Source organism: Harpegnathos saltator, unplaced genomic scaffold, assembly GCF_003227715.2.
Source record: "Harpegnathos saltator strain DR-91 unplaced genomic scaffold, Hsal_v8.6 scaffold403, whole genome shotgun sequence".
Lineage (NCBI taxonomy): Eukaryota > Metazoa > Arthropoda > Insecta > Hymenoptera > Formicidae > Harpegnathos > Harpegnathos saltator.
The window spans coordinates 1,342,327-1,403,863 of record NW_020230210.1 but is presented as its reverse complement, the minus strand read 5'-3'; the positions used below and the strand labels follow the sequence as shown (position 1 = coordinate 1,403,863).

At 44.6% G+C, this 61,537-nt stretch overlaps 3 protein-coding genes across 7 annotated transcripts; 2 read left to right on the top strand and 1 right to left on the bottom strand.

The window, feature by feature from the left end:
• Positions 1-845: 845 nt before the first annotated feature.
• Positions 846-25,673, top strand: LOC105189278 (fibrillin-2). 4 transcript variants are annotated; one of them, XM_019844272.2, is made up of 43 exons: positions 846-967; positions 1,469-1,825; positions 2,882-3,183; positions 9,693-9,775; positions 10,622-10,729; positions 10,901-11,041; positions 11,137-11,239; positions 11,297-11,481; positions 11,693-11,941; positions 12,046-12,201; positions 12,570-12,854; positions 12,967-13,089; positions 13,222-13,470; positions 13,753-13,872; positions 13,979-14,194; positions 14,419-14,618; positions 14,804-14,984; positions 15,081-15,386; positions 15,624-15,965; positions 16,268-16,393; positions 16,458-16,791; positions 16,892-17,058; positions 17,161-17,489; positions 17,831-18,257; positions 18,345-18,698; positions 18,900-19,013; positions 19,249-19,407; positions 19,478-19,692; positions 19,872-20,229; positions 20,345-20,490; positions 20,661-20,769; positions 20,880-21,158; positions 21,266-21,691; positions 21,919-22,167; positions 22,265-22,468; positions 22,579-22,704; positions 22,782-23,021; positions 23,122-23,294; positions 23,409-23,603; positions 23,748-23,852; positions 23,951-24,103; positions 24,175-24,372; positions 24,449-24,667. In XM_019844272.2, exons 3-43 carry the CDS (start codon positions 3,047-3,049, stop codon positions 24,665-24,667), a joined length of 8,589 nt encoding a protein of 2,862 aa, XP_019699831.1. In that variant the 5' UTR covers positions 846-967; positions 1,469-1,825; positions 2,882-3,046. The 4 variants fall into 4 exon arrangements, with proteins under 4 accessions (XP_019699831.1, XP_025156957.1, XP_011149570.1 ...); XM_025301172.1 differs by having other exon boundaries at positions 1,465-1,825; XM_011151268.3 differs by having other exon boundaries at positions 846-1,825; positions 24,449-25,673.
• A 109-nt stretch (positions 25,674-25,782) lies between these two features.
• On the bottom strand, positions 25,783-28,029 carry LOC105189335 (aldose 1-epimerase). Its single transcript, XM_019844260.2, has 7 exons — positions 27,926-28,029; positions 27,608-27,738; positions 27,288-27,486; positions 27,039-27,246; positions 26,405-26,646; positions 26,074-26,227; positions 25,783-25,995 (listed from the first exon to the last, which is right to left on the bottom strand). Exons 1-7 carry the CDS (start codon positions 28,027-28,029, stop codon positions 25,798-25,800), a joined length of 1,236 nt encoding a protein of 411 aa, XP_019699819.1. The 3' UTR covers positions 25,783-25,797.
• Positions 28,030-35,232: 7,203 nt separating this feature from the next.
• LOC105189279 (transcription factor Sox-11) lies at positions 35,233-38,852 on the top strand. Of its 2 annotated transcripts, XM_011151271.3 has the most exons (5): positions 35,233-36,121; positions 36,268-36,440; positions 36,511-36,544; positions 37,026-37,138; positions 38,363-38,852. In XM_011151271.3, exons 1-2 carry the CDS (start codon positions 35,458-35,460, stop codon positions 36,384-36,386), a joined length of 783 nt encoding a protein of 260 aa, XP_011149573.1. In that variant the 5' UTR covers positions 35,233-35,457; the 3' UTR covers positions 36,387-36,440; positions 36,511-36,544; positions 37,026-37,138; positions 38,363-38,852. The 2 variants fall into 2 exon arrangements, with proteins under 2 accessions (XP_011149573.1, XP_011149572.1); XM_011151270.3 differs by lacking the exon at positions 36,511-36,544.
• Positions 38,853-61,537: the final 22,685 nt, after the last annotated feature.

The following is a 61,537-nucleotide window of genomic DNA, read 5'->3' as shown; positions in this document are numbered from 1 at the left end:
GTCGTCAACGACAACGACAATGACGATTACGTAACGCCGATGAAAAGGATACCCACGTCCCGATGGTCATGCTTCATCATTTTATTTCAAATTTCTCTCAACATATTTGCGCCAGCTTGAATTCTCTTCGAAAGTTGTTAATAATTCCGAAAGACTTGAATGTCCCTCGATATCCTTTTACTCTTTTTTTTTCCTCTGAAGGGTTATAACCGATTGACTAACAAATACGATTACGTAACGCCGACGAAAAGAACACCCAGCCGATGGACATGGTTCGTCATTTCAAATTTCTCTCAACATATTTGTGCCAGCTTGAATTCTCTTCGAAAGTTATTAACAATTCCGAGAGACTTGAATTTCTTTCGAAGTCCTCTTATTTTTTCTCCTCTGCCGAAGGGTTACAATCGATGGACTAACGAATACCAAGGATCGTTAAAGGATCGTCAAAAGGAATTAATAGCGGCAAGTAAATTAGCACAAGCAAAAGAGATTTAATCACTCGACTTCCGCTAATTTCACACAAATCGCGCGACTGATCGATCGTGCATCGGAGTGCATCCTTCCAGAGCATGTGCACGTGTGCGTGTTCGTGTCTTCGCACATGCGTAGTGTTGACAGTCAAGTAGAAGGGTTGGGCCCGTCGTCGTCGTCGTCGTCGTCGTCGTCTTAACTTAAAGAGGGAGAGAAGGAGATCGACGTGTTCTGTGGACCAGAGAAAGAGAAGAAAGACCGATAGAGGCAGAGAGCAGTAGATAAGGACGGTCAAAGATGTTGACGAGAGAGAATGAGAGAGAGTCCTACCAGATGAGTCTTCTCTTTGAGTTCACAATCTGCAGCTCCAGTCTCGCGCCGAGTCCCGTCGCGGCGCATCCTTTCGGGGTCCGTCTCCCTTTAAGACCGATCTGTCTTGAACGGGCCGAAGGATTTGATCACCGAGCGAGCCGTCGGAAAATCGGAAGTCGTCAAGGTGCTCGGGAATCGCGATGAAATTGGATCGCTTATGTTAATTTTCGATTGGTGACGTGGGATTTTTCATTGAGACCTTTACGTTGCTGCCTCCTGGATATTCCACCGAAGCGCTACTGTTCAACGAAGTCGAAACACCACGAAGAAATGAGCCTTATAAAACTTCGTCTTTCGAAAGCTTCTCTCCCACGCTGATAAAACTAATTATCAACAAACTAATTAACAGACTCCGAAATTCAATTGGAATCGTCGTATGCGAGAAATAGGCTCGTGTTAAATGAATTTAATCCACATGCGGAAAACGACAAGCATCGATCTTCGAGTAGTATTTCGAATCCAATGAACAGTAACGCACATTACTTCGTATTATCGAAACGCAGCGGATAGTTACAAAAGAGAACCCAGACTTCGAGGAAGAGTTCAAAGTTCCGAATCTTTTAAAACGACACGACCACACACGTCCGTGATCTTTTCTAATTTTATATGTTTTTTCCTAAGAAAGGAGGCGTCAAGATATACATGCTACTCGCTGCCACATCATCGATAGATATATCACAGATTATTCGCGGCGCGAACCAAGGAGATCACTAGATCAAGTGATAGATCCGGATCGAGACACGACCTGAAGAACGCTGACTCGAGCGAACGATTTTTCGAGGGTGATCTTTGATCTCGCAGCTCCCGGCTCGTTCATGCGTGATCGCGCGCGAAATAGAAGATCACAGCCGGACACAATTAATCGCGATATGTGCAATCGCCGATCGGCCCACGCGTGTGTCGCAGATCTGTTAGCGCGAAGTTATTTATGAGCTCGTGTTAGTTATGGAATAACGCTAAACCGCCGAAGGTACATAAGCAGGTACGTTTAAAAGTCCTTTCGGAGTCTTTCGATTTGTCGCAATCGGTATTTCGTCTCTCCGGTGAGAAAAATGAGATTCTTATTATTCCCAACAGACGAGACTGCTTCTTGTGTCAAAACGGACTGCAGCGGTCAATTCGAACAGTTTTGATCGAGAGTTTTCGATCCTCACTTTGCTCACAGTAGGACATGCGGATCAAGTCTAATACTTTTTGCTTCCCGCGAGAGTCGCGCAAGTTTATGGAACTTTAATAATAGGTTTCGTCGTTTCCCGCCTTTAGCGTTATGGTAACGAGAGAAAGTCGCACGATCGGTAAATTTGAGAGAAACGTCATTTCGGTCGAACACCTCTTTCTTCTTTCACGGACAACTATTTTAATTCGTTTTTCGTTTCCTAAGAAAAGAAAATCGCTAAAAATATTCAATCTTTCCGTAATATGTAATTGGAACGTTAAAAAATATTTGAATCGAATATTGAACAAATATTGCTGAAATAAAGAAGTACACAGTAATACGTCCAGTGACACGTCTATGAAACACATTTCTGAATTAATAAGAGAAAAAAATATATGTACCAGTTATCTTTTAAAAATTACATGTAACAGAATTCATATGATATTTAATTGTATGTACAGATATAAGGCATGAACATGTTTTAACGTATAGATAAATTATTTGCGAGAGCAGCGCGGAATTATAATCGTAAATTCTCGCCTCTCGTTCGGCAAAACGCCACTCGCGGTGGTGGATATTTATATCAGAAGATAGTTGCCTCTATCTCGTCGTACTAATTTGGCGCTTCCGGAAAGGCATCGCAGTCACCAGCGAATTATCGTTTGTTGCCTTTCTCGGCGCAAGTGTACGCGGCGAAACAGCGGGTAACGAGAAGAAGATGTGTACAAAAACTTCCCATCTAGCTGAAGGTTGCATGTAAATCGTACTTAACTGCTCGCGAGACTCCAGAGAGAAACAAAGATCAAAATTAATTCCAATAAGAAACGGACGGAGGGTTTTGCGCTGACTGGCGCGTTACAAGGGATATGAATATCCTTGTAGACGGTGGAATGATCGCGGCGACTTGGAAAAATCCCTCGAGATCGATCAAGGATCATGCGTGTTAGATGCGCGAGTATCGGCAAACCTGCGAGCTAAGAGGACAACCCAGGACAATCGAAGGAGAAATCGGATCAGGGACACGAGGCTGCGAGTTCTTTATGCAGGATGTCTGCATTGTTATTAGCAGCCTGGATCATCCTGGCATGTCGCTTTGTTCAGGATGGCGTAGCGACGGGGCAACGTTACACTCCGAGTCCTACCCAAGACTTGGACAACACCCTGCAATCAGTGGCACCCCTCGGGTGAGTATTCGGGTGGTACTAACGGCCGATTTCACAACGTCGTGAAACATTAACAGTCAATTTCCTGATTGATACGATCGTAAGATTAATACCACCACCGAGTATATTCCGGTTTACTGATACGGCTTGAGTAAGAATTTCGCGATCGGCAAGAATCGATATCGCAGTGGTTTCTCAAGAACGGCACGCTGTAACGACCGTGTTGCAAAATATCGAGATAATTGCACGCTAGAGAGGGGATATTGCAACAAAGTGTTCCTGTCCGAAAACACAGTTTTCGCCCGCGGTTTCACACCGAGCGAAATATCTGGCGGGTACATTTTTAGCGAAGGATCTTCCGAAGAAGAAGCGAGAGACCGCACGAAAAAAATTCTTTTGCCTAAAATAGTCGCAGATTCTTCTCGAATCGTTGGAATCCTCAAAATACGATGTCTCTTTTGATGTCCTTCAACCACCACCAGTCAATCACTTAAAACGGGTTAAATCGTCTCGTCGGAGAAGAGCTCGCGTAACAACCCGGTATTTTGCTAATAACGCGCTTCTGTCTAGAATCCGATGATTCTCTTGCAAGCGAGCACCGTCCTCGTGAGTTAAACGGTGCGATAACTCCTAATTGGGTTATCGGAGTGTTACGTTATACACAGCGTGTTGAATTCTGTCCAAGTCGCGCCTATTTTTCGTAACAAAAGTCAAGTTTTGCCGATAATATCTTGCACTTGCGCTATTTTTGCACGTACCGCCGCTTCTCAGTTCCGTCTACCGCAGATGTTTTCGCGATCGTGCCGAAAGCTAAGTGAGATAATAAACGGGGGATTAGCAGCACACACACACACACACATACACATCCATCGCGACCAATTGGCATTGGTATGCGCGCAATGACGGAAATACTATTCCGACTTTTCGCACGTATCAGTCGCGATTTATCAGGCGAATCTTGCCCAATTACCGAGCACTTCGAGGCAAGGCCTTCACTTACTTCCGAATCTCAAGCAGCAAACTGCTTGAGAGTCCCCAAGTTTCCAGAATCTCAAGTCGTAGAATTTCAACGGATTAATGTATCAGAAAATACAAGACTAACGAAGATTCGGGCAATATATTGTTACGTCCCAGTCCCAGTACAAGGCAACTTGCGTGTGCAACTGAGACTCACGTCATCTGCAAGTCATCGAGACATCTCAAATTCGAAGTTCGCAAAACACCAAAAAAAAAAAATTTCAAATCTCCCCCAAGTTTTAAGGCAGCATACGAGTTCATGGAAGTCGTAATATAAAATTCAAATCGTGCAAGTTACACAATTTATGCATACGCAAACACGTGTTACTTGAATGAAGATATTGTAATATATTAAAATATACGCTCCGACACACATACAAGTGCAAATTTCGAGCTAAATCTAAAGAGCCCGAGAAGAGCCCGCGAACTTACATATTTATGTAAACGGTTACAAGTCCGATCCGCGTGGGAATATCAGCAGACCTAGTTTCATGGAATAATCTAATGATTTCAACACTAATTTCCACTATTTCATTCGTTATAATGCGTCGCGCCGCGACTGGGATGGATAGTCTAATCGGGTCTCACAAAGACTCGAACAGAAATTAAGCCGCTCGTGTATCAAGTGGCGTTAAAACACGGTCGCGGAATTACTCAATCGATACGATGCCCCACATTATTGAATTACAGCCATTGAGACGAGAATCGTCTCTCTCGCGCGTAAGCAGCGATTGCAAGCAGCGAAATGTGTCGCGGATGTTAGACGTTACAATCACTCGCTGCTACGCCGGAATATGAATAAATTCGCCTCGCGCCATTATCTTTACATTTAGAGGAATACAAACGATAAATGACAAAGTTCAGCGATTGTAGGGCATCAGTTATCAGCGTAGTTTGCTGATTACGCAATTTTACAGTTCGTGTACATCGTGTGTCCGTTAAACGCCTTGCGACGAACATCTCTCCATTCCGGTCTTGCACCTTTGCAACATCATTAAATTGCGCTTAACGACCAACAATCTCACGAAGTTTTGAGCAGCCCGTTCAAGAGCTCCGGTTAGAACAATTGCCGATGACTCGACTCAACAATGCAAACATCGGAGGAGTCGCGCGTCTTTCGTACGATGTCTCTCGTACCCTTGAAATCCTCTCTTGCACCTTCGGTCATGTCGCAACGGTCCGTTGTCCGAGAGTTAAATTAAATTAGAACGGGAAATCCGGACGCCGAGATACGTAAAAATGCGAGATACTACCGGCCGGCCGTATAAACTTTTACGGCTCTCGCGCGACCGTCGAAAGACGCTCGTTCGGCGCGAGCGTCTCTCCTTCTCTTCCGCGCGGGAATTGCAGCTGCATTATCTGCCGCGTTGATAAAACGCGCGTCTCCACGTTAATTAATTAGCGCGGTGGAATGCGGACGAGCGGGCGCGATAAGCGCGCGCTACCTCGGAATATGAAGTGCATTCTGCTGCGTTTTTATCGACTCCGCGAGATGACCCGTTCATCGCCATCCGGTTTATACGTCTATGAGTACACTGTGCCATGCGATTCATCGTTTCGCTGAATGACGAACGATGCCCCGTCACGTGTGAAGCCTGATTGTGCGCCGTCGTGGCGTCTGATCTTATCACCGATAACTCGAGGGGGAAGACAATCGATCGCAAGCCGGGAAGGGGGGAAAGATCATCCTTCGCAAGTACGCGAGTTTCACATTTCAGCGTCTTTCACGACACGCGGACACTTCGCGGCCTGAGAAAAATTCGCGAACAGGAACGGAGAGAGCGCGCTGTATCCGCCGTATCAGGGAACAGAGCGAGTGCCACCTTGATTCTTACCTCATGAGATGAGACGCGAAAAATAGGATATAGGGTCGGTTTTACGTGTAACGGGACCACCACTTAGGAAATTATTCACGGTTAGTCCAAACTACTTAGACTGATTTAAGTCGCGCGTTACGCGATGCTGATGACAGGAAGTGAAGGAGCAACTTCTTGGGATGTAGAGGCGGTTAGCATTAGAGCCGCTATTGCGGCCTCTAGCGCAGCTCCGTGACAAGGCGCCGTTCATGATCATTCGGAAAGATCGGTTTCGCTTCGCGCGGATAGATAGCTGATCGCACTTCGAGCTACCACGGATACGATGCGATTTCTTCTTCTTCTTCTTCACCGGAGAGCTCCTGCGATCAGCGCTCCAGTTTCGGGTAGCCCGTTACGCGTCTCCACCGCGAAGTCAAACTCGCTCGCGATGATACGTAAAGAATCGGCCGTTCGAAAGATTTTGTTAGGAGTGTACAGGAAGCGATGCCAAAGTAACGAAGCTGTCAGTGGCCGAAGGTTGTTAAACCTAGCCGACGGCCAGCGGAATGATAAGAAAACATGTCACACGTTGAGTTGTTTTTGCGTTGCTCATCACGCCGACTAATTTTAATTTAACGCGTAATTTAAGCTCGTTACGCGCAGCGCGCGCGCGCGCGCGCGTCATCATAACGCAACATAATTTCCGACACGAGGAAAGAAATCATTATACAAGGTGTACCAGAGAATCGCGTGTTCGCGTCGCGATCTTAAGACCGTATCACACTAGCGACTCGCGACTGCGGCTGCGGCTGCGATTGCGATTCTTCCTCGACCAATCAGAAAGCAGCGACTCGCGGCTGTCGTTTGGACGGCTTTCTGATTGGTCGAGGAAGGATCGCAGCCGCAGTCGCGAGTCGCTAGTGTGATACGGTCTTTAGAAGAAGGGAATCTACCGGACTCCGCGAGGTCACGTCATCCTCGATTCTTTGCTGAAGCGGCAAAATGTGTACCTCCGAGTTCCAACGAGAAATGAGAGAATCTGCCGTAACGTCTCACCGCGTTTGCGAGCAACACACGTTGGCCACCAGCGATCTCCCACGAGAGATCGATGTCACACAGCCGCGACAGCGATCATCCTATGTCCACGGAACCAAGCCTGTATATTATTTTTTTCTTCAGCGGTGTTCATCATGCGTAGAAAATCTCACCGCCAGCACTGACATCTAAAAAGTCACGTTGATTTTCAAGCGATCTCTCTCCTCCGCGCGTAAGAAGGAAAGACGCAGGGTGGTCCGCGAGGAAGAATGAACAACAGCCGAATGAGCAACAGTGACGGCCAACGTGTTAAGATATCGATGCGTGCACTCGATGCACGCGAGATCTCTCGCGTGCGACGCAATCGCGCTCGTGCCGCAATACACCATGACCAATTGCACTTGTGACACAACGCTCGTTTAAGCGGGCCGCAAACACAATTGCCGTGGCTGTGCTTTTTTGCGGTTGGAACCCTCCTCGCGAGCCCGCGTGCGCGAGACGCCGCGCCGTTGTTTGCGAGGCTCGTCCCTAATTGCGATCAAAAGGCAGTCGCCTTTTGATCGTCTTAATTTAAATGGCTCGCAATTCGAGAGCGGTCGCTTCAAAGTCATTATAGCGCACTTTCCAATTGAACTCTCGCAAGTGGCGGTTAGCTAATTACGAGTCGGACGTTAATTGAGTCTACGTTATCTAGACGCTGACAGGACGTCCCTTGATTAATACGTACAGTAATTCATTGACGATGTTGCGGTTAACGGCGTAGCTTTTTGAGCTCGACAACAAGTGATAAGTGAGGCCGCGCGCGCTGATACTTTTGCCGATTTCTGCAGAAATCGTTAGCTGAATTAACACCGCTGGTAAACGTATCAATTGCGGAGGGAGGGAGAGCCGGAGAGGCAGGTTGGGAGAGGACAGAAGGGACGGAGCTGGCTGGCGTCTTGGCTGGCTCCGCGGGAACGGGCGCCAGCGTGGAAAGATCTTCGGATGAAGATATCGGCTGATGAACAACTTGGCGCATTGATTTCAGGCCTCGTTAGGACAGGCTATCATTAGGAGCGGGTGTTAAAATTACACCCTGTCGACGCGCGCTGAAGGTGCCCAAGGTGTTGATCGATGTGATCGCACGGCGATGCAAGTTCGGCGGCGGAGCAATCTCTTCAAAGGAGGCGCGGCCATTTGCATACAGATTGGATTGAAACTTTCGATCGCGGGGCGACGACGATCGCCCACATCCCCGTGGCTCCGCCGCCGTCAATTACTCGTTATTACTCGGACGCGATCTCGTCGCTATAATTTCTCAATTAACGGTGAACTGATCAAGATCGGTCACTGTCGGTTTCGGACCGCGGATGGCCGGGGGGGACTTCCGCGGGATTTTGTCGTTGCTGAAGAAACACGGAATACGAGGTAGATTTGCTCTCTGGAACGCAGTCGGGCGCGTTTTATCACACCGGACCGTTTGAGCAACGCCGGTTTCTGGACTCGAGAGAGTACACGGGGTCGTTTAGCGACGTAATCACGCGCAAACACTCGTCTCAGGTACGTGTGTACTCTGTGCAGTTAGTGGGCCACTGTTTGAGCAAGATTGCTCCATCGCGCGCGCGTGTGTACACGTTTCACCGTCTTTTTTTCCTTTTTAATATTGTCGTACAAGCAAGCTCCTTCACCTTTCCACCACTTGCCGGGCGCGCGCGCGCGCGCGCGCGCGATGCCCAGTCCGCGAATACGATACGATGCGCCAAGCGTGTAACGCGTATGTCAGAAGTCACGGAGGAGAAGCAAAAAGAGGAAGAACGAGAGATGCCGGACACGCGGAGACATTAATCTCTCTCACGCTAGCGAAACGAGAAATGCGCATAACAAGTTATCGTGTTACTTTATCGGAGCCGCTACGCCCAAAGGGCATGCAGGGGAATGCGGAGGGCCCTAGCCGCGGCATCATCAGTCCCGTTTCGAAAAATTCTCAAATCCGACGATTCGATCTCGAAGTCCCGAAGAGACTCGAAATACCAGTTTGCACCATTAGAGAGTACGAGAAAATTTACGCAAGATTTTACACGAGGAAATAGCTGCAACGTTCTTTCCGTCTAACATTCGAGCGTAGACTCGCGCAAGACTCGAGAGAGACTACGGGAGAGAGACTACTGAAGATTTTGAAACTCACTCGGATATAGTAAAGCCACAGAAATGTGCTCGGGGCCCTACGAATCGTGTCAGATAACAATCGTGTTATCTGGCGCACGAGAAAAAATGGCACGACGTGAGAAAGTTGCCGGCGGTGCTGCCGCGTTTGCGATTGCGGCGCCGAGAGAGGCCTAAGTGGCGGCGTTTAGAGCCTATAGCGAGATCTATAGCAGCTGACGTTAATTACGAGGCGCCAGATGTGAATGGCCGCCTTGTTCTGAAGTGGCACTCCGCTCTCTCTCTTTCCATTCTTCTCTTTTTTCCGCTCCTGTTTTCTTGCGCGCGCTACCGTTTTCTTGCGCGATACCGCGGAAATGCCGCGGAAACGCCGCGTTTCCGCCTGCAGCTTCTTCGAGCTGGCATCGCACAGAGGGACCACTAACTCCCGCGTAAACTCGAAAGCTGATAAAGAACTTTCAGATGAATGCGCTCTGAAAGGACTCGCGGATTCGCAGTTGGACAAAGCGATTTCAGAAAACTGACGAACGCTCTTTCCAGGCCGAACGTCTGCAGATCGAGGTATAAAAACTACTGCTGTCCAGGATGGACGAAGAAACCGGAGACAGGACTGTGCGTTATACGTGAGTAAAAATCAACAATCCACGCTTAATGTCGTCGACAAACGTACTAATCAGCTAAGTCAGTATCGTTATTTCTTAATTCACAAATAATATTACGTTAACAGCGTACGTGAGTAGCGAAGTTTAAATATCTTTACCGATCGAGGCAATATATACGTAACGGAAAAATGCATAGAATAAATTAGAATTAAATAGGTTGTATTAATGACGGATTGTAATTAATGACGGAGGATACGATGACCTTGCGCGATCATCAGGGGGTCCTCGTATGAGACAGAATAAACCTACTGCGAAATATCCGCAAGGTAGAGAGCAGTTATTAATATCGCGCGCGAGTAATCACCTATAATTATCATTCGGTATTGCCCGCGGACGTTGATAATGATCGTGCAATTACATAACGGACAAATAGGCATTTATGCGACACGAGCAGCCACCACGAATAAAACTGGTTTAATGACCTGTTATACGCTTCCTGTTGATCGCATTGTCTGGTAACGCGGCCACACTTCATGATCTGCGTTCCGTCAACTTCCGGGTCTTTCTTTTTCTCTCTTTCTCTCGTCCCCCCCCTTCCCCCCCCCTCTCTCTCTCTCTCTCTCTTTCTCTCATTGTATGTGTAATTAACCGATAATTAATTCGCATATAACAAACCGTTGCCGTAGAAGTTGCTCAACGCCCATCTTTTCGAGTTAAAATTGCAATTAATCATATTGTAGTTTTGTACGGGGATTTCTTGCATTTTGTTACATAAAACTTGTCATATTAAATAAATGCGAAATTCGTACAGCGCACTGAATATCGATCGATAATCGCTCAGCGTTTCAAGTGTTGTTCGCGTTTTAGCAATTTGCACGAGACGCTGCGGTCCTCTAGGAAGATGCATAAAGCCCAACATCTGCTTATGCGAAGGTGACATTGTCGCTTCTACTTGTACCGGCGGACAAAGCAAAGGTGAGATATGTATCGAACGACCTCGGCCGACTGTTCTCATTAATATTTCATAAAACTGTCAGTGTTGATCGAGGAGCATCCTCGAGAATTCTAGTCGATAGCCAGGCATCCACGAATAATCTCCACGAGAAATTTGAGAAACTGATAATTAAAATCAAGTTCATTCAACAGTCACCACCCACGAGATCGGAAGTGGCAGTGAACGCGGCGACCGGGGTGAGAACGGCTGCAAGGTTCATTGTATGAATGGAAATTGCGTTGATGGTCGTTGCCAATGTCGTAGCGGATTTCAGGGGGAGTTTTGCAACGAACGTGAGTAAGATCAGCAAGTGCTGTGAGTGCTGAAGTAAATTCCATAGGAAGCAAGTAAAGCGAGTACGAATAATTAACCAGAAATCGTGAATTAGCTATTTGTCGGGAACCCTGCCAGAACCAAGGAAGATGCATCGGTTCGGATCGGTGTGCTTGCATCTACGGATACACCGGGAGACGTTGCGAGACCGATTACAGGTAACGCACGTGCCTTTCGCTTTATCTCCGCGAGTTCTTTCACAATGTATCTTTCAGGACCGGACCCTGCTACACCAAAGTGAAAAACGGGCAGTGCTTGGCCAACCTGCAAGGGGTAGTTTGTACACGGCAGCTGTGCTGCGCCACTGTGGGCAAGGGCTGGGGTCACCCTTGCGAGAGGTGTCCAGTTAGAATGGACTGTGAATTAGGTTACTTGAAGACCAATCAGGGTCAATGCGTCGGTACGCCAAATTTAGCCTTCCGTCTTTTATCGGTCTGATCTTGTCGACTCGAAAATGGACATACCTGCACTTTTATTTATACAAACTAAAGATAATTGAACTGTTTTGCTTGTACGAGTAAAAATAATCAAATTGTGTTATTCACGATTTTGAGCTTTGTCATAATTTAAAATAAATATAACAGTAATCGTAATTTTCGCACTCTCTTCAGATATCAACGAGTGCGAAGCAATTCCCGGATTGTGCCAAGGTGGAAAGTGCCTAAACACTCCTGGCTCGTTCACTTGCGAGTGTCCTCCGGGACAAGCGAGGGATCCCGAGACCAACGAGTGCAAGGATAAGGACGAGTGTCAAGAGGAAGGCATCTGCGCCGATGGTCGATGCATAAACACTAACGGTGGCTATTACTGCCATTGCAATCCGGGATTTATACAAAGCCAAGACCGCAAATATTGCATCGGTGATTATATTATTGCAGAGATATTAGATATCTCCCTAGTTTATAGTACTTATTTGCTCATGGGCTGATTCGATAATTAAAATCTTCTGATAATTGTTCGTCAGACGGCAGACAGGGATTGTGTTACACGACGGTGAATCGTAACGGACAGTGTAAGAATCGACTGGCGATGAGACTGAGCAAGAAGGATTGCTGTTGCGGCAAGAACATGGGCCGGGGCTGGGGCGACGAATGCTTCATCTGTCCTAATCCTGGCAGCGGTACGTACGCATCTCCGAAGAGAAATGCAAGAAACAGTACTTGACGCGCTCGAGTATACGTGTTTTGTATGTACGTGTTCGTAATTCTTGACAATGCCTACGTAACCTTATCGCAAGTTATCATCTTGTTTTGCTTCCAACTCTGTAAAATTAAATCTGAACTTGAACATTTCGAGCGCGGAATGTCTTCGATATTTCATTAAATTGAAATATTTTTGAGATACTCTGCGGAAATATCCTGTCGTGTCAAACCGAATACAGAATCAACATTGATGAAGAACTGAGACGAGCATCAGTGCGTACTAGATAAAAGCGAGCACTATGACGATTGACAATTCTACAGGATCCACGTTATTACTCAATTGTAGATGATTACAACAGGCTTTGCTCGCAACTGCAGTTTTTCACCGAGGTGAACGAGTGCGCGCTGCGACCGGACATCTGCGGCGACGGGCACTGCATCGACACCAAAGAGGGTTACGAGTGCGAGTGCTACCCGGGATTCACGAGAAAGCCCGGTGGTAGATGCGAAGACGTGGACGAGTGCCAATTAGGTTATTGTCAAGGTGGGACCTGTCGCAATTATCCCGGCAGCTTCGCCTGCGACTGTCCACCCGGCTTCGTCGTGTCCGGCGAAGGCAGATACTGCACCGGTAATTGCTCTCTTGACCATCCGCGATGTTAATGTTTCAAATGACTAATAGTAGCGGCAATAGTAACTACAGCAATAACGGAGCAGTAATTACACCAATTGTATGTTTCTAGATCACGACGAGTGCCAAGACACAGGAATGTGCACAAATGGACGTTGCATCAACATGAACGGATCCTTCAAATGCAAATGCAATGACGGTTATACCCTGTCACCGTCGAAGAATACCTGCGTAGGTGAGGAAAACTATCTATCTGTAAATATCAGATTCTCGCTAGGAAAAAGTGTGAGCAAGAAGGCACGTGAGTCTGATATCCCAAGGAATGATCACGCGACAGTAATCACGCCCGAGTTTTCTGCATTTTCAGATATCAACGAGTGCCTGGACAATCCGAGAATCTGTCTAAACGGCCGTTGTGAGAACACACCAGGATCCTATCACTGTATCTGCCAATCGGGCTTTACTCCCTCGAGAGACAACACCTTCTGCGTAGATATGGACGAATGTTCTACTAGCGGCATGTGCGAGAACGGCAAATGCGTTAACATGGAGGGATCCTTCAAATGCGTCTGCGACTCTGGCTTCAGGATTGGTCCTGATCTGAGTCATTGCATAGGTATTCATTTCACATCAACTAACAATACCAACGATGATGAAAATGGAACTATTTATTTTCTAAAATATCTCGATTAAATGTCTAAATTTTCAACAATATCAATGATTTCATATTTCCAAGATGTGCAGTTTGCTCAAATTTTTAAATTTCGCGAAGTTGAATGCAGAAATAAAAAATCTTTAAATTAAAGAGAGAGAGAGAGAGAGAGAGAGAGAGAGAGAGAAATCTGCGATGAAGGCATAATATATATACCTACAGTTCTCTTATAATTTATCTCACAAGATATTGACGAGTGTCTAAGTTCACCTTGTCAAAATGGACGTTGCATCAACACTCCTGGTAGTTTCCGATGTGAGTGTCATCCGGGATTCAACTTAGGTCCTGACGGAAGATCCTGTCTAGGTTCGTAACAATTATTTTCCGCACGAAACATATTATGCGTTTCGTCTCAAATATACACTTGTGAAATCTGGGTACATCTAACAAATGATGATTCCGCGCTGGTCAGATACGAGAAGAGATCTGTGCTATTCGCAGTACAGAGACGGCCAATGTTCCAACCCGACATCCACTGCCGTAACAAAGTCCAGTTGTTGTTGCTGCACGATAATCTTGGGCCAGCCGATGGGCTGGGGCAGCACTTGCCAACCCTGTCCACTTCCGGGCAGCTCGGAGTTCGAAGCTCTGTGCCCGCATGGCGCCGGAATGACTTACAATGGCGATGGTAAAAAGCCAAAGTGAAGTACTTTGCTCGAAGACCCGAGATCTCAAATTCTAAACTTGCGAGAATATTAATTTCCACATTCTCGAAATTTCGAAACTCAACGTTCAAAGACGAGTTGGCGTTTCTCGAACATGAGCTCTTCAAAGTTTAAAAATTTTCATTCTAATTCTAATTAAGAGAAAAGAGAAGAAACGTAAACGCGATATATACGAATATTGCCATAGATATCAACGAGTGTGCCCAGAACCCAAACATCTGCATCAATGGCGGATGCGAGAATCTTATGGGGACATATCGTTGCATCTGCGACAGCGGATACGAAGTGGATGCAACGGGGAAGATATGTAGCGACATCAATGAGTGCGAGCTGGAGGATTCCTTATGCAGCGGTGGTCAATGTCGAAATACGCCCGGCAGTTTCCAGGTAAATTAACCATTTACTGACTACCTCATTCAGTGACAGAGAAGATATCGATTAATTAAAAATTAAAAACGACTACATTTTTATCGTAAATTACTGATCTCACTGGACACATTGTTGCGCGTACTTCGACTCCGCCATTAAACATAAGGATCTTGCGACCATTAACAACACTGATCTATTCACAGTGCATCTGTCCGACGGGCATGCGGTTGAACACGCAGAATCAAATGTGCGAGGACGTGGACGAGTGCGAGGAGCTAGGACCAGAAGTGTGCTTCAACGGCATATGCATCAACACTCTGGGAGCTTACGAGTGCGAGTGCTCGCCGGGATACATTCTCGACAACACCGGCCATATCTGCATGGGTACGAGTCACTCGCTTCTCCGAACAGCAACGAAATAATCATGAAACAAATAAGTATGATATATATAAGTTAAGGCAGCATTCTAACTGATTTCAGACAATCGGAAAGGTTCCTGCTGGACCAAGATGGTAGATGGCCGTTGCGAGAACAATCTACCGAAGGTAGCTTTGCGTTCGGAGTGTTGCTGTTCGGTCGGCGTGGCTTGGGGCAGCCCTTGCGAGATCTGCGACCACTCGCTCTGCGAGTGTTCCAAGGGCTACGCCAAGGTAGACGGCAAGGGTTGCACGGACATCAACGAGTGCGAGCTTAACAATGGGATCTGTAAAGGTGGCGGTACTTGCGTGAACACAGACGGCTCGTATCGCTGCGAGTGTCCGCCTGGTCTCACTTTGGACGCAGCACGTAAGCGACTGATGACGAATGATCACAAACACGCTCCACTCCCTCAAAAAGATTACATAAAGCCGATTAAGAAAATATGTGAAGGACATTACAGTAATAATGGTGCATTTTTATCATTTTCGATATTTCTTCGACTCTTAATCTCCTAAACAACCGACATTTTGCAGAAAAATTTCCCTACGCTCATTCCATATGGATCACCCTGCATATCTGTTCCTTGTAATCTCTTGATTACAGATATCACTTGCATCGACACGAGGCAAGAAACTTGCTTCTTAGACTATCGTCATGGCCAATGCACCAATCCCATAGAAGGCCATTTCCCTAAAAGCCTCTGCTGTTGCTCCGTCGGACGTGCCTGGGGGAGCGATCGGTGCGAGCTGTGCCCTAAAATGGGTACACAGGCCCACATGGAACTGTGTCCTCGGGGGGAAGGCTTCACCGAGCGTCAGGATATCAATGAATGCGTCGAATTTCCGGGCATGTGTTTAAACGGTAGATGCAAAAACACGATCGGCAGTTATAGTTGCAGATGCAACCAAGGCTATGCGCTCGACGAGCACGGCATTAAGTGCAACGGTAAGTTTGAAATTATTGGTTATCGGTCAGATTTTGGAATTCAAAATCCAAACAGTTCGAATCCTAACGAAAAATGTTCCGGATCTCGACGAAATAAAATCCTAAAAGTGTGAAGCGACGACTTTATGTGAACGGAGAAACCCAATTCGTTTGAACTATTGCCAGTCTAAATCCCCAATCAAGCTCAAGACTTACTTAGAACTTGATAAAATCTGGTTAATTAAAAAGACTTGATTCGTCAAAATCTGAATTTAACGAAACCTGAATAATTTAAACTTGACAAATATAAACTCTCTCGTTAGATATCGACGAATGCGAGATCATGCGTGGAGTCTGCGGGAATGGCACTTGCAGGAACATGCCCGGCCATTTTCAATGTGACTGCAACCCGGGTTATCGCAGCAGCGACATCATGAAGATTTGCATGGGTACGATATAAGAAGAGGTTCGATAAAAATTCAGTTCAGATTCAATTACGCGAAAGTATTTCAGACATAAACGAGTGCGAAGAGACGCCGGGATTGTGTCGTGGCGGCACTTGCATCAACACCGAGGGCAGCTTTAATTGTCAGTGCCCGCCGGGGCACGAGCTGGGCCCCGACAAGCAGTCCTGCAAAGACATAGACGAGTGCTCGAGGACCAGTGGTATATGCTCGAATGGCGTCTGCGAGAATATGATGGGCACTTACCAATGTATATGCGACGATGGATACCAACAGACGGGTCTCAGATCTCACTGCGAAGACATCAACGAATGTGCGATTGGCAATGGTGGTTGCGAAGACATTTGTCTGAATACTCCGGGCAGCTTCTCTTGCTCTTGCCGGTAAAGAAACAAACATTACCAAGATCTATTATCTTCGACTTGGAAAACTATAATAGATTGTTGACATTATATTACACTCATGCTCAATAACTGGTGACAGCACTGGCTACGCTCTAAATCTAGACGGTCGAACTTGTCTGGATGTAGACGAGTGCAAGGAGAACCCACGAATATGCAACGGAGGTAAATGCAAAAATACACCGGGTGGCTACAAGTGCAACTGCACGAACGGTTTGTTGCCCGGAAGAGATAGTACGTCGTGTATAGGTGAGTATTCCATCTACTCATTAAAAATTACATGTACTCGTATTAAAGTTATACACGCTACTTTGTGCAAAATGTTGTTGTAAACTTGTTGTGTGTTGTCAGATATCGACGAGTGTGCAACGCAACTACGAATATGCGGATTCGGCGAGTGCTACAACACCATCGGCTCCTTCAATTGCCGCTGCGAAGAAGGATACTCGGTGAAGCCAGCGGAAGGACCTGCTTGCACCGACGACGATGAATGTCGGCTAAACGCTTATTCCTGCAGTGAATTCGCCGAGTGTCAAAACACCCAGGGCTCGTATGTTTGCACCTGCCACGAGGGCTTCACTGGGAACGGAATCGAGTGCTGGGATATTAACGAATGCTCCACGAACAATGGTGGCTGCGACTCTAACGCGCACTGCATCAACACCGAGGGTTCATTCAAGGTATTATACATTCGCCATTAAAAAGAAAAATTAATCTCTTGGAAATATAACAATAACGTGGAAATGACAAACGATTGATTCAGAGAACATTACAAATCCGAGTTTGCTGTCAAGCTGTGTGCGCGCGCTTGCTAAAATCTACTAATCTACTGAAATCAATTGCATCGATTTTAAATCACAAGAAACAAATTCTCTTAATTTCAGATTCTGATTCTTTCTAATGTTCAGAAATTTTAAATATAAAATTTTTGAAATCAACTTTAAACGTTAAATTAAAGAAATCAGTTTTCCAAATTCACAGTTCGAACTTAGAAGTTAATTTTAAAATCAATTGTTTGTAGTGCGTATGCGACGCTGGCTTTCGAGGCGACGGCCACAGCTGTAAGGACATTGACGAGTGCGCGGAAGATAGCACACTTTGCGAGAACGGGCACTGCCTGAATTATCCGGGCGCTTATCGCTGCGAATGCGAAATGGGTTTCATGCATCCAGATGAACACAACGAACAGGCGTGCGTAGACATCAACGAGTGCGAAATGTTCAGCAACCTGTGCGTCTTCGGCCACTGCGAGAATATTTTCGGCATGTTCCGCTGCGAGTGTAACGAGGGTTACAAACTCGATGGTTCCGGCGGCAATTGCACTGACGTGGACGAGTGCGAGAGCCCGCAATCCTGCCAATATGGTACCTGCATCAACACACAGGGCAAATATATCTGTCGCTGCCCACCGCACTATGAGCTTGTGGAAGCCGGAAATGCTTGCGTAGGTACGTGTCATGTCATTAAACCTTGAGCTATTGTCGCGCTTCACGTTGATATATCCTTATTATCCTGATTTACTCTCGATTAAATAGATAGGCGCGAATCGTTCTGCTTCACCGGTTTCGAGCATGGCACCGGAAGGCCTCAATGCATTTTCGAAGTGGCGTCATCGGTGACGAAGGCCACATGTTGCTGCAGCATTGGCAATGCCTGGGGCAATCGTTGCGAGGAGTGCCCGCAAGTCGGCACAAAGGAATATGAGCAGCTGTGTCCTAGTGGACCAGGATACAGACCGAACCGTGTGACAGTTATTTTAGAGGATATCAACGAGTGCGAAGAACACGAGAATATCTGTCAGAATGGACATTGCACCAACACGTTCGGTAGTTTCATGTGCTCCTGCAACGAAGGTTTCATCTTGGACGACACCAAGACCAATTGCATCGGTAATGAAAATGTGTGAGAAGTTTCAGGAAATAAAACTTTTAAAATTACGCGACCCGATGCTTTCGCGAGAATTTTAATATTTACTACTTTAATTTGATTACTTTTACTTATCGCTTCTAGATCTATCCATTTTTATATTTTTTTTACATATTCAGATTACGTGTATGTGTGTATGTTTGAACACGTAAAAATTATTGCAGACATCAACGAATGTGCTCTGCATCCACATATATGCGGAGTAGGATACTGCATCAACGATCAAGGGAAATATCATTGCGAGTGTCCCGAAGGATACATGGCGATGCCAGGAGGAAGTTAGTAACTTTAAAAAGTCTAAATATTTCTATATGTCCAATCTTGTGATAATTAAATTTGATCGATTCAATTTAAAGTAGCCAAATGCGATTGGTACAAATCAATGTAATTATTTCGTAATGTGCTCCGAATAAGGATACAAAATATGAAATAAAATGAATATACGACGAGGATGTAAACTACTATAAAAAGAACGGACGATTCACACACGTTGTTACACGTTTGGTATTTTAGAGGAATGCGTTGACATGAGGAAAGAGTCCTGCTATCTCACCTACGAAGCCGGACTGTGTCTTAATCCCATGGTGCAACCACAAACCAAAATGTTGTGCTGCTGTTCAATGGGTGCTGCATGGGGCAGCAATTGCGAGAAGTGTCCAGGCGAGCGAACTCGTGAGTATTCACACGATCAAACACGATCGACATATGGAATGAAATCCATATGTCTGATTGGTCTTGTCAGGTGAGCACGAGATTCTGTGCGGACTGGTGCCAGGCCAGATCATGAACCCAATCACGAACCACTCCGAAGAAATCGACGAATGCGCCCTGATGCCGACGATGTGCACCCACGGCCGATGCATGAATACACCTGGTAGTTTTGAGTGCCAGTGCGATCGAGGCTACATTTACGATCAAGATTCGCACCAATGTATTGATGAAAACGAATGCCTGCAGGTGTGGCTTTTCACATTTTCGATAAAATATCCAACGCCTTCAATATTTATGATATCTATCTTAATTAAGACTAATATTGTACGATTAAGATAAGATCAAACATTGAAGACAAACAACAATTTCAAAAGATCCCTATTATTTTTGATAATATCGAACTTTGAGGTTCCCGTTGTTTTTAGGTACCGAATCCCTGCAGCGGCAATGCACAGTGCCGCAATCATCAGGGCTACTTCGAGTGCGTGTGTCCAGCCGGTTATAAACTCGGCCTCAGCCAACACGATTGCGTCGACATCGACGAGTGTTACGAGCGACCGGGTATCTGCAACAACGGTGCATGCAACAATCTGCAAGGTGGCTTCCAGTGCGTCTGTCATTCCGGATTCTCGCTGACTCGCGACAGAGACAATTGCGTCGACATTGATGAGTGCCAGCGTAATCCAAATATATGCAACAACGGGACCTGTATCAACACCTTGGGCTCCTACAAGTGCCAATGCTATCAAGGATTTAAGCTTAGTCCTAACAATGATTGCGCGGGTAAGTCATCAAATCTTGACTCTTTTTCATTTTTCTCCGATTTCTTTATTTGATCGATTCGATTCTTTATTCGAAAGGTATTTTGCATATCTCGGCTTTAACACATTCCTTTCAGATATTAATGAGTGTCGAATAATGCCGTTCTTATGCCGCAACGGTCGATGCCGAAACACGATTGGCGGTTTCATTTGCGAGTGTGCGGACGGTTACGTATTGGCGCAAGATGGCCAACACTGCCGCGACATTGATGAATGCCACGAGGTAAACTGTGATAAAATACGATATTTTAATTTGCATCCAATTCACGTTGCTCATATATTAAGTTTCTCTTAATATTATATAACTATATCGTTACAAAGTTTTAAATAAATCAAATATACAAACGCTTCCTAAAAATAAAAATTTTTTATTGTTGCATCAATTTGTTGCAGATACCGGGATTATGTCCATCGCCAGGAAAATGTCAAAATCTAATGGGATCGTACATATGTTCTTGTCCACCGGGTTACGAATTAGACCATACAAGAAAAAAATGCGTCGGTTCGTAAACCCCTTCACATCTCGATACACAATAATCGCTCGTACTATATTACCATGTCCTAAAGTTCTTAAGAACTCTTAAACTGATGTTTCTCGTAACCATCTGACAGATGTGGACGAATGCGTGGAAACGAGAGACATCTGCGAGAACGGTCGATGCATCAACACGGAAGGCGGCGTAATTTGCGAATGTCCAGTCGGGTATCAATTGAGCGACAAGCCGAACTCGATGAGGTGCATCGACGTGAGACAGGAACAGTGTTACGACACATACAGACGAGGCCAATGTACCAGTCCACGAGAAGGCGGTGTAACAAGGAAACACTGTTGCTGCACGATGGGCAAGGCTTGGGGACGTTACTGCGAGGCATGCCCACCGGAGAATAGCGGTACTTTAACTACAAATCAATGAACATTTTCCAGCGGCGCTACCTTAGGGAACTTATGAAGAAGAAGAATCCAGAAAAGTAACGCTCGAATCATTATGTTCATTTAGAGGAATTCAAGAGATTATGCCCGGAAGGACCAGGCAGGGACGACACTGGGATTGACTTGAACGAGTGCCTGTTCATGCCGGATGCCTGTTCCGGAGGCGAATGCATCAACACAGATGGCTCATTCCGATGCGAGTGCCCAACGGGATACGTGTTGGATGACACCGGGAGACGGTGCGTGGACAACAATGAATGTTTAAGTGTCCAGAACATCTGCGGTAACGGCACTTGCCGCAACATCGACGGTGGCTTTGAGTGTTCGTGCAACGATGGATTCGCGCCGGGTGCTAACCAAGTCTGCGAAGACGTGAACGAGTGCCTGGAGCTAGGCAATCAGTGCGCTTTCAGGTGCCACAATGCGCCAGGCTCGTTCCGTTGCATCTGCCCGTATGGCTACACGTTAGCTCCTGACGGCCGCCATTGCATAGGTAAATAATTATTAAATAATATAATAATGTACGTGTATTATATTACTTAACAATTCTATTATAATCTTCGATACGTCCGATAATATATTATAATTATTAAAGCATACGTGAAATATAACTTTTTCGTGTTTCCTTCTCAGGTTTTGCACGTAAAGATCGCACGTAGAGATGGCGAGATCGTCTAAATGTATAATCAAGTTTTGTTCGAGCAAAATATTCATTTACAGACGTCGACGAGTGCGTCACACCGGCAAACGACTGTAGATTCCAGTGCAAGAATCTGATTGGTACTTTCATGTGCATTTGTCCGCCTGGGTATCAGAAGATAGGAACGGTGGACGAGTGTAAGGATATCAACGAATGCGCTATCAACTCTGGTCTCTGTCAACATGGGCGTTGCGTTAACTCGGAAGGGAGTTACCATTGCCTCTGCTACGACGGTTTCGAGCAAAGTCTGGATGGAAAGTCGTGTATTGGTATGAAGCGATGCAAAATTGGATAGTAAATAAAAGTAATAATATAATCTTAATTTCGACCACGGGCAGAAATATATCTGTATTTTTCTATGGTCAGATCGTAGAGTCGGCTATTGTTTCCTACAAACGATCGGTGGCAGATGTACCGCTAGGACCTCAGAACTACGCACAGTTACGAAGGCAGACTGTTGCTGCACCATGGGAGCGGCATGGGGTCCGCATTGCGAGATCTGCCCGTCCCGAGACTCCGACAATTACAACGAGCTTTGTCTGGATAAAGGATTCTCTGTGGACGGTCAAGGTGCAGTCATGCCTTATTCCGTAGACATTTAGAATTTCACTATCAATCATACTATTTTTGTCAACCGTGACAATAACGAGGTTCTACTTTTTATTAATCTAAATTTTCAGATATCGACGAGTGCAAGACCATACCCGATCTTTGCAGGAATGGTCAGTGCATCAACACCCTCGGTTCCTACAGGTGCATCTGCAACAAGGGCTACAAAGCCGACAAGTCTGGTATTCACTGCATCGGTAAGATTCTCTAATAGACAAGTAATAGTAATAACTACCAAGTACTAAAGTGATTATGTACCGAATTGGGTTTGCAGACATCAACGAGTGCGAATTGACGCCGAAACCGTGCAAATACAATTGCCAGAACACCGAAGGCAGCTTCATCTGTTCATGTCCGTCAGGTTTCATTTTGAACCCCGACGGTATCAGCTGCAGGGATCTGGACGAGTGCGCGACTGGGAATCACTTGTGCCAACAAAATTGCATAAACACTCCGGGGAGCTACGCTTGCGGCTGCCAAGAGGGCTACAACCAGCAAGGAGACGCGTGCCATGGTTACGTATCTTTCCCAATTTCGCATTATCCAATTTTAAAACATTCTGCTAAATAATAATTCTTGAATTACCTTTTATATGGTACAATCTTCCCTTTTAGATATTAACGAATGTGATCAGCCAGGAATTTGCCCAAAACCCGGCAAATGTATCAACACTCTGGGCAGCTTCCAATGCATCTGCCCCAGAGGCTTCAAGCTCGATCATACGGGAAGATTTTGTACGGATCATAACGAGTGTGCTGACGACGCCAACTGTGAGCATGGCTGCCAGGTAAAATCAATTTGTTAAAACGAATATTAGACTAACTTATTAACATAAAAAACTTATCAGATTGCAAGGGAAATTTTTCACAACGCTCACAACATCGTGAATTTCGATTTCTAGAACTTTATGGGTAATTACCGCTGCGGCTGTCCGGAAGGCTTCATTCAACATCTCTATTACAATCAGTGTATCGATGAAAACGAATGCAACCTGTCGCCTTGTGGGGATAGCACATGCATTAACACGATCGGCAGTTATAAGTGCGGTTGCCCTGATGGCTACCAGTTTGACAACAATTTGGCAATTTGCGTGCAGGTACAATAACTCGAACCCTTGTATATTTTCGCAGCTATTAACTTTTGCAAGATATCCCAAATACTTTATAACGAATTACCATTCAGATGTCGTAACATGTTTAAAGAATAAAAGGAACGCGTATCTTTATCTTGTTTTCTAAAGGTGAGTGCCGGATGTCTAGGCAGTCCTTGCGCGTTCGGATGCACTCCCAACGGAGCCAGCGGATTTATTTGTGGCTGTCCTACTGGTTATCAGCGAATTGGACAGGTTTGTCCTCTAACCGTATAAGATAAAGAAGCTATTTAAAATATTTAAAAAATACATATTGGTACTGTCATTATTATTTATCTTTATTCACATTTTAGGGTCATTGTCTGTCTACTATCAACCCGTTATCTCAAGGACGATACGGCGAAGAAATCGGCAACGTGCCAACCTTTCAGATCAACCCTGACCCTTATCACATACCACCGGCTGACGATAAGATAATTTCCACGGAGGGGTGCTTCTCATGCAAGGTTTGCATACCTCGCGCGTTTACAACTTTCTTTTATTTATGATAACTCAATAACAAAGATTTTCGATTCAGGTAAACGGACGACACAGAAGGAATACTAAAAACAGGTCGGCAGACAATGAAATGAGAATGAAGAGAAGCGAGATGATGAAGAAACGTCGAAATGCTAAGGCGAAAAGACATCATCACGGAACGGAACATGTTCTCAGAGTCAACTTGCGTCAGACAAGGCATCGCACGCGGATTATCAAGCTGCAATCTGCCATCAAGGTAATTCTTGCTGTAATTTTAACCACTTGAAAGACTAACGTTGCTTCAAACGTTTCTACACGTTGTTAATTTGCAGGATGAAGAGATGAACTACACCATTGTACGGGGCAACAACGACGGTCACTTTGAGATCGTCAGGGAACGTGGTATTTCCGCTTTGCACTTCCGGCATCGGCTGAAAAATCCGAACGAGTTTCACATAGTGATTCACGGTCGTCCGAAGGACGAGGCGACAGCGAGCAAAGAATGGGAGAAACCGCTAACGTTCAGAGTCCATCTGATAGTCGTAGAATGAAAAAAACAAAAGTCACGGAAAAGAATCGAGGACAATTGGATTCCGTGAGAGGACACTGCCCTATACTGCGTTACGCTTCTTCTTAGTCAATTTTTACGGAATTATTTCGAGCTGTGGCGAAGTATTAAAAGTACCGGAAACATCAACGTTCCAGGAGAGCCGCGAGAAACACAGAGTGGTCCGTAAGATTCGAGGACTGATCATTAAGCACGAGTCCTTGGACAATTGGAGATCTGTCTTAACGGAAGAACGCAGGATCACTGCATGCCGCGACTTCTTGCGTTTACTCGCGCACAAATTGCCTCATTTAACTGCCAGATAATAGATATTCTATCCGCAAGCAATAACGATTTCTTACGACCGCGAACTTGCGACATCTGCGAAACTTTTACACTGCCAACGTGCCTACCAAGTGCCTTACTTGTTTTTCTTTCCTCGACGGTTTATATTTACTCGTTTGTATCAACACGCGCGCGCGTATCGAGATAATATTCACCTAAGTTTTCTCATTAGCGCAATTAACTCTCCCCGTGCATCGATTTAATATAATAAAAAAAGAGTAAGTCGGAACGGAAGATTCTCCGAGTGTTGTTCGCGAACGCCAACGCATAACAGCGTTCTCTTGATGTACTGCCTACAATCATTACATAAACGCAACACGATTAGATTAGAGATAACAAAGACTAGAGATGTACAAACGCTAGATTACTACTGTAGCTTTAAGCGAGCGAACGCCCATGTACACAGTTATACATGCAAATGTAGCTTTATATATTTATAAATCTTAGCTCGAAAGAAAATGTGGCACATGCGAGTGTAGTTTCGTGCGCAAAATGAATACACTTTGCGCTCAAACCTCAAAGAGAAATTTGTATACATATCACCGATCCACGTGGTTGCTTGATGATAACATTTACGACATTTCGTGCCAATAATAGTAAGGACATTAGTTATGTATAAAACTGAAAAATATGCTAGAACTCGTATAATAAAGTTGTGAAAAGAGTTTATTAGAAACGTGTTGGTCTTTCATTCTTTGTCTGTAAAAACTTTCAAAAAACTCAGCCCCTCACAAAGTATCTCGGGACGAAGATAACTCTTGAATAACGTAAAACGTAACCACTTTAGTTTTAAAAATTTTCATCCTCGAAAAGCACTCCAAACTTGTACGTCATATCGTGTATGTACACCTTGCCAGGATGCAAGACGCATGATGGGAAATGCTCGATATTAACAGCGTTGGGATAATTCTGAGGCGTCAATGCAAATCCGCCATGACGGTAATAAGGGAGACCTCCTTTGCCATAAATTGCCTCAGATTTTCTTATCTCGATTTCCGTCGTCTGTTTGATGATTTAGTATTCGAAACTAGATATTTTCTGCAAAGATTATTAACTCCAAAAAACCTTCAATTTCATATTCACCGTTAAGAAAGAATCAGCTTGTAAATTACAGATGTTGACGCGTTCGGGATCTGGCAACTCATTAGCCGTAGAAACTTGCAGACCAGGATGATTCGAGTAAACTTCCAGAAATCGTCCGGAAGCAGGATGTAAAATTCTTGCCAAATAACAATGAAATAACTCGGTTGATACTTTATATATCGGAGTAAGTAAATTTTGGATAAAAGGAAAAAAAAATATTCTCTTCATATTAAGACAAATGATATGCTACTTTCAATTAAACGTCGATATGCATGTGTAAGATTTGAAAGATCAAATAAACATCGAAGGTTACCGGGCGTGAAAACGATAACACCAGTAATTGGGGCTATTGATGCACAGATTATGGTTGTAACCGCCACCCGGTACTTTGAATAATCGACGTCGGTTCAACTGAGTTGGTAAACGCAACTCGTATACTGTACAGTCGACCGGAGATATGACGCCAGTCGGTAACTTGTTCTGCACATCCGTAAAAGTCCAATTGTCGGCGTTCACCGTGAGAACGTGTTTTCTCAATTCTTTCGGACCTGCACCCTACTGTCAAACTTACTCAAACAAAGTTGTCTTAGGGAAATGTTTCAAATATCATAACCAAGTATCTCGCATAACGATCTTTCAAAAAATATATCACGCATTTCCAAACCAAAAAGTGCAGTACTTTTCTTTCACAATGTTGAAATAAGAAATTCGGGTAACGCGCAAGATGCAATTATGACATACTTTTTAGTAATAATGTCAGTATCCAGATACTTGAGTATTTTGATATTATCCAGATATCCACGAATTGGCAACTACACAATGGCAGATACGTGTCATAAGTGCTTTTTATCTCAGTATTTGACTATTACGGATAATATCCGAATACCTACGCAGTATTCTGGACATTGGATACTCGTGTAAAACGAAACTTTACGTTCACGGCTTACATGTCCAGCGAGGTTGAACAAACAATAACTAGTGACATTAACGGGAGTGGACTTTGTGGCAGTGGCGCGAATGTTAATATGAAGTTGATTATCGTCCGTCCAGGTGTATTTAACCTGCGTTAACAGATCACCGGGGTATCCTTCCCTACTGTCTCGGCTTAAATGCGACATCACCTCGTCGAAGAATATGATGTAAAAGAAACAAGAACTTCAACAGAATTGTAATCAATTTTAAGGAATAAATTAGACCCTACCACTCGATTGTTAACAATCTGCGACTGCCAATTAACGTTGTCGAAGGCAACTACGCCGCCATTGAAATGGTCCTTTCCGGTCTCGTCGTTAATCGACAAAGGGTAGATCACGTTGTTAAGACTCATCAGACCGTCGGAAATGCGATTGGCCACACGGCCAATAATACTTCCCATATACCTGTCCTTCAAATATCCTAATTACGTTAACGATGATGATAAAGTGTCACTTAAAACACAAACGATAAATGTTAAACGTACGCATGTAAAAATTTATGTACGCCACGCACAAGACTACTTATTTAAATAAAAAATTACCCTCCATATCGTCGAATCCCAGAACAACGTCGACCAGTTTTCCATCCCGATTGGGGATTTTGATCGATTGAATACTGGCGCCCCAGGATATCAAACGGACAATCGCTTTGTGTTTATTCGTCAGTGTATATCTATCCAAAATAAGACATGTGTCACATGACACACATTTAGGTTAGAATATCCATTGAATATACTTGAATATAATAGTGAAAGATTTTCTCATATGCAATACAGAATGTTTTAACCAAATAATTATTAATGACGGCAAAAAAGTTGAATGATTCCCTCTGCATGAGGAACAGCAATTTTTTGTGATACCTTCTGACGATTTGACGTGGTTCATGAAATACGACGTTCCTTAGCCTTGACCTTGGCACAAAGCCGAAGCCATCCTCTGTGATTAAAATATTCCCGCAGGACATGACGCTTGAGGTTAAAATAAAAATTAAAACTCTAGAGACTGTACGCGTGTGTGTTTAAACTTTTCTTACACTTTCTAAATATACTTTCTATCTCGTATCGCTCACATCATGATTTTTTATCACCGGTAAGAAAACGAGATCTAATTGGAATTATCGCACAGAAATTTGGGAAACGGTTTCGAGGGAAACATCTAGCCTAACAAATTGATATATTGAAGTCGGCTGACTTCATCCGCTGTCAAACACTAATTTTCGATTCATATGGGATATAATCGAAAATACTGTTCATTATTATTCCGCCGTTTGATCTTCTTACTTTCGCATGTGCGTAAATTAATCGCATCGTTACACAATTCTTTTCGTAATGCAGTAATATTTTAAAATTGACGCCGAGATGAAAAATCAACGCTCTCGGAACATATTTGAGTTCCTAATCCATTAGACATTATTTATACATCCTATAACCAACATCCTACATTTTCGTTCGGTCGCCTCGACACCTGTGTAAAGATACCCAAGGAACATCCCTAAATCATATTTCGGCTTCTGCTTCGATACATTGTAAATATTCCCCTCCGCCGACAATCCATCCCACAATTTCGTTTTATCATCTAGACATGCGCCGGTGGTTTCACCGGCAAGAAAAATCGCAAGAAAAATCGCGAATTGCGGCATTGCGATTCGATTATCTCGAGGGACACGCTCGAGGGAGAGGCTCTCTCTCCTTTTATCGTCACGGTCCGCGCCGCGCTCGCGCGCGCGATTCGGAATCTCGACTTCGCTTCCGCCGAGCTTCAGAACAGTCGATGGGAATAATTACATTAATGGCGTCGCCGACAAGAGAACGTGACAACCCGGGCGCTACCTCTTCTCTCCTGCCGACGCTTGCTCGTGTGTCGGAAGGCACCTCGAATGAGAGAGCGAGCAGGCATCTCGACGGAAGAGCGTAACGCGCTTCCCTACCACCCCCGCTATTGCCGAGTTATACAGAGTGGCGCGCTCGCACCATCTCGCGCGCACGGCGCGGTGCGGCGAGCCCGCGCGCGCTTTCTTCGTCACAATGGCGTAATGCCATTCTCGACGCGGTAACGCGCACAATGACGCCGCATCCCGCCGCTGGAAAGTAATTATCTTAATGTCCTGACGAGCCGGCGCGGAATGGAGACACTCGCTCGAAACGACGACGAGGACGACGCCAGAGCTCCGGGGGTTGGCGGCTCCCGGGCGGGCGGATTCGTCTTGCGAACAACCCCGCGCTCTCTCTCCCTCTCTCTCTCTCTCTCTCTCTCTCTCTAGTCTCCGGGAACAGCGAGCGCGAATCGCGATCAATGTGTGAACGCGGTATATCTTGATGACTCGCTCGTTGCGCAAAGCGACGCATTTAGTTCTTATTGTTGAGCCGAGTCGGATTAAGTACGGCATGGAATCTTTCTGATACCTTAAAATGTGATATCATTCAAACAGGTTGATCAAACGAAGCCAACGTTTCGATGATCCACGACTGTCAATCATCCCCCCCAAGAAGAACCTGCCTGAGTCCGGGCGAAAAGAAATCGATCGAGAGAGGTCCATACATTTATTTCACACCTAAGAAATAAATACTTTCATCAAGATAGAGAGTATATTACTTGAAGACATTTCCTCCCCAAGGAAAGGTTTTGGATCACGATATAATCATAAACTTCGCGTAAGTTCCGCAATTTGTGTTTCGCGAGCACGATCCTCCTCCCTGATCGATTATACAGAAAATCGTGTAGAATCCGAAAGCCTCGACAGAGGAGGAATCCATAATTCCATTGGTACCCCTGCAAGCGAGTGATCCTTTGTCACAGGTACTAGATGGTGGAAGGAGGGTTACGGTTCCCGTCGGAAAGAGAAAATGCGCGTTTTACCATGACGTATTAACCCCCTTCTATCCCCACCCCTGTCCTTTTCCTTTCCAATCTCAATTAGTCATTACATCTCACGGCATAGCGATGCCCTTCTCGAAACTCCCTCGACGTCCGCGCCTGGTTTCCGCATTAATTGCGTCTCGACGACGCTCGCACTCTCTCCCACCTCTTCACCACCCTCATCCTACATAGGACGTTTTCAAAAGGATTAGTGTCGACGCCACGAGCAGCATAGTTCGACTAAAACCCCTTCCCATTCCAAAGAAATCAGATCGAACTACTAATCCGTTCCTAATTCAGTGTATGCGTAATTCAGAAGCTCTTTAGGGATTATCGAAGCAATATTTTCCGGTAATTGCTGTGTATTGTACATCAACAACTGACTACCATCTAAAGCAATCGAGATGTGACGACATTTTATCAACCAGCAGACGTTCGCTCTCGTGTATTTTCGAAGAAATTCCAAGTCGTACGTGCGTCAAAAAAATTCGGAATCTTGAACATCGCAAAGCTTAAAGATTGAAAAGCTAAAAACTCATTACTTTCGAATCTGAAAGACTGAAATGTGCAACGTACGTAAGTTGCAAAGATATGGAATCATGGAAAATTATAATTATAAAAGTGGTCAGAGTATATCTTAAACACTTCACCGTTACATTCCTTTTCAGAACGGTATATTCCTTTTGGAAGCTGCAGAACATATACGCGCGGAAAATAAAAATCGTTAAGGTTCCTGTCACGACGCGTGCCACATCGCCTCCCACTTCCAAGGCAAACACACCCTGTAGACCGTGCACGTGTTCCTAACGCACACGGCGGATTTCAGCGTAAGTCGCTCGAACGGATTCTAGGGTTGCACTTCGTCGACCCTTTCCGCCCACCCCCGTTCTCTCTACCGCCGCCCGATCTCTGCCGCGCGTTGCCGGATATAACCTATCCACCTACGAAACCGGAGAGGCAGTCGCTAATTACGCAACGCGTTCGAGCGTGCTTTTCGGGGTGGCGACGTGGCACCGCGATGGGTCCACCGGGTTTCTCTCCTCCTTCCCTTTCTCTCGCTATCGCGCTCCCGTGCTCTCGCGCGGGCTTTCCTGAACCCGTTGCCCTTCCTCACCATCTTGCACCCCCTTAAGCTGCGTCCCCAACGAGCGACCGAAGAAGAGCTTGTAATTTACCGTTGTCTGAGATAATACCGAGAAAGTGTGGAATCCATTCCACCCGTCTATATTTTAAATCTATGCGAACTGAACTGCTTGATTGAATCGAGTCGAAGATGTTCTCTTGTGTATAAAGGATAAATGTCACTGATTATTCTATTATTATAATGTAAAAAGGCCAAATTCAACAATAGAATAAGTTATAAGACCAAAGAGAGAGAGAGAGAGAGAGAGAGAGAGAGAGAGAGAGAGAGAGATGGATTTTTGAGATTTCCAATTTCTAGATCGTCGACCATGTTTAAAAGGCCGAAACTCCTGCGATGTTTTAACATCCTATAATATTAGCACCCGAGCATCTTCATGGTACATCGAAAGCTACCGAAACAGTCATTGCGGACGGAGCTTTACCTCTCCTCCCTTATGCCTCCGCGATCGCCTATAATCAGTCGAATATGGCGCCTCACCTGCTGCAAAAAGCTCGCAGGATGAACGTTCCACCGGTTCCTGCCGGCTTGACGACTCACCTCGTCGGTCGAGCAACCAATTTAATTTGCAGGATCAACGTCGGAAACGCCGCGTGGATAATCTCGCGTATTCGAATTACATGCTCCGCATGCGATACGTCGAATGAACGCATACATGTGAGAAACTTTACGCATCCTATGAGAGGATTACTAATTAGCTATAATCTGATTGCTAATTAAAACAAAATCAGGTTTCGTGTCTTTCTGCATGAAAACGCGATATCTGTCCCACGCGAAGCGCGCGTCTTAGATTTTTGAGATATTAATTTAGCGCAAAATCTGGGTCCTCTCTCTTCGAGTAAACAATCAATAATTTCGTTAATTGCCGAACGTGCCGCCACGTGCCGGACGTCACGCGGTTCATGCCGATCTCTCCTCGTCGAGTCGTTCGTCAAACTCTCGATCAACTGACAGAGAGTATTTATCGCGGTGCCAAGCCCCGCAAATCTTTCCCCCGAATCCCGTATCCTCACCACGCCTCTTGGATTCGAGACCCGAAATGGATCTTAAGGGCAATCATTAACGCGCAGACAACGAATTGTCATGGACCGGCGACTGAAAACCCGTGAATCGCGGCGAACGGGTGGAAATGCATGAAGAGAAGAAGGGACGATACCGGGCGGGCTATACTTAAATTACCTAGGAAGCATCGTCGGCATTCATACGTGGGATAAGCATTGTCATCCCGGGGGATTGTCTCGCAGACACCTCACGGGGCGCACGCTTTATACTGCAGGGGTGCCAGCAGAGGTGGAAGAAGCCGAAGGGGAGGGGGGAGAGAGAAACCTTTATTAGGTAGATAAGCGAGATGCGAGTGCGTTATATAGATGCCCATCCTCGTTTTACTCACTTCAATGCCTAATGGAATTGAGTTCTTGCAAGGGAAAGCCGCCTCCCCCTCCCCTTCCCGCCGCCTTTCCGCCACATCGGTTGAGCAGGGAAAGGAGAGAGTGCGGGAGAGGACGACGGCGAGGATATGAGATAATTGGTATTTTGTCTCGCCGAATCCTTTGTGCCCGGAGTTTTAATTGACTTCGAGATTTTTCAATACCAATTTGCACCCGACTGCATGCGGGTAAGAATGTGTGTGCACGCGCATGTATACGTGTATGCGTGTGTGCGTCGCGCGAGGTATTCGCGGAGAGGCCGACGGAATGGCGACCACGTCGTCGGATTTTTTCCGCGACGGAAGAGACGCGCTCCTCGTTTTTCCTTCCGTCACCTTTGTCGACGCCGCGACGAGGGTGGGTTTTGTTTTTCGAGGTGGCGCACCCGGCGTGATAATAAATTATTAGCTGACGGACTCGCTTTTCTGGATTTTTCTGTCCGATCGCGCCAAGATCAATGGGGAGGAGTGACGTTGTCGAGAAATATCTCGCGACTTCGTCGTAAAACGCCCTGCTTAAAAACAAAATTCTCGATTTCATTGATTCCGCGATTAATTAAAAATCGCTGACGTCTCTGTCAACGTATCTAGCAACAGCTCGCAATTACAATTGACAAATTCTCTTCCTTAAAAGGTTTGTACTATACAATTAATCTTAGACACGATTGTCGAAATCAATATTATTACACAACGGTATGACGCAGCGACGTGTAACAAAGTCTGACTCAACGCACGACGTGAGCAGCAAAATTTTAAGTAAGACGACCTATTAGTGCTCACTGATGATTACGAACGTGATGCGAGCAAACAATGACAAGAAAGGAGGAAGGAAGTGTTTGATCGTGGCAGCGAGGAGACGTCGAAAAGCAGACGTAATACGAAAGCACAAAACAACTAATACTGTTCGCTGAAAGCGAACGGCGTCTATTCGTTCGCGTCGTTGAATATCCTCCGGGAGCCGGGAAGGTGGGAGGATGGGCCACAGGACGCGCGACGGAGGGGTGATTCGGGATTGGGAAAAGGGGGCAGCGCTCTCTCCTTTTGCTGCTTTTCATTCTAATCCAAGTGCCCTGTCGTCGAGAGGATTTTTTGCATTGTACCCGCAGATTTCCCATAGGAGGGCAACCGTCAGATTTTGCCCGGCATTGTTTCACAGAAGCGACCGCTCCTCCTCCCCTCCCTCTCACGTTCTCCGTGTGTGCGTACGTATGTGTGTATGCACAAATAGGTCGAAACTCGCTTTCGAGTAGACTCACAATTGATTACTCGCCGCAGAAAAAAGAAGGACGGCGAAAAGTTCCAATGTACGGTAAGAAAATGAAACGCGGTTGCGTCATTTTGGGAGACAACAAGGTAAAATAGAAACCACACTGAGGATAGAAACAGTTTCTCCGCTTCACGTCAGATAGCAGCAGCCAGCAATTTGTGATGCCTACCGTAACGCAAAGTGTAAACAACATTAGATACAGAATTCGTAACGCCTCCGATGTGCCTTGAGCACATCGATTTTTTATCACTTCATCAACTCTCACTTCCACAGGATAGCCAGACATTACAAAGTGTTAACAACATTTTCCAACTCAAAATTTTTAATCGCTGACCCAAAATGACCTATCAGCGATAAACTAGCATTAATCCGCAAACATTTGTTGAACAATTATTAACTGATGTTCTTGAGGTTCAGGTTCTCATCTAAAGACAAGTCAATACTGGGTTAGTACCAGCTACTGGTATTGACCCAACATTGAGAACTCATTAAATAATTAATCCAATACTAATTCCCATACACACACACACACATATACACAAATCTTTTATTTTCTACTTAGGCTTAATAAAGTAGAAACGATATCTAATATACAGTTAATATCGATACAACTAATACATTTATCGATATGCCAAATTGGTTCAAGACCTAAGGATGTACAATACTTTGTACATGTGTTCCACTTGAGTGTCATGTCACTGCCCCAACTTACTCAGAAACTGTCGGACCAACGATCGATTCTTTCTACGCTAAACTCATGATGAAACTCAATCATGGAAAAGCATCCCTTCCCCTTCCCAGTCCCTTCGTCCGTACAATACCAAACAGTCAGTATTCTTGAGTGGAGACGAAGGTCTGTCGGGATTGGTTCAGAAAAACTTGAGAGCTATAACCGAAAACTGACCAAGAACTCTCAAAGCGAGGAAGGAAGGAAGGAAGAAAGGAAGGAAGGAAGGAAGAAAGGAAGGAAGGAAGGAAGGAGAAGAATGTTCTTTGCTGTGAATAGGTGTGCGAGCGTAACCAATTATCGCACGATATCGTGTCGCGGTGGCGCGCGTGCGACGAAGGTACGCGAACGGAGCCAGTCAATAACGACCGGTCTATACGCTATTTGTACTTCATCGTATCGAGGTAATCGATAATAATAATTGCAGTCCGCGGTATCGCCGAGCGGCGGCCAGCTCCACTCGTCGCGAGTCGCAAAGTGGGGTGGCGAAGAACGACGATGTAGGATGAAGCGCAACGAAGTGGCGCAAAGCGCGATGAAGTTACACGAACGCCAGAGAGGCAACGGCCAATCGAGCACGAGGGGCCGGCCGGTGGGCTGTGACCTACGAATACCCGACTACGAAGCAACACGCCCACGAAGGTGAGCCGAATGAGAGGAATTTGCAATGGATGCGACAGAGAAAGGGAAAGAGAAGATGAAAAGAGAGGACCAGACTTCAGAGAGAGGGCCAGACCGTGAGTCGAGCCTCTACCGACTTCAGTTCAAATCGGCTTCTCGTCCAAGCATAGTCGACTCAAGGCGTCTGGCGCACGAACATTCGAAAAGTCGTTATACGTGTGATTGCGGACTGTTTCAGTCCGGTGTGCACAGACGTTTAAAGTTGCTCAAGTTGAAAAAAGGGACACCGATCTGACGTACAAACGTGATTATTCGCCAAAGAGAAAAACCTCATAAAAATCTCAATTGGAGAAAATGGAAAATCATTTTAACTGGTTACCAGGCATAGAGATGCCACCGATACAAGATGTGAGACAAAATGTGGCGGACAACAGGCGACAGGCAATTGAATCATGCGAGCAAACACACATCAAACGCCCTATGAACGCTTTCATGGTATGGTCTCGTGAGCAACGGAAGAAGGTTTCCCAAGAGTATCCAAAGATGCACAATTCGGAAATTTCAAAAAGACTCGGCTCCGAATGGAAGAAACTTGGAGAGGATGTTAAGCAGCCCTTTATCGAAGAAGCCAAGAGGTTACGTACTGCGCACCAGGAAGCGCATCCAGGCTACAAATATCGTCCTCGAAGGAAGCACAAGTCGAGTCGGTTTGATAAACACACGACCATAAATACTTTCCCCCCGCCTAACTTCCCGTTGCCGGCATACTTCGCCACATCGCCGCATCCAGTCAGTCATCATCACCCGCATTCGTTTGACTATCCGCACTTATCGCCGTATTTAGGATCTACTTTCGATTACCATTTTAACAAATCTATAGTAACAGGAAACAATATTGCCCCAGGACCGCCCAATTACGCAATAGCAGCCCCTGCAGCTGCCGATCTTGTCAACAATAACACAAACATTGTCACTAATAATTTCTACTCGAATCTCTACCCACCAGCATCAGTAATAGGTAAGTCTGTATTGTCGAAGTCGTCGGTCATGACATGTTTATAAATTAGCTCTTTCCTATCGGTCGTTACACCGCAGGAATGAATCTCAATCTCAATTAATATTCTCTTTCTCATCAATATCTGGACTTATCAAAAATGTCACTAGCGCCATCAGAAATACTCCCAGGGGCAGTCCTCAGGCCACCTGATACTGTGACCAACCCGTCGGAAAGTCAGATTCATGTACTTTCTAAGGATATCATTGATATACCGTATTTTGTATAAGAACATTTGGATGTACTTATACATATAAACATATCTTCGCAATATATTATTCAGGTATGCCTAATTAAGATACACTATCATCCTGTTACATTCAGAAATTATAAAATGTTTCACGCATTTTCAGGGGACTGATCTGTGATACTTCTAATGCAATATTTGTAAGAAACCAGATCTATAAAAAACTAGATAGATATCAAGATAAATACTAAATAGATATCTATAAATTGCCAGATAATTTTAAAGCATTTTTCTTAAACTACAACTTTCATTTTCAGTTGACTGCGCTATTAATTCTCTTAGATATTATTAATTTATGTTTCTAATTCTAACATATATTATATGTTACATTAATAAAATTAGAAAATTTGTTTTCCATAATCAGGTTCGTTAAATATTTATTAAAAGTCAAGTAAAAATAATGTTTTCAGTTATTATTTCTATAAATCTGTAAAGTCTCCAGACGGCACACTTATAAATAAACAGTTATGAATAACATTAAAAATTCATATGATTTAATCATTTTTAGATGTTTTTTTATGATATCCTTGATATCATAAAAAACCTTTATAACAACCCCCTTTTATAACAAAGCACTTTTAGTATTTTTTTCAATTATTCACAATATAAATTAATAATCAGGTTACGGAGGTTCGCGAGACTCCACTATGAGACTTTCTACCAGTATGATGCGATATAAAATCGAACGGACCAAACAACTTGGTAACATAAACGAGAAAGTGAAAGAGAAACTGGTAATTATTTTCAATTATTTTATTTATTTTTCTGTTTGAAAGTGTATATGTAAGAAAATACGGGAAGCATTTGAATATGGATAATATATATATGCGCATATATACATATGTATATACACCTGCGTATGTATACACATATACACATATATATACACGCATATAATACATCAATATTTATATAATTCTATATATATATATATATATATAGAAGTTATAGACAAATTGCATTCACCCCATAAAATGAAAGTATTGCAATAAAATATTTTACCCAACACAACGTATATCTTAGTGAAATAAGAGAAATAATTACATATGGCAAGTAACATTTTCGCTAACAATTCAAATCAACTCAGCGGTCCAATCCATCGGTTAACAAAATATAAACACTAACGCGACAAACACAGATGCGTGAACACTACACAATCGAATTGGCACGCATATTTACGCTATTGCAATATTACAGAAAGACAAAGTCGAAAGACAAAATCGAGAAACAAAATTAAATATTCAATAAACAAATTTTTAAATGACAAAATTATTGTTTATCCTTCGAACCTTCCAACATATGAAAATGTCCAATTCTTTTTCAGTCGCTCTTATATTTTAAAAATCTCAAAAAAAGGAAAAGATCAAAATTGTCTTACAAGGCAAAATGAATTCATGAAACAACTTCATGACCAAGCATCTGCTGGCTTGGTCACCCTCGATGGTTTTCAGGGTGGCTGCCGACAAAGCTCTCTCGCTGTCAACGACGCGGATAATTGAATTAGCATATTAATGCGGGAGAACAAAGGAATCGTTTAAGCCAGGATTCGTTTCGCCTTGTCCAATGGATTTTACTATGAAGCGTGCGGTTTCCGATGAATAGTCACGGTTTAACTTTCCGAAGTGTGTCGCGTTTCCACAGAATGCCTGCTAATTGTTACTCTGCAAATTGTTATTCCGTTGTATATGTCCTTCGTAACTTGTATTCTAAATCGTTCATCGTTGGATCAAATTTGTCAACCTTGACGATATAATTCGAAGCTCAAATTATTCAAATTTCACAATTCGAATTATTCAAATCGGTTTGAAAAACACGACCTAAATTACATTTTGTTCTCAAAATTCGTACTGTTCGAATTATCTGATCTTCGTAATTTCTTTCATTCTTTTGCGCAACTTTGCGTTACTCGCTGACTTTGCTATTTTCACGAGATATGTATTATAATTTACTGTTTTTAGCGATGGATCAAGAGCTATCTACGAGAACGTGCGAGTGAGAAAGTGCGAAATAAGTTACTGACGAATTAAATTTTATATCCTGATGATTCACATAAGATAACAGTGGGAATGACATCGTTTATTTATAAATACATTTATAAATTTTTAAATTTATAAAGTATAATTTATAAATAATATCTAAAGAAATCAAGAGAAATCCCAGATTACGGTAAAAGAAGGGAAAAGGCTACTTGAATGACGAAGTAACTTTTCGTACAAATTGCATGATTTATGGAGGAAATATGACATTGGACAGTGACAAAAAGCCACTCCATGCCCAAAAAAAGGCAGTTCAACAATATTAGGCAGAAGTCTCAGAAAAGAGATACAAGGGCTTGACGACAGAGACTAATTGCCTTCCTATTCAAGACAGCTACATAGCTACAAAGCTAAATTTAATTTTTATTTTTCAAGCAGTATAAAAATCAGGACCCTACATCCTAATGTAACAGGCATAAATAAAAATTGTGTGAAAAAACAATCTTGTTGTCCCATTATACACTCGTTTATAAGTTTCTCTCGTATTCTACGTTGTCTCGAGCACCATGCATATATATTTTTTATCAAACTGGATACGTCGAGTTTCCTTATCTCGCAGAAATTTCGAATTATCTCTCAGAAGTTTAAAATTACCTCATAGAAATTATCTCTCAAAGATTTCTCTACTATGATAAGAGATGTAAGTTTGATAAAAATACAGAATCTGAGAGATAAATTTCGTTTGTCTCCACGATAATTTGTGTGAGAAAAAAAAGAACTACCGCCTAGTGTCTATTCGTTAAACTATCCGAAATCAATAGATGGCCAACTTTGAACCCTACCACCTGCGGCGTTGAACGTGGAAAAAAAAAGAAAGCGACAGGAAATCAGTGAGAGAATGGGAAAGAAACGTGTTATTCGTCGCGACCATGACGTCTCCAGACCTTCCACTAACTTATACGTGCGTCTTTGTCTCTTGAGTACCTGTTCAAATGGATTTCGGCATTGTCGCTGCCAAGGAAATACCAGGTTACGAATTTCAAGTCGACCCTTGCAACTGACACTATTCCGTTGACACAAAAGTTTTGGAGGTCAGAAACGTGTTGCGAAAACTGTTTTAACCCTTTAACCGCTACGGTCGAGATAACTCGAGTGTGGAAAAAAATTGCGGCCTTGCTACGATCGAGTTTACTCGATTTGGACTTTCAATGTGTGTGGTATTGCGCGTGGTATTTTTTTTTAATTTAAAAATGTGAATTTGTGAAAATCTGGATCATCAGCAAATTATAAAATATTTTATAATTGTAAAAATAACTTAGCAAAGAGGGTCATATTGGTCATTTAATATCTCAGCAGTTAAAATAGTGATTATGAAGAATCAATTCAATCAACGAAGATCCAATTCTGCTGTTGTTCCGCGGCTAAAGTTAGCTTTTGTTCGTCGATGTTGATATATAAATTTGAGAATAGTTTGCTTCTTTCTCTCTTCTCCAAGACAAATACAGTTAATGTCAATCTTGCTTTTACATGTCTGCGGTGCGAATAAATCAGCCGCGTAAATGAAGTAATATTATTAACAATTGACGCACAACACACGACTAGGAAATCTTACATGTTATCTTTGACTATTCTGCCATCTTTCTCCGATTTAAAGGCATTTCAAATGGAGCTGGTCAGGTTTCGTCGTGTGTAATACTTGAACCGCTGCGGTGATTAGTTAATTAAATTAGTTTCAGCGATTGAGACGACGTCAGAGGCACGAGCGTACGGAACCCCTTTCGGTACGTTTGAAAGCCACCGTCGCGACGTCTGAAGGGAAAACCGGAAGCCTTTGTGCGCCCTGAGGCTGGCTGAAAAACAAAGGAACTCCGTACATAGAGCGATCGCGTTGCGTTTTCCGCCTTTGCGAATAATACATCGCGGCCGATCGCTCGGAAAAGCACAGTCAATCAAGGCAATTTACAAAGAGGCGCTGTAATTAATATACAACGCAATTAATATATACACGTGAGGTGAGCGAAGTCGTTTGAAGCAAAAAAAAAATTACGTTCCGTGGGTAAACCGTAATGCGGGAAAAATGAACACATGACCCCGGGGTACTCGATAATTTGAGTAACGCGCGAACGTTGGAATCCTAAAAATTAATAATCTGCTAGTACTTAGAAAACGCAATATTCTAAAGACACATGAGATGTAAAAATCTTGTGTGAAAATATCGAAAAAGAAAAAATCTAAAAATATGCGATTTGATATAATCCTCGAAGGTTCCAGAAAATGTAGAATTGCGACTCTTACCATACTTGTAAAAAAAAAAAAAAATTCTTAATAAACGGCTACATACGAGTATACATATATGTATTATAAAATTTTGTTTTTAATTGTTTAATTCTTTATACATTTGTAACGCGACATTTCTACCTGAATTTTCGGAATGTTCAGATATACGTCTCCGGCGAGCCGAAGTTTGCACGACACAGAGTTGTGGCGATTGCCACGTGAGCGAACTTCTCGACTTTAACAGACCTGCCAAAACTCCGCAGGAAGATCCCTTTCGAAGGCGCGCTAAATAATTAAGAAATCCACTTAGGTTCCACATTCATCAGCGCGATAAGTCGCGCCGGAATCGACTGGTTCACCCCTGCCTGGCAGAAATAAGTCGTCGGAAATGGACAATAGTCATCGAAGAGATGCCTTTCTTAAAGCTTTCCGAGGCGCCACCTCGAAAAACAAGCCTTTCCCATTTCCGACAAAAGCTCGGCGTCAGCTTGTCCTTGTGCGAATATCTCCGCAAGAAGTTTCCGCCTTTCCGATTATAGTGGAAATCCATTCATCAGGACTTGACTCGCCTCAAACGAGAGTTCCCAACCGCGTCGCGATTCAATCAATTTTGCAGGAATTCTATTACTTTGCATATTCCACAATGTTCGTTGTTCGATAAATACTCGAGTCGTTTACAATCAATCAAATCGCTCGCGAGTTCCTGAAGAATCCAAGAATATGACAATATCGTGAAATCTGAGAAAAATTTCTTAAAAAAATCTCAGGAAAATATATCTTTGGATACAATACCCAATTTGCAGTCCATGGAATTTAAGTCGAATAGAGTTAAATACAGATTCCAATTTTACAGAATCCTCGAATTCTCAATTTTTGAGAACGAGTTTCGCGTTTAGGAGGAACTTTAGGAGGAACAAGAAGAAAGAAACCATCCGTTTCTTCTACACCAACAAAGTCTCAGAATTCACCATTCCGAAAATGTTTCAGAACTTTTTTTTCTTGAAAACGTGTTAAGCGTATTTGTCTGACACCTCTTCGGGTTCTTTTCAGCCGCCGAAATCACGTCGCACGCCATTTGCGTCCTGTTGCATCAAGTGGGCCGGATGAATGCACCAGACCTCGTTCTGGTTGACAACGCGACGCGGAATGTAACTTTCTGCCGCCCTGTATCGCCGTGTATTCCGCCCCGAAGAAGAGAGAAGGCTGAATCGCAGGGGTGGTGGTTGGCGGCAGGAGGAAGAAAAGAGTATAGTCAACGGAATGGCACTCCGTGGACACTCCGCGACTTCCCTTTCAGAAAGTATCCCGCCACCTCTCCTCTTGACCCTTCGCGCGACAGGAAGAAGATCGTGAATATAAATCCTTTAATGGTCTCGGAAGCTTTTTGCCCTTGCCCCTTCAGAAAAATCCGCTCGCTGAATGCGTACACTGGGTTGCGATTACCGGTGAAACTGATGCATGACGTTGGCACACTCACGCGGGACAAAAAATGTCGCGGACTACTTGCTGCTGTATTTGAATCATTAAGAGACGACGTTACGGCACACTCGGCAAGCCGCACGAGTTGCGATGTTCTTCTTCACACACAGGCGTCAGGGGAGACAGGGAATGTGCGATAGAAATTATCGAGCAACAATAAACTGTTGTTACCGATGCTCCTATGATTTTTCTACTCGAACGAGCTTAGTGCAGGACCATAGCAACTGCAAGACTACCTAGTCGACAAAGAAGCGATCAGGGAAGTTTTCATCAAGTTAGGAGGAAGTCGATCAAGAAACGCTTTTAACCCAAATGATTGCTCCTACGCTCTTCCCTCATCAATCACTTATGCATTAAATTTCTCAATAGTTTGCGGACAATTCCCGTTTGATCCGGTCTATTTTCGCAGCAGATATCTTGAGTGCTTCCTGGGAAAATGGGAAAAATGTTCACTTGCTGCTTTGCACATGTGTTTTGCACAGCTGCTTGGGGAGCCATGGACACTTTCACCGCTCGCTCGCCGAGAGCTTCGTTGGTCGCTCTCAACAAGCGCAGCGAAGATTCGTGTCCATTCATCCTGAACGTTTCGAATCCTCAATAACTTTGACTAGATAATTTGGTACGCTTAAGAAGCAGATAGGTCCTTCCAGAATTAAATGGTGTGAGAAAACATCGAGACATGGGTCCTTTGTCTCTTATACGACAAGGTCGTATTATTCAGGTCACTTTGCTGACTGATTTATTGTTGTAGCTAACGACAATCTTTTAGGAGACAATCTTTTAGGGGACAAATCAACCTTTCTCCATATGGAGCCTTCCCAGAAGTTGCTCGTTCAATATCCTGCGTTGAGTCGTAGAATCTTCGTGAAGATTCTAAATTCTTTAAATTCATAGACTGCAGAGACCAGAAATTTATCAAACACCACTCGAAGATATGCACGATGCTCGTGCGTCCTTAAAGGAGCTGCCATAATAACAATCTTATCCCGTTGATGATACGCACAATATACCTCTCGTGCGTTCTCAAGAGCATTTTCTTAATCGCAGCGGCGCGCCATTCGCTTTTTCAGCTCCCCGGCGTCGTCGTCGGCGAGACGAACTGTGCAGAGCCGACTCTTGGTCTCGCGTATAAAGCTTTGAAAAATAAAATCCATTCCAAGGGTACGCACATAAATGTTTCTTTCAGTATTATCGATGTCGTCCCACCTCCCCCTCTTCCCGCCTATCTCACCCTCTTCCTCTTTCTCTCTCCCTTTCTCTTGCTCTCCGTTGCCGACACTCGAAAAATCTCGTTGCGAGTCAAGACTGCGTCAGCCTCGGCATAATGTGACCCAAGGTTTCAAGTGGGCCGTCGACTCTCGCCCCCTTTCGTCCCTTACTTCGAACGGCATTATGCTCTATATTCTTACGTTTTGCGACGTCGGGCGTACGCAGGCATTGACCTTTGCCCTCGCGCAAAAGTCCCCTTTCTCGCGCGAAGGGGGGTTGCGCAGGCATTCCTGCTGCTGGCAGTCAAAACACCCGGCGCGTACCACTGGTTTTCTGTTATTTTTTCAAATGGAGCGATAGAGCGCGCGATGTGTCGAGAGCCTTTGAGCGCGATTCGATCGGTGTTCCGTTAAACGACCGACCCCTCGAGTTCTCGTTGAGTCGAGCTCCGAGATCACCTCGTCTTCAGATCGCGCGCGCGCTTTTAGAAAGTCGCTCCTCCAAAAATTTTCATGCTCTTGAAACTGCGCGATATCTGCGGAACTTCTCAGCTCTTCCACGCACATTTTAAATAATATGATACAATATTCTAATATAATCAAAAATAAACGCGCGTACTTGGATACTATCGGCCAGATATCGGCAAGGCTGCTGAGAGAGTGTCTCAAATTTTCAAAACTTCACACTTCCGAAAATTTCCACGACGAATCGGACGCATCAAAGCCTGAGAGAGAGAGAGAGAGAGAGAGATTGATCGAATCGACGCGCTGATTTACTGCGCGAAACACCAGCGAGGATGTTCTAGCCTGTCAAACGCCGAATGCAATGTGTTGCGCCGTTGCGTTGGCAGCGCTGGAACGTATATATCCGGGGATAGTGTTGAAAGACAGAGTTATAGGAGGAGGGGGGAAACGGAGAAAAGAGCAATTGCGGAGGGTCGGAGATGCGACAAACGTATGTTTTGTCTCCGACGGTGGGGCGATGATTGATGGCGCGGTTAATGGCGTTTTATTAGAGAAACACTTCGGAGGGTCAATAGACAACGCGAGAGGATGAATAATAACTCCATCGCGCCGGCGCTTATTAGAAATACTCTCTCGCCGATATTATCTCGCGATTCGCGCTGGGCTTGCTTTCTCTGTACCGACATCCTGATGCTGTAGAACGCGACGTAAACTCCGCCGCTTCACAACAGATGGGCAACAATCGGTGCGCGCCTCGTCTCGTAAGGCGGCCCTTTGTCGGCCGGGACTGAAGGAGATTCATCAATAATCGTTAATTGCCAGCACGGTCTAGAAACAAAAGGCGCTTGGGCGATGCGTGACAAAAGCTGGATTCTTCGGATTAGCTCAGCGACGCGACGAAGACACGCGTGACCACGTTTCCCTGCGCCGCAACCGGCCAGCCGCGAGCTCCGTGCACACATCACGTGTGCGACTTGCGAATCAACAACGACAATTCCGCTCGCGGTTCTGTGTACCGAAAAGTGATAACATCCATAAAAGACGGAGAAAGACACCCCATGATGAATCGCCGACGTCGTACGTACATAGCCAACAAGCTGTAATTGCTTGGGATAGAGGGGAGAAGTATCTCGCGATAAACGTGCAATCGAGATTACAGCGCAAAATCCTTATACGGCACTTGCCATTTGGCTCATTGCGGTGGGGTTAGTTTATTACCTGCTCTTCCTCAAGACGAGAGGCGTTATCATTAAATGCGGTATTAAGTCTTGAAATTATAAAAAGAATTTTTGGTCAAAAAATGAGTACATCCTAAATTATAATATTTCACAAAGAGCGCGAAGTAAAAGAGGAGACGAGTGCCAGTGAAACTCTCTCGCAAGAAATTTATTATATTGTGCTAAGCAATTTAAAAAATGAACAGAGAAGGTATATTAGGCTTTCCTCAAAATCTCGAGCTGAACAACATCTCATCAAAATCAATGCAATTGACGATAAACTCGTAAATATTTGTACACCGGGATGTGTATACCCCAAAAAAAGTAATTTCAGGACAAGCGGAATCATCTAAATTTTACAAGATTTTATTCTTATGTATGGTCTCAAGAGGATTCCTCTAAGATTAAGAGGAAAATATTAGAAATACATTCTTACAGTTAGAGGGATTATACGTTATATGTATAATGCAAATTTTATTGATTTTAATATAAATTTTCTCTTATACACAGATTATTTAATCTTTTTTTTAAGAGGATTATTATTTATTCTTACTGGTTGTACTAGTACTTAATTTGAACAAATTATTATAACGAGTAGCGAAAAATAATATATGTATATACGTATAGATATACTTCTGACTCCAGTTCTACAATAAGTAGACACGAATGAAATAAGATCATCATAACAAATAAACTTCCAATCAGTTTTCTTATGGACTTCACAGCTACAAAAATGTTCAGCATAATCAATTGTATGAAACATAGTTAAAAGAAGGAATATATTATTCAACTTCTTGCAATAGATTGTAAACTGTGTTTGACCAAATATGGGCAAGTTATCTTCGTTATATGTTACAGCAACATCGTTACAGCATCGTTACATGTTACAGCAACATCGTTACAGCAACACACATACTTTTTTTAAAAAGCGTTCCAAATATTCTAACCCATATGCAGCATATGGTTATTTTTTTCGTTTACGTCTGGAGGTAGAGCATGACTGGACAAAAGAAGCCGACGTTCAAATCAACATATTCCTCTTCATATAAGAGGAAAATTAATTGATACAAGAGGAAATCCTCTTGAGATAAGAGGGAAACAGTCGGAATAATATCTACTAAATTTCAGATGAGTGGTTCACTTTAATCGCTTTATCGAAAGAGGAATCCTCTTTCTGTGAAAGGCTTCGCTTAAAATATGAGACTATGGAAAAGATCATTTCACAAATAGAATACTTTTTTTGTGGGTATGACAATAAACTCGTAAGTATTTGCACACCGGGCTTTGAACGTGTGCGTTTGTATGCAAAATTTCGGGGAGAAAAAAAGACGTCAAATACCCTTTTCTCCGTTCATTTTCTAATTACTCGTCACAATACACCGGCTAAAATTGTTTCCAAGGGAGCCTCCGCGCGGCGCTCGTTCTCTCATTCCGCACTTCGCGCACCCCCTTTTTGAAATATTATAATTTAATAAATACACCTGCTCGGTTGTAAATTCTTTCTATAAAACGACGCCATTGCGGGCGCTGCATTCTGCGGGACGAGTCGCGCACGCTGATAGACGCCGTCCAATTAGCATTAATTACCGGTCCCTTTTTAATTGGTCGGCTCGCTTGAAATATCGCAAATATTATTTTCGCGCCACCTTTTCTCATTCATCCCTGCCCCATCCGCGATACGACGGAGCACATCGCGTTATCGAGTATATCAGGCAGCCGCTCGCCTGCGAAGTAATTTTCTTTACGAGCGATCCCGTGTTCTTTGGACGCACACGAGAAGTCACCGCGGTGCGTCGTCTGCCAATTGCTTAATTACGCGGCGATTGCGACAAGTAGATTTTAATTAACGATCGCTAATTGTTCGCCACTTCAACGCGACTAAACGCAACCGCGTCATCATTATTCGAACTGGTTCGCTGACGCCTGCGTTCTTAATTTCTGCGGATTATGTTTATCACATTCCGATTCGCCGTTCGGTCGGTTCGTAATTACGAGGCGCGATGATATTACTGAACAAACGCATTCAGCAGCGGCAATCGGCGAATCCGCCTCGGGTCGCTGGAAAAAGTTCATGGAAAAACGAAAATCGAGAAACATATTCACGCCGCTGAGACTAAGGATCTCGCGCGATCTCGTCTCTCCGAGGAAAATAACTTTCCCGTGGAAAATACTAGCACGTATTGGCATATCGCCAATCGTCTCGTCGGATTTGCCCCTCTTTGTTTCCAGGAGCCGCTTTTTAAAAAACGGAAAGAAACGGCTAACCCATTCCACGTCCTGGAGACCCAATCGGCGAGCTAACACTGGATGACCTCGATTTACGAACACGAGCAGAAATGTGTATTCAAAATCAGACGCCCCTCGCCCACACCTCCCGGCCCTCCCCGGAACATCCCCGGGACAGTCGGAACGAATTTGGACGAGCCGTGACGAGAGAGCGTGGCGCTTCTCCGCGACGATAATAATGCGTCGTTTCTCTCGTTTGTTTCAATAATCGTATCGCCGGATAAGCGTAAACGACGCGCGATTAACATTCCTCGTCGCTGAACGGCGCGGCAGCTTCGACGGATCCTTTACGCGCGATTCCTCCTGCAAAAAAGGGCAGGCAGTTACCGTGTGTACACGGAATATAATTAATATCAGCGATAAAGATTCGCACTTGCGCTGTCCGCGCAAGAAACGTCGGTAATCGATTCGACATTAACCGCGACTGCGTGAGAGAGAGCGCGCGCGCGCGCGAGAGAGCGACGGCGCGTAACTCGCCGCGCGTGTGCGAGCGAGCAGCGTCGATATTTTCTCGCGAGAAGCCTCGATGGGATTAATACGGGGAGAAAGACGGATCGTCCACGGTTAGTTAAGCTAGACTCTGTTGGTGCAACTCGATCTCAGTCAGTCGAGATAAGTTTACAAAGGCAGCGCGACTGGAAGCCGCCGCTACTACTCGGTGCTCGCGTGACTGCGCAAACAAGTGGCACGTCGAGAATGTTTGTTAATGATAATGACCATTAGAACGTCGGCCTGGCAGCGCGCAGGACCCTCTCGCGATGATTCTTCCACTTAGCACCCGGTGCGCCCGTCGAGAGAGCTCCCGTCTTATGTTTGTCCGATGATAACAAAGGACATTTCGTCTCTCGATCCTCTCCGCCGCGGCCGCGGCCGCGACCGGGAGAACGGGAATTGTAACAATTGATCGATACGTTCCCGCTTGGACAAATATTTTCGTTAACTCCGCCGAGATCGTCCGTTTATTTCAAAGCTCGCTCGGGCCCTGTCGTCCGATTCTTTTCTCGAGGGGGCTCCTCCGTCCGTCTCGCCGATTGACACCTTCCCACCGCGCGAATCCTCGCGGAGATTTCGGGGGGATCTTTGCACAATGAATATTATTGTGCGATAAACGCGCGGCGCGCGCGCGCGATAGTATACTGATCGACGGCGATGTAGGACGATAAAGCCGGGTTATGCCAACAGCCACGCGGGTTAACTCCGATGCATGAGTGGGGTCGTTTTACGACCCCACTCATGCATAACGCGAAATCTACAAGAATTTTAGAAAGGTTCAGGAAGGTAATTTTAGATCTTCAAGTAACAGAGCTCCGTGACTTGGGAGATTCTCCCCGGCGCACTTCTAGATAAAAATTCTCTTTCTGTCTTTTGCATCGTTTTGCATTCTTAATTTAAGAGAGATCTTGCGATTGTTAAAATATACTCGAATTCGTCGGCTCTCTCGTAATCTCCGAGACGGAAAATACCCGAGACTGTCGTCGTCGTGGATTCTGTTGGGTCATCGAATTCGAAAAAACTCCGGTCACTTACGGAATTCGTGGTGGGTGAGACGGAGATCTCACGGGGTCCTCTCTAGTCGCCATTAGTACGTGACGAATTTTACACGTTGGTGAGAATTACATTAGAGCGAATGACTCGCGAGGGCCCTTTCTCCCGTTCATCAAAGGGACAGTTCCCCCGGACACGTTTACAAGCGTATGAAATTAATTCCGTTCCTCGGGCGGATTGCAGCCCGAGTGGCCGGAAAAAAGGTGCTGCCGCCGTTTATTTCTTTCCCCCGGCCACGTGATTTCTAATACGCGGCGTAATCCGAGTGATTATTCGTGTAAACGCATGCCGTTGGTTAACCGCCGTCGTTAAATAGAAAATTATGCACCTGTCCGTTGTCCAAACCAGTCCTGAAGATAAGCTCCGGAGATTAACCGCTCTTGTGCGATATACAAAGCGTACGCACGACGCTATTTACGAGCTGGCTTTACGTCATTCGCGTTTTCAGAGAATTTCTATGGAGCCGGGGAATACAGAGTTGAGGCGAGACGGAACAGTGTCCGCGGGAATAAAACGTGCGTCCGCATGATTATTAACAAAACCTATACTCCTGCTTCTCCGTGGAATTTAAAGGCCCGCTTCTTCGAAAGGTGAGATTCATCAAATCGCAAAGTATCTTGCGCATCACTCAGGACTTGAGATTTCGGACGAATCGGACTTTACACGGAGAATCTCATAGCGAAGAAAAAAATCTTAATAAAAAAAGGAAGGATCTTGTAATAAAAGAAAAACTATATAATTTCGTACGACCGAGGAGAAAGATATTATTTATTATCCTTCTGTTTCATATGTGTCATTTATATATTTTAGAAACCGAAATCTCTACTTAGGGAATTTGCTATACTCTTCAGCGAAATCAACTTTGCTTCTATACTGCTAGAAAACATGATAAAAATGTGTACAGAAAAATTATAATACACAGTTTGAGTCGAGAAAATGTGAAGCATCTCGCCGATGACACCCAATTATAAATCGCTCATCAACTCCGCCGAGTCCAATCGCTTGTTATATACGATCTAGAGATGTGCGAATCAAGAATTTTTATGTCGAATCGAATTGAATCGAATCTCATTTTTTAAATTCGAATTCGAATCGAATCGAATCTATGAAATTTCACTCGAATTCGAATCGAATCGGATGAAGTCGAATCGAATTATTACAAAATTTAACATGACTATTAAAAACACATGCAAATAATAACGGAAGATTTTAATATGAAAGGGAATATTGATATTGTAATATCATGTTAAAGTAAAATATATATATAAATATTTAAAATAATTTATAATTAAGTTATTAATTATAAATTAAGTTAATCACAAGTTAAGGGTTCAAACATACATAACGGGTCCAGACGGCCCGTTTTGTAGCAAACGCCTGATGCGCGCAAACGATTATGTATTTGATTCCTGTTCGAATTATGCGGATTCGAATAATAGGGATCCGGATTCGAGTTCGAATAGTTCGCACATCTCTAATACGATGTTAATAACCGTTCACTTTGCTCGTAAATAAATCCCCATGCTGCGAAAACTCTCATTTTCTAATCAAGTTAAAGCCATGAGTCTCCTCAGGTGAGCGGAACACGGAGGTGTTAATGCGATCGAATCTCGCAAACAAACGTGTCATTAAATTCTCGCGAACGATTTCGCGGTGGTGCCTCGAGGACGAGGGACGCGCCAAAGACGACAACGACGACGATGGCGACCACGAGTACGCGGCATCCGCTGCTCATACACACGCGCATGTCCTCGTGTGCGTGACAAGGCAACCTTGCCCCGTCCGTGCATAAACAAAATAGCCCATAAAACCTCAAGGCGCTAATCCGCGCAGAATGCCGCCGCGAGGATATTGTCAAACCCTCCTGCGGACCCGTTCACTCCGCAGGAGGACCGGCTGATTCATGCGGCCATATTTCACGTCTTTATGCATCCGCGAATATTTCAGGTCCCGCCGTCCCAGAGGCGGGAAAGAAGGGTCCGAGTCGGCATCGGCCGCGCGAAACTTCGTATTAAAAGTCTATCGACGAGGTGGAGGAGCTCGCGCGCGGGTGCGACCTCGTTCGGCGCTTGCCGAATGGCTTCCCCTGTGGGATCCTGCGAGCGCCAACCGCGTTGATCAGCCCGGTGTCTCGGTAATTAGATATCGAGCCAGAATTCTACAAGAACTCCCCGCTGCTCAAATATTTCTCATACATTTCAGAATCATTCCGGGGCGGAAACGCATCTACGGTTTTGCAATTCGAGCGAACGACGTCTCGCTGCTGCTGAGAAGACTGCACCAACGCACAACCGGTACAAGGAATTCCGTCGCCAACGTTCCGCAAACGTTACGTTTCACCGAGTGTGACAATGGGACAGCTAGCACTCGCGGTATCATTGAAATGAAAGCAAGCCCTCGGTGAGGTGCAACTACGCGAAAGCCGATAGCCGTAAAAAATGCATAGCCAGCCGACTCAACATCGACGGAACATCCCGGTGTTCCGTCAGGAGACAATAATCGCTACCGTGTCTTGGTCCCCGTCCTCAACTTCCAGTCGATTGAATCGCGCCTGTCTTATCCAGTTGCTGGTGGTCAGGGAACACGAAGGGTAAGAGGAGGGCTGCCTGCTATCGTGGATCGACAATGGGGCATGTGTCGCACGATGCAAGCGGCCATTGTGCCCAATTCGGAACGATTACGAGCCCACTAAATGGTCCGGACTGATCCACTCAGTCCAAGACTAGTCGTTTCACCTCGGAACACCTCTCTTAATCCCGAATAAAAGCGAATGCATCGGATAAATAAGCTCGGGAAAAGGGACAGCGGCAGCCAGCAGCAGCCGTGGCATCGGGTGTGGAGGAAGATAATGCGTCCAGTGAGATCAAAAGATCAGCTTTCTGATGCTGAGCAGCAGATTGGAATATCAGAATATCAGGCTCTGTTCCGCTGTGGGAGATCCAATCGAGAGCAAGCAAGGGAAGAAGGGACACAAAACTGATTGCAGACAACGATGATTGCAGCATCGAGTAATTGTTGAATTACCCATAAGACGAAAGAACCCCGCGTGAAATTTGGGTCAAAGGCTGCATGCTACGCCTCCGCGCGCCGGGACGAAAAACCGACCACCGAGAGAGTGCGTACCGCGGCGCGGTGCACGCGGGAAATTCGCAATACGAAATGGGTGAAATGGGGCGGCGGAGGGACGGAAAGGTGCGACGATGCCGGTCCGGAAGAATCCGAAAATCATAGCCGGCCAACCGGTGGTTCCAGCATCGCGGAGCCGGCGCGCGGCGGTGCGGCGGCCCCCGGGTCTACGTTAATATCCACACTAGCAACAATCACGGATTAATGGCATTGTTCGCGCGTATCTACTCGAAATGTACGGGCGCGCGCAGGTCCACGGGTATATATATACACATACAGACCGGTGATGCATCGACAATGGGGAGTGGGCTCTGTTCGGCGACCCAACGAGGTATTACCAGGCGAACAAGCATGCAGTTTGTCCCCCATTGTCGCCGCTCGATACAGTGGGAATAACGCACCCACCCGCTGTATTTGCAGTATTCGGTTCGCCATGTCCGCCCGCTGTTTGCCGTCGCGCGAGCCTTCTTACCCCCATGTTATATCCGATTTTAAGTCGGCCATTGTCTCGGTGTTGTCGTCGAGGCTGATGGGTAGAGCGGGCGCGCTTCAAACGGGAGGAAAAGATACCGAAGTGCTCTCGGGGCACACACACGCGTTTACCAAAGCTGTTGATGCGATTTGATTTTTATCGCATCGCTGGTGAGGCGGCTACTCTCGCGGGACACCGCAAGTCTCACTTTAAGGAAGCGGCCGAATAGTGCGGGGAATCAGACTCTCCTGGTTGTCTCTCTCTCTCTCTCTCTCTCTCTCTCTCTCTCTCTCTCTCGTCGCTTCGTTCGCGACAGTTTGATATAAACAATGAATACACGTATTATTTTATTTATATTCGCGAGATTTACGAATTTATTTCGAGAACCACACGGAGCACTATTCTCTCGAATATATATTTATATACGTTGAATTTTGTACAATATCTTTATCGTATCTTTCGTCTTTGGTTTATTTCATCTTCGTTTTATTTCTATCTATCCTCGCGATTTTATTCACTACTACTCTGTTGAGTTATATTATCAGTAATTTAGAAAATTACTTCTCCACGTTGTCTCTGGGTTTAAACGCGTTTCAATAATTAACTAATTAACGCTCTCAGTATTTATCGATAAATCCGGATGCGATATTCAGCGTACGTTAACGTTCGTTATTTGAAAACGTTACCTTTACCTTTTATCTGGCTCCCTCGACAGCGCTTTTTTCGCTATTAAACATCGTGTTATCAGACGGAAGGATTACTCCGTAATATATTTGGGTAATTAGTGGCGGGTGGTAGGTAAATGGGTGAGGTACGGCACGTGAGGTAGAACGAGAAATCATAAGAAAATAGTTGCGAATAAGATCGCGGAAAACCGCATGCGGAGCGCAGCGCTGGAAATTTCCAGCCTGAATAGCCCGCTCGTTTCTTATTTTACGAAGGAAAGTTTCGAACGACAAATGCGGCGTATAATGACAGACGTTTAATGATCGCAAAAGTTTCGATTACCGCTGCAAAATAACATCGGCGATGGGAGACGTTTCGTCGGAAGTTTGTCGTCATAAGCTGTTTATTGTTATTCCGTCGGAGAGCTATCGTCCGTTTGAAAATTCTTACACTGTCGCTAAACACGTTTGAATATGTAACTTCCACCGAAAGTCTTTTTTTTCTTCTAAGATCAATTTGATTTTTTCGAGTTTTCGCTTAAACCGTCAAATTTAACGCGATGTCATTTCTTTCATGTTCCAATGACGTCATCTTACGTCTGACGTTCTTCACCTGTCTCGCCATTAAATCTCATTGCTCCGTTCATCAACGCAATCGCGAAATTCGTCAATGTCGAGAGATTTCAGTCCAGGAGGCGCGACGGCACTTATTAGGGAAAAATTCGCGAATCTTCGGCACGGCGTACCGCGCCGTACTGACGGCGCGCAATCGAAGTAATTGGCAATTTCCCGTTAAAACGCAACCATTTTGTCAGTGTTTCGTAGCGGAGGATCTCGTACGCTGCTTTCGTTCTTTTTGCCACGAGAAATCGTACGTTTAAACTGCAGCTAATGGAGCATTTATTGACCGGAGCGCTCCTCCGTAGGACGAATTCGATCAAAGTTCGACCCGATTCGATTATCAGGAGATACACGTTCCCCCGATTCCACCCTTCCCCTCTCCCTTCCTTCAGCAATGTATCGGAAAATCTTCGTAACCTTCGTCGGGGAAAACCTTGGCGACGCGCGTTCGATCGGATCTACGTATATATTCGCGCGAACAGTGACTGCGTGAAAAACATGTTTTATCACAGAGCCGAAAATATTGGTCGAATTAATGCGAATTAATGAGCGAACTGTAAACGCTATTCAGTTGACGGAAGACGGAATTTCTGCTGCTCGCGAGCCAAAATCAAATCGGTCTTACGGACTGGAATTTCTGTTTCCTTCGCGCCTTCTATCTTCTTCCTTCGTACGATCAACAAACACGTTTCTCGGTTGAAAAAAAAAAACAGAATTTCTAATTCCTACGAACCAAATTTGGTCCCAAAAGCCAGAACTCACTCAGTTATCTTCAATGGGAACGCGTTTGATATTAACAAGATACGAAAGAACGAGCGAACAATAATGACAAACGTACGAGAAGTGATTATTACACGCGAGTATAACAAGTGTGTCTCTTTTTGTGGCTGTTTCGTTGAAACGATATGAGAAAACGCACGACCAATGCCTTGTCGCTTATTTATCCACTTTTAACATGTCACGTAATTCGATAGTCGTAATGACTATAAAGCAAAATTGAAATTTGCACCGTACGTACGCACAAAAGGCAGAAAGGGAGACAATAGTAATTATTATTTGGTTCCCTTTTGGAGATGCCTGTAGCTCGAATTACGCGCTCCGATAATCGTCAATCGATTTACCATTAGCTGCTGGATAACATTTGAATATTTTGGTCGACGCGCATTCGCCAATACTTTTTTCTTGTCTTCGTGTTGCTTTTCGCATATCGCGTGATCGTTATTAAACAAGGTTATATCAATTCAATTGTCATTCGCGCTGACGTAAAATTAGACGGTACGGGATGAGATAATAAGAACTGTCAGACACTTTTCTTTATTGGGATATCATTCTAGCCCGGTTAATCAAACGCGCCTTCGCGGAAAGAAATGGACATGTTGAAAATTATCGGACGTAAACAACGAGCATGGGATCGCGCCTGCCGAGGTGTAAACATCGCCGAGGTCACATTGATGAGGAACGCGATCGCTAGTATTTTTGCTAGCTCGAAGCCGAAGCACAAGCATGAGAAAAAATATGTCGGTATATATCGAAAAAGAGACTGCCGTAGCAGTGATTCGTTAAATTTTCTTAAATTGACACTGCGCATAAATATCATGCACAAAATATCAGATTAATATTCGTATAAAACGTTAGAAAAAGAAGCCAGCTTCAGTGCAATCAGTATAGGTTTTCATTCGTCAAATATATATCTTATTTATCACTCTCAAGGTTATCACTCTCAAGGTTCCGCGTATTTTTCGCAGAATAAATATTTCCGCAATGATCAGAAAAAGGAAGCAAGCAGTGCTTCTCGCAATTCACATTTTTATTAAACTAGATATGGACGCATATTATCACGCATTTTATCACGCTATTTTTCATTATCTCTGGTCGAAAACCAATGCGATTTATATATGAGCATGCATTATAAAATATGACGCTTTCTGAGCGTTTGATCTGCAGACTCACCGACTTTCGTTGACTCCTGTGATTCTGCATCCGTCCAGTGTCCAGTCTCCTCAGCATCTTCAGCATTCAGGACAAGTTTCTTTTTTCACAATATTTTTCTTTCTCTTTGTTTATCTTTTCTCTTTCATTAATTTCGATTAAGAAAAAGAAATGGCGAGATAAAGAAGCATATATGATCGCGTTCAAGAGATGAGATTTTTGTCCCAAAAAGAAGTAAACACGATAAATTGTAACGTTCCGAGAATGTATACGCGAGACGCGATTCGTATAGAATCAATCGCGAGTGAAAATTACGACGTTTAGACAAGAGAGAAAAAACGAAAATGTTTTGTTTCGCGAACGGTAGGTAATTCGAAAGAAACGCACGTCTTGTTTTGTAAGGACTAAGTTGTAATATAAATAAACGCGCGTACCGAATTTATCGGTAATTTTAAATTAAATATTATCCCTTTTGACACGCGTGAAAAATATAGAAAATTGATAAACTCTACAGACATCAAATTTATCAAGCCGAATAAGATAATAGTGAATTTCACGTGCGATGGCACAATTCTGATCAAATTTTAACATTACACACTACTCGAAGCAGGAGTTATATTGATTGAATCACAGCAAATAATTCCATATCTTGATTTCAATATAATAACAAACTAAAGCATTTATATCTGTATCTTCTAATGATTCAGAGTAAATATAAAAGAGAGAAATATATATTATATCTTAAAGATTCTGTTGTGTAATACGGTCATTGAAAGACACGATCTCCTGATTATTTCGAGCAACGTGTGAAAAAAGTATAATTAAATCGCATTGATTTTCTCGAGATAAATACCATCACCATAAATATGTCTTTTTTTCTCTGACTCACCGATACACAGCAGACAGAGTCAGCCGCGTTCTGCTGCGGATCTGTAACAAAAAATATAGTTTCGTTAGTTAAACCGTTAGGTTAAAAATTAGGTTAGGTTGAGTTCAGTTCGCGAAAGCGCGCGCGCAGATACAAACGTTGACTCTTTGCCATCGTGATTCAACGGCTTTTATTCCATTCGCTCGGTTTTCGATCGCAATGAATCAAGAAGAAATATACAAACGATCAGTGAACCTCACCTTCGAGCCGACTCTGCTCGGCCCGAACCGGATCCTCCGGTGCGGCATCGGTGCGTCCGTCGAAACTGCGTCCCGGTAACCGCGTGGTCGTAAACTCCAGCAGATCTATAACAAAAAGCGAGTTTCTTCATTAGTATTGCAGCGACAAATGCGCCCCGCATCAAGAGTACGAAGACTTGAGACTAACTTCGAAATCGAAAGACTCGAAATTAGCTTCTTCAACTTAACCAAGTTAACCAGTAAAAGTTTACCTTTAAAGACCATGAAACACCGCTATTGCTCAAGACGCTCCGGATCATGTGCGTGCGCGCACGCACGCACACGCACACACACACACACACGAATATTACACGTTACACATGCGCGTACACTGTGATCGAGCGTAAAAATTTGGAAATTATTACGCGCGGCGATCCGCCGATCCGTCCGTCGCCGCGGTGTAAACAATAATGGAGACGGTCGCGACGATTGCGTACTTATGAACATGTTGTTTTCAAAGTCGCGCGATCTTGTCCCGCCGGGACGCGTCTCAGAGAGAGCCCGTTGTATAAAACTTACCTTTTTAAACAAAAAGGTAAAAAGAGGCGCCAAGTACACGCGCAACATATATTGTGTTATTTTTAGAAATTTCAAATTATTTTTTTTCAAGTTATATATGTAACATAAAATTTTACAAGTAAAACTTATAACTATAAAACTCTACGGCACTGTTCTACTTTACAAAAGAAATGATATATTGAAATAGTAACGCCAACTGAGAAACCTAACATATATGTATATATAATTATAATATAATTATTTCTTTATTCAAGATAAACGGCAATGTTTACGTTTTTAATACTGTGCATCGTACCGCACCCTCAGGTGTAGCTTTGGGTAATGTATTTTATTATTTTCGTTATATAAGTAATAAATTTGTAGTACAAGTAAAACATATCTCTAACAATAAATTCTTCTATTGAATATTATAAATAAAACTATACAAAACTGTTCTACAAAAAAATGATATAACAAAACAATAGCATCAACTGAAAAACTCTACTCAACATCAACTCTGCAAATGAGAGTGATTTGCAATCTGCAGATAAATGTATTGAAAACTCCCATTGATACACAGTCCGATACTTCAAAAACAGTATCTTCATTATTTACTAGAACACTGAGTTTTATGGTTATTTTACTTGTTACTATAATAAATTAGTTATTATAACAATGTAATAAAAAGTATTTAATGCAAAAACTCTTGGCTTCTCTCTCTCTCTCTCTCTCTCTCTCTCTCTCGCTCTCTCGCTCTCTCGCTCCCGCTCTCTCTTACATTTCTATTCCTATATTTTAGCAATATTCTTCTCTCTTTTACTCTCTATCGCTTGCTCACTCGCACTCGCTGCTTCTTCAGCGCGCTCGTAACGCCTCTGATGTCGGAAAAGTGAAATGCACAATCCCCTCTCCCCTGAGGCCTAGCGTTTCTTACTTTCTTACTAAATCGAAATTTTCCATGATTCGGACTTTATCTTAAAATATCTATACTTGGAGACAACGTACACAAAAAACACAAGGACATTTTTCTTCTTATTTTTTAAGGCCGAATCAATTGGGAGAGAACTGAGGAAATCTCGATCGGTTTAGCCATTGCTGAGATATAAATATCTCACCTCGCAACCCTGAATATTTCAACTCGCAGTTTCGCGTAATATAGACACTACCGTGCCTCTTGATAGTAGATTCGCGGTAACGTCTATTTTTTCAGAGAAAGCGGGAGAGAGAGGGCTAGCATCTCGCGAAGTGGCGAGATCAACTTGGGAAAAAGCGCGGGGAATGAAAAAATTATAAAAAAAAAAGACACGGGGAATAAGAAACGAAAGGGAGAGAGAGAAGCGCGCCTAGTGCAGCGGCCCGGTGAGCGCAGCGCCGGTAGGTGTACACAATCCGCGAACAATGGGCGCCAGAACGCGGAACAATGCAGTATACAAGCGACGTCACAAAGCACGGATCAGCGAAACAACGAGCGGTCTCACTGTGGATTACAGGCAGATGCGCCGGCTTCGGCGCGCCACCGCGGCCAAAGCCGCTCCTCTTCCCCCCTCCCCTCTCTCTCTCTCTCTCTCTCTCTCTCTCTCTCATTCTCTCTCATCGAAACCCGCGTTGATTTTCGATCGTTCGTTTAACTTCGCGCGCCAGTAAAATTAGCATGACAAAGACTGGATACGCGAGATAACGCAATGCGGACAGAGACAAAAAAAGAGGCTCGCGTTAATTATATTAATTGATGTCTCTGAGACGATAATACAATCATGAGTTTTTAAGACGCGTGTAACTTATCACGCGGGAAACGAGTGCCGGTCGCGTTTCCTGACACCGCGAGATCGTTATTCCAACAACGTGACTCGCGAGTCGCGAATGTAAATGACGAAAATCGCGAGTAACTCGCGAACGTCGCGAACCTCGCTCGATCGCCCGTTCCACCGTTCGTTCTTCTGCGATCCATCGGCGGAATCAATAATAGTCGCCGTCCCCGCCGATCTTTTCTCCTCTCTACGACACTAAACGAAACGCTTTGTCGGCACGAGGACAATCCTCAAGACAGTTCAACAATGCACCGGCCCTCTAGAAATCCTGTCCGCGGCCCTTCCGCGCACATAATGTCCTCCCCCTCTTCCCTCGCGAGCCTCTCGACCCCGGGGTAATTTTGTTCGCAATTTTGTTCTACGCCGTCTTCGGGCGGCCGACAATCGCCAATAAGCCGCTCAACTGAGATCCAATTTAAACCGTTAATTACCACAGAGCTCGGTCCATTGCCTCCCCGTCCCCGTCCTCCCCGCCGCCCAGCTCGCCCCACTCCCCACCCCCCGTGACTCTCTTCCTCTATCATCATATCACTTCCTCCAGCCACCCTCCGCAACCGCATCTACCCGGCCCATCCCTATCTCAACTACCATCCGTCGCGAGCGCGGAGTGGCTGTGTATTTTTCCAATTTAAAATCCTATCTCTTAATTTCCTACGTGTCACCGCCGCGTCTGGGGATTTTTACGGAAGCGATCGTATCGCCGCGCGCGGCTCCCACTGTTCCTATGCGAGAGCACCGCGCGATACCGATTCTATCTCTGGTTTATATATATATATATATATATATATGTATTTTTTTTTTGCGCCTTCTACCTCACTCCCTTTGGTGCGCTCGCCTTTTTTTTTTCAATCGCGCTCGATGCAACGCGCGAGGGAAATTGCGCGAAACGAACGGCTCTTCCATCTTGACGTTCGTGATCGTCCTCGTCTGCCGTGACAGTGGGTCGAATTCGTGCCATTACGTTGACATCGGCTCACATTCATTGGAGAGCTTGGTTCAAAACGGCGACGCTTTCTCATGACACTTACAAGCGTCATGAGAGCGTCACAGCGTTACGGCTGACGCTCAACAAAGCTGACAGTTTGCACACTCTTGAATTTTCTCCGCTCCGGAGAATTTCGCAAGTTGCGACTATCTGAATTTTCTGCAAGTCTACCTCGCGCGGCAGAACTCGTGTCGATAATATTGAAACATTTTACTTCGGAAGTTTCTCGCCGAGGCTCTCAAAAATTAGAAATTTTTGACCGATATTCTCGACAGTTGCGATCTCAGCGTGTCTTCTAAATCCCTCCGACCGTCGCATTCGGAAAGCATCGTGAAGACCCGGAGGACGACGTATATGTCGCATTCGCGGTGATAACATTTCCGGGTCCGGATGAAAGAGCCCTCGCAAAGGCTCGTCGCGGCTGCTCGAAAGAGAGAAGACACAGCAGCAGTAGTTGAAGCCGCGATCAAGTCGGGCGCGGTCTCGCGAACAGGCAGAAGCGCCAGTTTTCTAATTACCAGTTTATCGGAAACAGTTGCCGATCGTCCTCTACGCTTCCTATTCTCCGGCAGCGGCCCACCCAGAGTCTCCTCAGCCCCGCCGTTGACCCGTCGTCGCGCCGGTTCTCTCCGCGTTCTCTCCCTTATTCTCCTCCACAGTCGAATCGGTTCCGTTCGCGAGAGCCAACCGCGGAGTTTGCGGCGGCGATGATGGTGGCGAATGCCATCCATGCCTGCAGCAAGTAGAGGAAGAGGACGCGAAGAGGACGAGGGCGACGAGACGGGCAGGGAAACGACGGTGTGGGCAGGGTCTCTCGTCGGCAAAGCTCACAATTAAACTCAATTCTATACAAGTTGTTTTTCCTTTGATTCGCCTCGCTCGCCCTCACATGACAATTCCAATTTAACCCAGGCAACCTGTCTTCCCTCTTTCGATCAAACCCACCCTTCGCCCTCCCGCCCCGCCGGCCGCCCCCAGCTACTTCCTCGCCTGCCACCCTGCCGCCCCTTTTTCCTCTTGCACACCGCACGAACGGAACAACAATAACAACAACAACAACAACAACAACAACAACAACAACGACGACGACGTTAGAGAGGGTCGCGGACAGACTTTCCGTCGTTTCAATCAGACATGACCGTCGTCCTCCAGCGACGGCCAGAGAGCAGGAGAGAGGAAAGAGGTTGACGGTGCGGACCTAGGAGGAGCAGGAGGGAAGGGGGAGTTGGTTCCTGCCGGGCTCTCTCGGTTTCAGCCAATTCGTCGGCTCTCTCGAATTCAATGCATGTTTTAATGAAACACTGCTGGCCCGCTGCCCATTGTCAGCGCCATTGTTACATAGATGACTGGTCGATCGAAGGCCCCTGCGCTTTTGTACGAATCCAACCCTCTGCCCTCCCGTCGCCCGC

Coding starts and splice junctions, on each gene's coding strand:
- LOC105189278 (XM_011151268.3), top strand. CDS start 3,047: ATGTCTGCATTGTTATTAGCAGCCTGGATCATCCTGGCATGTCGCTTT. Junction 9,776..10,621: donor GACAGGACTGTGCGTTATAC/GTGAGTAAAAAT, acceptor TTCGCGTTTTAG/CAATTTGCACGAGACGCTGC. Junction 21,692..21,918: donor TGACGGCCGCCATTGCATAG/GTAAATAATTAT, acceptor ATTCATTTACAG/ACGTCGACGAGTGCGTCACA.
- LOC105189335 (XM_019844260.2), bottom strand. CDS start 28,029: ATGTCCTGCGGGAATATTTTAATCACAGAGGATGGCTTCGGCTTTGTG. Junction 27,247..27,287: donor GTTAACAATCGAGTGGTAGG/GTCTAATTTATT, acceptor ATTCTGTTGAAG/TTCTTGTTTCTTTTACATCA. Junction 26,647..27,038: donor TGTTCAACCTCGCTGGACAT/GTAAGCCGTGAA, acceptor GTTTGACAGTAG/GGTGCAGGTCCGAAAGAATT.
- LOC105189279 (XM_011151270.3), top strand. CDS start 35,458: ATGGAAAATCATTTTAACTGGTTACCAGGCATAGAGATGCCACCGATA. Junction 36,122..36,267: donor CCCACCAGCATCAGTAATAG/GTAAGTCTGTAT, acceptor AAATGTCACTAG/CGCCATCAGAAATACTCCCA.